The sequence below is a fragment of the Girardinichthys multiradiatus genome, chromosome 4 (genome assembly GCF_021462225.1).
Source record: "Girardinichthys multiradiatus isolate DD_20200921_A chromosome 4, DD_fGirMul_XY1, whole genome shotgun sequence".
Lineage (NCBI taxonomy): Eukaryota > Metazoa > Chordata > Actinopteri > Cyprinodontiformes > Goodeidae > Girardinichthys > Girardinichthys multiradiatus.
This window is the reverse complement of record NC_061797.1, coordinates 4,547,724-4,600,238: the sequence shown is the minus strand read 5'-3', so window position 1 is coordinate 4,600,238 and position 52,515 is coordinate 4,547,724. Positions and strand designations below refer to the sequence as shown.

General features: G+C 40.8%; 1 protein-coding gene and 1 long non-coding RNA gene across 2 annotated transcripts; one reads left to right on the top strand and one right to left on the bottom strand.

Moving 5' to 3' along the window:
• Positions 1-1,583: 1,583 nt before the first annotated feature.
• LOC124867051 lies at positions 1,584-7,690 on the bottom strand. Its single transcript, XR_007037976.1, has 3 exons — positions 6,994-7,690; positions 2,542-2,651; positions 1,584-2,467 (listed from the first exon to the last, which is right to left on the bottom strand). It is a non-coding gene; the product is annotated as an uncharacterized LOC124867051 (long non-coding RNA).
• On the top strand, positions 6,534-43,955 carry cd81a (CD81 molecule a). The gene is made up of 8 exons (XM_047363254.1): positions 6,534-6,729; positions 20,103-20,217; positions 31,639-31,736; positions 31,858-31,932; positions 34,385-34,504; positions 34,869-34,967; positions 40,745-40,828; positions 42,282-43,955. Exons 1-8 carry the CDS (start codon positions 6,664-6,666, stop codon positions 42,342-42,344), a joined length of 720 nt encoding a protein of 239 aa, XP_047219210.1. The 5' UTR covers positions 6,534-6,663; the 3' UTR covers positions 42,345-43,955.
• The last annotated feature ends 8,560 nt before the right edge of the window (positions 43,956-52,515 follow it).

The following is a 52,515-nucleotide window of genomic DNA, read 5'->3' as shown; positions in this document are numbered from 1 at the left end:
AAATAGCATCTAAATAACCCCCTGTTAAAACAAAATGAATTTACAATCTGTCAGGTTCTCTCTTCTTATCAGAATTTTGTGTGATGTGCCTGCATTAAATTGAGTGACCTTTTAAAGTGGAGAAACTACATGTTTTGTTTTTAGATGTAAAAAAAAAACATCTAAAAAACATACAATTAGAAAGATTCGCTTCCTTGTAATGACAACTTCCGGTTAATGACAACATCCGATTAATGATGATATCCGGCTAATGACAACATCCGATTAATGATGATATCCGGTTATGTCACAGGAAGCCCCAGCCACCGGAAGTCCCGCCCTAGGATGTCCCAGCCACCGGAAGTCCCGCCCACCTGTCAAAATTTTCACACCTCGTTTGATTGAAGGGTGTCCTTTATGTGTGTCACAGACTTCCCACTCAGGTGCCTTGATACAGCACTCTGGGAACAGCCTATTTGTTCAGAAATTTCTTTCTGTGTCTTACCCTCTTGCTTGAGGGTGTCAATAGTGGCCTTCTGGACAGCAGTCAGGTCGGCAGTCTTACCCATGATTGGGGATTTGAGTGATGAACCAGGCTGGGAGTTTTAAAGGCCTCAGGAATCTTTTGCAGGTGTTTAGAGTTAACTTGTTGACTCAGATGATTAGGTTCATAGCTCGTTTAGAGACCCTTTTAATGATATGCTAATTTTGTGAGATAGGAATTTTGGGTTTTCATGAGCTGTATGCCAAAATCATCCGTATTAAGACAATAAAAGACCTGAAATATTTCAGTTAGTGTGCAATGAATCTAAAATATATGAATGTTAAATTTTCATCATGACATTATGGAAAATAATGAACTTTATCACAATATGCTAATTTTTTGAGAAGGACCTGTAGAGATCATGACAGCTTAAACAAATACTGGGATCCATCTACACAGAAAACATTAAATAAGCCATCAATTAATCTCCTCAATTACATTAAAAGCCCGTTTCTAGGTATATATTGGTAAAATCAGGTTGGGCCAATGTTTGTCTTTAGAACTGCTTTATTTCTTCTTGGCATAGATTCAATGGGGCGTCAGAAACATTCCTCTGAGATGTCAGTCCTTACTTACATGATAGCATAATTGCTGCAGATTTGTTTACTTTTACCAGTCTCCTGTTTCCCCATATGCCAATGGTGCTTCATTGGATTGAGATCTGGTGACTGTGGAGGCCACTTGAGTACAGTGAACTTACTGCCATGTTGACCAGTATGAGACAATTTGAAGTGATGCATTATCCTACTGGGCAACAATTGAGTAGGCTATGGTGTTTAAACAATGCTCAGTTATTACAAAGGACCCCAAACGCGCCCAACAAAAATATCCCTGACACAATAACATCTACAACATCAGCCTGAACAGATGTATGGATTTATCTGTATTTTCATGCTGTTTTGCCAACTTTTGCCCCTATTATCTGAATGCTTTAGCTGAAATCAAGTGTAGGGATGTGTGTGTGTGAGTCATATCCATCTACCCTTCCATTAATTGTTGAAGCCCACCTATCTGTCCAGGGTCGCGAGGGGACTGTTGCCTTATCCAGTTGCTATGGGTGCACCTGTCTCTTTTAGCCATTTATTATGTCATTTACACTTACCACTTTATATGCCTTTTAAAAAAAATTGTTAGGTTTTTTTGTCCAACAATTGAAGCCAAATATTTAAATACACTATAAAAACAGATCACTTTTTGAGATTAAATAGAACTAAACTTTTCCTGGTTTAGGTCAGTTAGGATTACCACAACGTTGCTAAATGCCAGAATAAAGAGAGGGATATGTTTTGTAGAACATTTTGTTTTTAATTCAAAGGTTTACAAATATTTCCGTAATATTTGGTAGAATTGCATTTTAAACCTTATAACTGGGATCAAATGTTTTGGGTAGCCTCAAGCATCTTACAAATTTTGGCCTATTTTTCCTGACTGAACTGATGTAGCTGGGTCTGATTTGTAGGCCGCCTGCTCACACAAACTCAGTGCTTTCCACAAATTTTCTATTGGACTGAGGTCGGGGTTTTATGACAGGCACTCAAAACTATTAACTTGTTGTACTGTAACACTTTTGTAGCTTATGCTTAAGGTCAGTGCTCATTTGGGAGACCCTTTTTTGACCAAGCCTAGCTTCATGGATGTTGCTTCAGTACTTCCACACGATGGTCATTTTACATGACACCATAGGTTCAGGAACTTTATTGAATACTCTGTGGAAAAGCCAGTTTTTGTAATACCTCCAAAATGTCTCCTCTATAAAGAAACTAGTTGCAAGCATAGCTCAGGTATAACTTTGAGCCATTCTTTAGCACAAAATGTCTTCAGATCTTGAAGGTTTTTCAGCTCTTTGACTAGATTGCTCTTGACTGCATGAACAGTTAGGTCTGCAGAGAGGATCATTGGGGCTGACCTTCCCTCCATCCCGAACTTGTCCAGGTCAGGAAACATCTAGGGCCAAGAAAAGGTTAGCTAACATCTCTGCATACCAACACATCCTGGACACGAAGTGTTTAGAGTTTTACCTTCAAGTCAGAGCAACAGAGCTCTATTTACAAAGCCCAGTTGGCACAGAGAGTTTCTTCCCCCAGGCGGCCTCTCTGATAAACACACTGAACAGTAGTCAGTTACTCTGCTGTGAAACAAAATAAGCATATTGGTACATATTGTTTTTTTCTTTCTTTACAAACAATCTATCAAAATGGCTGTATATACATTTACATCTTGCTCCTTTTAAACCTTTATTTCCTCTAAAGTTTATATTTATACTAAATGTCTGTATGCTGTGAAAGCTTGAAACCGAAGTTAAATACCTTGTTAGTGCACACAATCTTGGCCAATAAAGCTGATTCTAACTGACTGGGCCATTCTAACATGTTTCCTTTCTTTCTCTTAAAAAAGGAATCCCCTGGCTGTGTGTTTGACACTATTCTGTTGCTTGGAGATCTTTACTGGTTTCATCTTAGGATTTTTATCAAGAATGTTCTGGTACATTTCTCTTTTCATCCTATCTTCGGTTTTATAAACTGTCATTATTATATGTAGGATAGGCTACACCATGTGGTTCCTAGCTAAAACATTCACTGATGAATCCTGTTGAACAGGAAGGTCAGCCTCACAGTCTCCACTCTATTTCATCCCAAAAGTGTTGTTTCAAGTTGAAGTCAGGGCTCTTTGCAGACAAGTTACGTTTTTCCTCACCCAATTCACTAATTCATGTCATAACAAACTTTGCTTTGCACAGTCATGTGGAACCGAATGGACCATCTTGAAACTGTTTCCATAGTCAGAATTGTGAAATTGTCAAAAATATCTCATATGGTCCTGCAACAACAATCCTAATTTAAAACTAATTTCTAAAAAGGTGTACCCTATTTATTGATTCTAGTAAAATAATTTAACATTAATTTGGAGTCACTAGGTCACATGACTTGGAAGCAATACATTCTTTTTGTCATTCAATCTGAAATTTAGTGGTTTAAATTCAATCACTATGTTAAAGAGCACTCAGAGGTGAACTAATATTTTTCTTAGTGCCAGCAGTTGGTAAAATGGCATCAGAAAACACAGCTGAATAGAAATCAATATCGAATCTGTATGTTGTAACAACACTGCCAAAGTTCTATAGAATACAATGTAACACCCTTGTAAAACAACATACTGAAAATGTACATCCGGCCACACTGCCAAACCGCACATAGAAAGTATCAGTGATGTTCAGTCAGGGTAGGCACTGCCTACCCTTGGCAATTTGGAAAAAGTAATTTTAAACATCAAACATAGTTTTAAACATCAAAACATTTATCTGCTTGTTTTAGTTACACATGTGGCTATAGTGAAATATTGTTTGCATAACTGGTGTTTGCACCCTTTATGCCCAGGTCTCTTGTGAACTGTGAAGTGAATCAGCCAATTGTTTTTGGTAGAGTCACAGTAGTACAAGTAGGTACAACTCTGTTCTGCCTTTGGAAGTCATGTTATAGTATGGATTTGTTTGAACTGTGGAGGAGTTTTATGTGGTTAAAAAGTGTCTTTGCAAAAACTGTAAAGTACAATTAAAACGTACGCAAAAAGGCACTCTTTAACACTGCCCTGTATGCAGTCTTAGACTCGTAAGTTGCCTATAAAGTTCAATTAAAAAGCTGGGTTAGCAGCAAGATGAAAAGTCAAAGGTTTTGGTCAAGTATCACTTGAGATAAGAGGAGGGACCAACGTATGCTTAATTCTCAAAGTAAAAAAAGTTCTCTTTATGTCATGGTATCTCTGAAAAAAGACCCAAAATATTATATGTTGTTTAATAAGCATCTAAGCGTCTTTGTTTGTTGTTTAATATACAGTGCTTTGCGAAAGTATTCGGCCTCCTTGGACTTTTCAACCTCTTGCCACATTTCAGGCTTCAAACATAAAGATATAAAATTCAAATTTTTTGTAAAGAATCAACAACAAGTGGGACACAATCGTGAAATGGAATGAAATTTATTGGATGTGTCAAACCTTTTTAACATATAAAAAACTGAAAAGTGGGGCGTGCAATATTATTCGGCCTCTTTACTTTCAGTGCAGCAAACTCACTCCAGAAGTTCAGTGAGGGTCTCTGAATGATCCAATGTTGTCCCAAATGACTGATGATGATAAATAGAATCCACCTGTGTGTAATCAAGTCTCCATATAAATGCACCTGCTCTGTGATAGTCTCAGGGTTCTGTTCAAAGTGCAGAGAGCATCATGAAGACCAAGGAACACACCAGGCAGGTCTGAGATACTGTTGTGGAGAAGTTTAAAGACGGATTTGGATACAAAAAGATTTCCCAAGCTTTAAACATCCCAAGGAGCACTGTGTAAGCAATCATGTTGAAATGGAAGGAGTATCAGACCACTGCAAATCTACCAAGACCTGGCCGTCCCTCTAAACTTTCATCTTGAACAAGGAGAAGACTGATCAGAGATGCAGCCAAGAGGCCCATGATCACTCTGGATGAACTGCAGAGATCTACAGCTGAGGTGGGAGAGTCTGTCCATAGGACAACAATCAGCCGTACACTGCACAAATCTGGCCTTTATGGAAGAGTGGCAAGAAGAAAGCCATTTCTCAAAGATATCCATAAAAAGTCTAATTTAAAGTTTGCCACAAGCCACCTGGGAGACACACCAGACATGTGGAAGAAGGTGCTCTAGTCAGATGAAACCAAAATCAAACTGTTTGGCCACAATGCAAAACGATATGTTTGGTGTAAAAGCAACACAGCTCATCACCCTGAACACACCATCCCCACTGTCAAACATGGTGGTGGCAGCATCATGGTTTGGGTCTGCTTTTCGTCAGCAGGGACAGGGAAGATGGTCAAAATTGATGGGAAGATGGATGGGGCCAAATACAGGACCATTCTGGAAGAAAACCTTTTGGAGTCTGCAAGAGACCTGAGACTGGGACGGAGATTTATCTTCCAACAAGACAATGATCCAAAACATAAAGCCAAATCTACAATGGAATGGTTCACAAATAAACATATCCAGGTTTTGGAATGGCCAAGTCAAAGTCCAGACCTGAATCCAATCGAGAATCTGTGGAAAGAGCTGGAGACTGCTGTTCACGAACGCTCTCCATCCAACCTCACTGAGCTCCAGCTGTTTTGCAAGGAAGAATGGGCAAGAATTTCAGTCTCTCGATGTGCAAAACTGATAGACAAACCCCAAGGGACTTGCAGCTGTAATTGCAGCAAAGGGTGGAGCTACAAAGTATTAACGCAAGGCGGCCGAATACTTTCGCAAGGCACTGTAGTTGTTTGCCTCGTGATTTGGACAAAAAAATGGATCTGCATGCGGGAAACAAGCGAGAGGGGGACGAAAGGAAGGGAAAAAGAAAGTGCACCACAGAATAAGCAGTGCCCAAAGCGTAGGACTGTTGTATTATCCCAAACTCACTTCAGACAGTGACAACTCTAATTCAATAGCTGTCTTAAAGCCTTTGAATGGAGCCCAGGTTAACGTTGAAAACACAGTGAAAACACCATGCAGCAGAAGCTGGAGAGGCGTGCCAGCTCGAAGGGTGACACAAAACGATCCAAAAACACACCAAAAATAACAGAAAGGCGATCTTGGATTGTCCTATTAACAAATTTCTAAGTTTTATCTCTGCCCAGACACATAAGCCTTACTTGAAGAATGTTTTTTTTGTGAGCAGGATCAGCATCCTTCTGTCTGGAAAGGTAGCTCTGGTGCAAAAAACAAAAAACAAGCCTCTCTTCTTGGTTCAGAGTGCTCTAAACTGGCATTACAAACTGCTAAAAAAGTGTTTTTCAGCCATCAGAAAATCAAATGGATGTGCAATACAAAAGTCCAATGTTTTATTGGTGCAGCAGGTTATATACTGAGTGAAGGTGGGGAGGACATGGAGACATGATTAAAGTCCCCAGAGATCAGGAAAAGGGTCTGCGGATGCTGTGTGTACAGTCTGCTGGTAACAGAGTGGATGACGTCACAGGCATCTGCTACATTAGCGCGGGGGGGGGAGGAGCTGGGTGTTGCCTCGCCTCCCTCCACGAGGTTTAGTCAAGTCTGGGGTTTCCAGCGGAGGTCGAGCCTGTTATTCGCCCGCACTTTCCCGTTTCAACAACTCCGTCGCAAATTACCTGTTTTATCGGACCGCAATGGGAGTCGAAGGCTGCACCAAATGCATCAAACACGGGCTGTTTTTCTTAAATTTCATCTTCTGGGTAGGTAACCTGCTTACTGAAAACGTTGTGCGCAGGGCCTCCGCGTCCGCTTGGCTCTTTAGGTTTGTTTAGTCTGTTCGAAATAAAAAAAAACGACGCTTGTTAAGGATCCAGTGTCCCTCCGCAAATCGCCATTTTTTTATCCAAAGCTGCACATTCTTTCTTCACATGTTTGCATGTGTGTCTATTATAGGCCAGTGTTGTTTATTTAGACTAGAACACATTCCGTTAATAAAGAGAGCCGTGTGTTGGTTTGATTCTCACCAGGACTGTAGGACAGCTTCGCGCTTTTAAATGCAGAGGAGGGGTCACCCTGATTTTCTATCAGCACCAAATGGACTCCAGTAAATAATGTCTGTAGACCCGCAGTCACGAACCCACTCCCCAGATTTAGTTTCGTTTGGCCAATCGTAAAAGTTTCCACCCCGTGCTGGCCCACTATGGAACATTTGCGGGTTTTCTAGGTTGTAGGTCCTGCTGGTTCTGGAGAAAAGCTTTGTTTGGATTCCATCCTCCACCCAACTTGTGTGTGTGTGTGTGTGTGTGTGAAGGGGGATGACATGGTGGTTTCCATTTGGTGAGTCAAAGCCCAGAGTTGGGTAAATGAATCATGGAAACATCTGAGGGCTTTACATTTCTTGACTCTCCATGTGTTTGTACTTTAACATCGCCATTTTTTTAGCTCATTTTTATACTTTTCTGTTTTTTTATTCTGTGGATTATATTCAGTGGCTCACACTAAATGTATGACACCCAATTGTGAAAATAGCTGTTGTTTTTAAGACAATGACTCATTATACATTCATGGCAGCAGGTCAAGGCATTTTTAAAGCATGCCCGAATGTTACAAGCAGTTTGGCGTTGTTATTTTCCACGTCAGTCTAGCATCTCTATGCAAACAGCAAGTAATACAGAAGAATCAGTGCGTTCATACCACACTATTTACCAGGACAAAGTCTTTATGTTACCTTTTACAGTAAACACAAATGATTTTACATTTTACAAGTCACTTTTCATGAATTACTTTTACTTTACCAACTTATTACATGTTTTAGGTGTTCAACAATTGTAGCCTTAAAGGTAGAGGTAGGCTAATATATCAGCCGGTTGACGTATTTACCATTTTTCACCAAACAGAATTGGACAGCATTACCAGAACGTTATGGAGTTTGGAACCTTGGATCAAACTCCATTGATTGCTGCCAATGCTGTGTAAGGCATCTAGATGGAATCATCTGTGTCTTGTGACCTTCACCTTACTTACTGCAACTGCCTCTAACATAGCCCTTAACTTTGTGACGTTAACATGTATACCATCTGCTGCCAAATCTTGAATTGCCAGTTAACTCCAAATCAAATCTTTGGTCTGCATATGTACCAAATTATATCCAAATCAGGCTATTTCCTTGGAGTAAATAACTTGGTATTTATTTTTCATAGTGCAAGAGTTAGCATGTATTTCCAGCTGTGCATGAGCAGCTTAGTGTAGTGAGTTGTGAAAGTGTCTTGTGAAGTTTAGGCATGGATCGGTAATGAGATTCTCGCAGTGTGAAGGAACAATACCACTGTTTCAGGGTATTATCATATTAAGTCCAATATAAAAAAACATATAACAAGCTCAGGGTAACTTCACTGCACCAGACATGCATCTAGGTAACAAAGAACTTTCACCAGCTAAAGGAAGAAGTTTGAGTCTTACAACAGATGGCCGGACCCCCACAGAGCTGTGAGCTCAACTATGTGGAGTCAGTGTTCTGTCAGCCTTATTCAGTTTAATCTAAATGTGACACATTGTTATAGATTGTCATATAAACTCTCCCCACTCTATGCTTTGTAAACGGGCAGCATTTTGGAAAACAAAAACAAAACACTGAGATCCTTAAAACAGGAGAACAGACGTCATTGGAATGTGTCTTTCACTTTGAATTTTTTTTAAAGTAACAGATAAGAAAGGGTTCTATTTTCATAGGCAGAAGGTGATGTGTATATGTCATCATTCCTAACGGAAAATTAGTTGATAAGTTCTTAACGAAAGCATTTTTACAGGGTGTGGGGGTGTGTAGTCATAGTGAAGGTTTGTGTGGTCTTGTAGGAGACTTGCGGGAAAGCAAGCAGGACCCCAACCCCCAGCGTGCTCAACATTCTAGATCCCACTTCTGCAGCTGGCAGAAATAGCCTGTAGCCGGGGATCGGTGAGGAAACCTAAGCTGTGCTTTTCGACAATTATAGAGAGATAGATGTTTTTTCATTTTCACTGTTCCTCATTTCCCCTTTCTATCTTGATTTCTCATGTGTGGGAACACTAAAAGTAACTCTTCCTCTGAGGAGAAAGGAAAATTATACTGGTGTGACTTTATTGGTGTGTTGCTGATGTAAATAGTAAGAACAAATGTTTATTATCAAGCTCACAACATTCACACATTTGGGGTTGTACAGGTCCTTCTCAAAATATTAGCATATTGTGATAAAGTTCATTATTTTCCATAATGTCATGATGAAAATTTAACATTCATATATTTTAGATTCATTGCACACTAACTGAAATATTTCAGGTCTTTTATTGTCTTAATACGGATGATTTTGGCATACAGCTCATGAAAACCCAAAATTCCTATCTCACAAAATTAGCATATCATTAAAAGGGTCTCTAAACGAGCTATGAACCTAATCATCTGAATCAACGAGTTAACTCTAAACACCTGCAAAAGATTCCTGAGGCCTTTAAAACTCCCAGCCTGGTTCATCACTCAAAACCCCAATCATGGGTAAGACTGCCGACCTGACTGCTGTCCAGAAGGCCACTATTGACACCCTCAAGCAAGAGGGTAAGACACAGAAAGACATTTCTGAACGAATAGGCTGTTCCCAGAGTGCTGTATCAAGGCACCTCAGTGGGAAGTCTGTGGGAAGGAAAAAGTGTGGCAGAAAACGCTGCACAACGAGAAGAGGTGACCGGACCCTGAGAAAGATTGTGGAGAAGGGCCGATTCCAGACCTTGGGGGACCTGCGGAAGCAGTGGACTGAGTCTGGAGTAGAAACATCCAGAGCCACCGTGCACAGGCGTGTGCAGGAAATGGGCTACAGGTGCCGCATTCCCCAGGTCAAGCCACTTTTGAACCAGAAACAGCAGCAGAAGCGCCTGACCTGGGCTACAGAGAAGCAGCACTGGACTGTTGCTCAGTGGTCCAAAGTATTTTTTTCGGATGAAAGCAAATTCTGCATGTCATTCGGAAATCAAGGGGCCAGAGTCTGGAGGAAGACTGGGCAGAAGGAAATGCCAGAAGTCCAGTGTCAAGTACCCACAGTCAGTGATGGTCTGGGGTGCCGTGTCAGCTGCTGGTGTTGGTCCACTGTGTTTTATCAAGGGCAGGGTCAATGCAGCTAGCTATCAGGAGATTTTGGAGCACTTCATGCTTCCATCTGCTGAAAAGCTTTATGGAGATGAAGATTTCATTTTTCAGCACGACCTGGCACCTGCTCACAGTGCCAAAACCACTGGTAAATGGTTTACTGACCATGGTATCACTGTGCTCAATTGGCCTGCCAACTCTCCTGACCTGAACCCCATAGAGAATCTGTGGGATATTGTGAAGAGAACGTTGAGAGACTCAAGACCCAACACTCTGGATGAGCTAAAGGCCGCTATCGAAGCATCCTGGGCCTCCATAAGACCTCAGCAGATTGTCTCCATGCCACGCCACATTGAAGCAATCATTTCTGCAAAAGGATTCCCGACCAAGTATTGAGTGCATAACTGTACATGATTATTTGAAGGTTGACGTTTTTTGTATTAAAATCACTTTTCTTTTATTGGTCGGATGAAATATGCTAATTTTGTGAGATAGGAATTTTGGGTTTTCATGAGCTGTATGCCACAATCATCCATATTAAGACAATAAAAGACCTGAAATACTTCAGTTAGGGTGCAATGAATCTAAAATATATGAATGTTAAATTTTCATCATGACATTATGGAAAATAATGAACTTTATCACAATATGCTAATATTTTGAGAAGGACCTGTACATCCCATGAAAACAATACATTTTCCCTAGTATTTAAGCATGTCACTGAATGGGAAAATCAAAAACAGACCTGCAGTTTTCACACGCTGAAATCAATAAAATTAGATTCACATCTTGCTTTTTTCGGTGCAAGCAATTAGAACTTGTAGAATGGTCTTAATGTCTGTTGTGCCAATTAACTGCAAACATGATCTTCAGTCAGATCTAATTACATCCCACTGTCATCTGTTTAGCTCAGTATAAGTTCAAAACCAATTATTCCAGCATTGGACCTTTTGGTAGATTCAGGTGAATCTTCAGGGTCCCCTACATGTTCTCCCAGGACCTGTAAGTGACCCTTGCACCTGCTGGACTGTGCAGGCTAAACAAGTTTGCTCAGAAAATATGGCAGGAAGAAGTCTTTTCTGTCCCAAATGATTAATGGGGCTAAAAAGCAAAGAACCAAACTAACTGCGAGCAAAGAAGGAATCTGCAGCCAGTACTCTTGGAGCAGGCTCACTTTGAAAAAGCTTCTTTTTAGATATTTTAGAATGCTTGCTTCTTTGTGCCAAAGAATTTTGGAATATTTAGTTTGATCTGGCACATCCCAGGTTTAGTTACCCATGTTATCAAAACTACAGTTGTCAAAATAATCAGTATTTCAATATCGACACTAAAAAATGATTTATTCAGTTTGTGTCAAAATTTATACACATTTTCCCAAATTCTGGTACTTCTTCCGGCAAGCAGCACTACAATAACAGATCCCATCTCCACACCACAAAGTCACAAAAAGCCACTGAAGCTTCATTTCAGGCAGCAGATGTTTTATAAAGGACAAAAAAGTAACAAGAAGAATGGTCCTGATGAAATCTCCGCTCTCAACTGGGAGCCAGTACAATAGTTAGCATGTGGACTAGAGTGCAGAACTTCACAGAGAAGCTGAACTATGATCATGCTAAGTGCAGATAGTTTAGGGGCACCGCGACGGTGGCGCTGAGGTAAAGCATATGACTCATTTACCTCCGCCTTAATCCTCGACGCAGGCTGAGGCAAGTTTGAGTCCCGGCTTGATGACGTTTACCCAGTGTCCTCCCCTTTCCTCCCTATTTCCTGTCAACTCACTTTTGACAGTGGACAGTCGCTTGGATTGTGTCGTTGACTTTGCAGCGATCCCTCATACCTAGCATGCATTTAGGGACAATAGAAGGAAAACCTGTCTGTAGCAGGGAGAAACCTCCAGCAGAACTGGCTCAGTGGGAGCGGTCATCTGCCTCGACCGACTGGGGGTTTGAGAGAACAAAGCAGAGACACACAAAAAGCCCTACATTGAGTACTTTCTATGTTAAAGAAAAGTAAAATGTTAATGCCAGTAGAAGCTCCTGTAGTGGCTTCATCCAGGAGAGAAACACAGCTAAGCTGATAAGGTCTGAGGCAGTTTTCAAGTTTACAGTCTGAATTGAATTGGATTCACTTTGAACAAACAGCTTTAAATGTGCTCCTTCATGCACAACTGCTAAGAAGATTAAAATATATATGTTAAGTCTGACTTTCACAAGCTAAGCATTCTCAAATATCTATGAATGGTGAAGTACGTCTCTATATATACTGATAATGCAGGTGGTTGGTAGCACTGTTGCCTTGCAGCATAAGGTCCTGGGTTCGACTTCCGGCAGGGGGTCTTTCTGCATGGAGTTTGCATGTTCTCCCCGTGCATGAGTGGGTTCTCTCCGGGTACTCTGGCTTCCTCCCACAGTCCAAAGATATGTCTGTTACGTTAACTGGTCTCTCTAAATTGCCCATAGGTGTATGAATGAGTGTGTGCATGGTTGTTTGTGTGTTGCCCTGTGATGGACTGGTGATCTGTCCAGGGTGTACCCCTCTTCCGGCCCATAGACTGCTGGAGATAGGCACCAGTTTCCCCGTGACCCACTATGGAAGAAGCGGTATAGAAGATGAATGAATGAATTAATTTTTTAATCGTTTGCTTTTTCGTTCGTTCGTCGTCTTCCGCTTATCCAGGACCGGGTCGCGGGGGCAGCAGACTCAGCAGAGACGCCCAGACACCTCCTCCAGCTCCTCCAGGGGGAGCCCAAGGCGTTCCCAGGCCAGCCGAGAGACATAGTCCCTCCAGCGTGTCCTGGGCCTCCTCCTGGTGGGACGTGTCTGGAACACCTCCCGAGGAAGGCGTCCAGGAGGCATCCGGTATAGATGCCCGAGCCACCTCAACTGGCTCCTCTCGATGTGGAGGAGCAGCAGCTCTACTCCGAGCACCTCACCCCAGTCGAATGCCTTCTCCAGGTCCACAAAACACATGTGAACCGGTTGGGCAAACTCCCATGAACCCTCGAGCACCCTGTAGAGGGTATAGAGCTGGTCCAGTGTTCCACGGCCGGGACGAAAACCACACTGTTCCTCCTGAAGCCGAGGTTCGACTATCGGTCGGACTCTCCTCTCCAATACCCTGGCGTAGGCCTTACCAGGGAGGCTGAGGAGTGTGATTCCCCTGTAGTTGGAACACACCCTGCGGTCCCCCTTCTTATAAAGGGGGACCACCACCCCAGTCTGCCAGTCCAGAGGCACTGTCCCCGACCGCCACGCAATGTTGAAGAGGCGTGTCAACCATGACAGCCCTACAACATCCAGACACTTGAGGTACTCAGGGCGGATCTCATCCACCCCCGAAGCCTTGCCACCGCGGAGCTTTTTAACCACCTCGGTGACTTCAGCCTGGGTGATGAAAGAGTCCAACCCCGAGTCCCCAGCCTCTGTTTCCACCACGGAATGCGTGATGGCAGGATTGAGGAGATCCTCGAAGTACTCCTTCCACCGCCCGATAATGTCCTCAGTCGAGGTCAGCAGTCTCCTGCCCCACTATAAACAGTGTTGGCAAAGCACTGCTTCCCCCTCCTGAGGCGCCGGACGGTTTGCCAGAATCGCTTCGAGGCCAACCGGTAGTCCTTCTCCATGGCCTCACCGAACTCTTCCCAGGCCCGAGTTTTTGCCTCTGCCACAGCCCGGGCCGCAGCACGCTTGGCCTCACGGTACCCGTCAGCCGCCTCAGGAGTCCCACAAGCCAACCACAGCCGATAGGACTCCTTCTTCAGCTTAACAGCATCCCTTACTGCTGGTGTCCACCACCGGGTTCTGGGATTGCCGCCACGACAGGCACCGCAGACCTTACGGCCGCAGCTATGGGCAGCAGCATTGACAATAGATGCAGAGAACATGGTCCACTCGGACTCTATGTCTCCAACATCCCCCGGGATCTGGTCGAAGCTCTCCCGGAGGTGGGAGTTGAATACATCCCTGGCCGAGGGCTCCGCCAGGCATTCCCAGCAGACCCTCACTATGCGCTTGGGCCTGCCAAGTCTGTCTGGCTTTCTCCTCCTCCAGCGGATCCAACTCACCACCAGGTGATGATCAGTGGACAGCTCAGCCCCTCTCTTCACCCGAGTGTCCAAAACATGCGGCCGAAGGTCTGATGATACGACAACAAAGTCGATCATCGACCTCCTGCCTAGGGTGTCCTGGTGCCAAGTGCACTGATGGACACCCTTATGTTTGAACATGGTGTTCGTTATGGACAATCTGTGACTAGCACAGAAGTCCAATAACAAAACACCACTCGGATTCGTTTGCTTTTTATTAATCAATAATGATGTTGTTATTATTGATAAAGGCAAACAATGTATTTGTTGTTGCATCCAACAAGTATTGAAGCAGCTCTCAATTTCATAAAGGTTGGTAATCCTCAGTCTACACATGACTACACTAACTAGTTCTAATTTACTTACGTAGATCTTTCCATAATTTTGGTCGTTTTCAATTCTGGCCTATATTGTCCCCATAGTCTCAGGAGACTGAAATGCGGTTATGTGACTCTAATAAGTAATATCTACTAACAGGAAGTTATTCTTAGTTATTTTGGTTTGATCAGGGGCCAGAATCTGTTCTAATGCTAAAGAAACAGGAATTTAAATTCAACAAGAACATTTTTGCATTTCCTGCGAAAATGCAGTGTGAACGCTGAAAGCTGAATTTTTTAGCTGAAAGCTGGCAGAAACGAGCTAAATTGACTGCAGACAATCTGCTAAAATTTAATGAATTAGAAGAAAACAGAAATGCTAAACACATGTTGAAAGCTGGCAGAAAGTGGCAATGGTTGACAGCAGAATGTCAGCTGAAATCTGATAAATTAGTAGAAATAGCAGAAACGGCAAAGAAAAACATCTGATCTGTTAAAGTAGGAAGACTATCAGGTATAAAACACCGTAACAAGATGAAGTTACCTCAAATCTACTTGAAATAGTTGTTGAAATACAAGAACTGACAAAAACATTAAAAAAGCAGGAAAGAGTTGCCCTTAGATGAGCTGAAAAAGCATAGACTGAAGCAAAAATATAGACTAAGAATTTGAAGTCATTGCTAAAATATATAAAAAATGGCAGAAAATTCAGAAAAAGAATGAACTAACAACAAATATGCTGAAGACACACAAAAACAAACAGGAAATTGCCTAAAAAGGCAAAAGTGTTCTTCAGCTAAGAGAGAAGAGATGAGAAAGAGAAGCTAAAATGCTAACATTAGTATATTGGCTATCACTAGCATGAAGGGTGATATTAATTTACCCCATCTACAATGCAAAAACAATGTATAAGCTAAAATGCTAATGCTTACCACAGCCTTTATTCAAAAGTCTATGAAATTGCCCTTTAAATTATTCACTCTTGTTCAGGTGTTGGAACAGCAGTAGAAGCTGTTTAAGTAGCTGACATTAAATGGTCGCTGTTTTGATGCTCCCCTGGGACCTATGAAGATGGTCTTATCATCATAAGTCACAGAGTAGTGGTTTAATTCTGGTTCTGATAGAGATTGGACCTGGTTCTGATGGAGTTTGGTCCTGATTCTGATGGAAGGTTCCCCCTGGATCTGATGAAGATTTGTACCTGGTTCTGATGGATGCTTGTACATGGTTCTGGTGTAGATTTGTTCAAGGTTCTTATGGAGATTTGTGCAAGGTTCTGGTGGAGTTGGGTCCTGGTTTTCATTAATGTTTCTTCCTGGTTCTGATAAAGTTTGGATCTGGTTCTGATGGAGATCTGTATCTGGTTCTGGTGGATGTTTCTCCTTGGCTCTTATAGAGTTTGGACCTGGTTCTGATACAGGTTTGTAACAGGTTCTAATGGAGTTTGGACCTTGTTCTTATAGAGGTTTCTTTCTGGTTCTGATTGAGTTTGGACCTGGTTCTTTAGCAGAGTTTTTGCTGTTTTCCATTCATTCCAATGGGAGCAAAAAATTCATAAAAAGTTGAATATTTTAAAAGTATAAAAGGTATAAATACCAAAAGTCCTGAAAGGGCTGAATATTGTGAAATTTGAGCGGTTAAAATAGCACAAAGGATGCAGGAGGAGAAGCGAATCAAGAAGTATACGGAAGCAACCAGAAGAAGAAGAAGAAGACGAAAGAATAAAGAGAAACAGGATTTGAATGCTGAAGGCATTCACACTATTACCATTAAATTTAAATGTAATGGTGCGTCCTTAAAACATCTTCAGAAAGATCTATACAAATAAATTAAATTATAGCTATGATTGGAGCCTTTTTTTATTATTATTATTTATCTCAAAGATTTATATAAATACTGAACTCCATACAAAAATGAACTGATATACAATGATTTAATTGCATCAATATGAAATGATTTGTTTTCATGCATGAATTACAGTTGGAAGAGACTAAATGGTAATGAGTGGGTTCAAAATGGGGGCATAAACTGGGGGGAAATGTCGAAATAACCCAGAACCACTATAACCAGTTATTTTCCAGATATGACTGGGTATTTCCACTCCTGATTACTTGAAGATGCAATCTGCAGATGACTTACTCCTCTCTGCCCCAGAAACCAGCAGAATGGTTCCCTTCAAAGGGGCTGCGTTTATTGTCTGTCACTGTGCAAACCCGGGTCAAGCCCAGGTGAACCGGGCAGCATTTGTGCTGCCTGGTTAGGCCTACTGAGAAAATAAAAAGAGCATGACATCACAACTTGGTTTTTACATCCTTTAGAATAATATCAGGTGACATTTTGTTTACTGCCAGGTATTGATAATCAATCTGCAGGTCTAATATTGGGGACCTGAAAAGCAGTGTGATAAAAGCTAAGAAAAAGCATTTGTCCTTTTTTTTTTTGGAAATTTAAAGTTCACGTCAAAATGTTTTTGACCTAAATCTTGATGTTCCTGTATCTGAATCATCACTAGTAGTTTTAAGCTCCTCTTTAGTCTTCTTCACTCTTAAATCCTACTAAAAACTGATACCATATTTGTTGTTTACTGGGTTGAGAACATGTGAATAACCGTGTCATTACTTTGTAATTCGAAAGCATAGGAATCTGTTTGGCTTGTGAGTCACTGTCCGCTCAGAGGAGCTAATTTGGGACCTCATCTTCTCCTGAACTTGGGTACCAAGTGTTTCAGCTGTTCCACGCTGAACTCTGCTGTATTACAGATGTAGATTTGTTTTGCTTGCACTGTTTCTTTCTAGTAATTACAGGTCCTTCTCAAAATATTAGCATATTGCGATAAAGTTCATTATTTTCTATAATGTCGTGATGAAAATTTAACGTTCATATATTTTAGATTAATTGCATACTAACTGAAATATTTCAGGTCTTTTATTGTCTTAATACGGATGATTTTGGCATACAGCTCATGAAAACCCAAAATTCCTATCTCACAAAATTAGCATATCATTAAAAGGGTCTTTAAACGAGCTATGAACCTAATCATCTGAATCAACGAGTTAACTCTAAACACCTGCAAAAGATTCCTGAGGCCTTTAAAACTCCCAGCCTCAGACTCAGTCCACTGCTTCTGCAGGTCCCCCAAGGTTTGGAATTGGCCCTTCTCCACAATCTTCCTCAGGGTCCGATCACCTCTTCTCGTGCAGCGTTTTCTGCCACACTTTTTCCTTCCCACAGACTTCCCACTGAGGTGCCTTGATACAGCACTCTGGGAACAGCCTATTTGCTCAGAAATGTCTTTCTGTGTCTTACCCTCTTGCTTGAGGGTGTCAATAGTGGCCTTCTGGACAGCAGTCAGGTCGGCAGTCTTACCCATGATTGGGGTTTTGAGTGATGAACCAGGCTGGGAGTTTTAAAGGCCTCAGGAATCTTTTGCAGGTGTTTAGAGTTAACTCATTGATTCAGATGATTAGGTTCATAGCTCGTTTAAAGACCCTTTTAATGATATGCTAATTTTGTGAGATAGGAATTTTGGGTTTTCATGAGCTGTATGCCAAAATCATCCGTATTAAGACAATAAAAGACCTGAAATATTTCAGTTAGTGTGCAATGAATCTAAAATATATGAATGTTAAATTTTCATCATGACATTATGGAAAATAATGAACTTTATCACAATATGCTAATATTTTGAGAAGGACCTGTATAACTACATCTGCTTACACACAGCACAACCAAGTAGATAGAATCAGAGTGTGACTGGCCTACTGAGAAGAGATAAAAGAGACAGTTTCTCTTCTGATGATTTTTACAATCATCTACAACACCAGGAAAGTATTCTGCTTTGTTTTTGTGCTTTGGAACCAATTTGTGTGGAGTTGAGGAATGAAAGCAAATGCCTGAATCTCCAAAGCAGTCGCTCAAGCAGAGCTTTAAAAGATCATGGCCCAACCCTGAGTCAAACTGTGGTAGCTGTTTCTCTGAGTGTGTGTATTTGGTTGCTAGGCAGTAACTTACAGGAGCCGTGGAATGGACCTCAGTAACAGAGACAGAGCACAGGGAGGGGAATTCTGTTTTGGTTAAAGTCTATTCTCAGAAACAGCAGTTGGCTTGCTTTAAAAAATGAGAGATTCTTCTCCATGGTTTCATCGTCCTTCCTCGCAGACAAAACTCATCCCTGTCTGCGTCTGTGTTCACCTCTGCTGTAAAAGTTCAGCTGTGAGATGTTTCGCAGTTTCTCTCAATTCCAGCTGTTATGCTGTCCCAGAAGAAAACTCAGCAAGTCATACGAAAACTGAAAAGAGTAAATCCAAAACTTGTTTTTCTCCAGCATTGTTATGAAGTGATGACAATAAAAGCATTCGTGATTACTTTTATGTTTAATCTTTACATCTCAGTAGCCCTATAGTAGCTAAAGGAATAACTTTGGGTGGTGTGAACTCGAGTCATTCATTTTATAGTTTTGGTTATTATTTAAATTTGTTGTAACTGAAACTAATGTACAGGGTTCCAGTGTTGTTGCCTAGACCTATTTTGACGTTGCAGATTCACCAAATCAGTGTTTTCATGCCGACAGTATGGTGGTGTACCGATGCAACCCACTCTGTGTCAGTACGTCACCGTATGCGAAGCGGCGGTGGAATTTTTCCCTCTAAAATTTACATCAATAAGAGATTCATAAGGTAAAAAGTTGCAACTTAAATAAGATACAGCACTGGTAAGACTTTCTGGGTTATCTCTGACTGATGCTGTATAAGCAGAGACGTGCGGCTGGTTACCTTGCGGTTGAAGTTTAACTGATGGTAAAAAGTAATCAGAAACCTGTTGGTCTTTTGTGACAGCTGAGCATGAAGCTAAAAATAATCGGATGAGCAGCTAATGAGGAACAACATATTAAAGATATCTAGTCTGTTGCAGAGGCTAAATCGTGAATAACGTTTAGGAGTTTACAGTCAGGGTCGGGACACACTTTCTGTTTAATTTGCAAAAGTCAGGTAAAGCATATCTAACTGAGAAACAAACAGGTTTATAACACCTAAATAAATACATAAATGCTGTTTTGTTGCAGAATATTTTATAAAAGGGGACATCTGTGTTTAAACAATCGTTACACTGTAAAATAAAACAGAAGTTTGGTTTCCTTGTATATTTCTCAGTGTTACTGTCTAAAGGACCAAATGTGAGAGTGCTGGTGCAGCTCTAGTCAAATCCTTGTTGTCATTAACAAGGTTAATGTAGTGACATTCCAAACCTGGACCAACTCAACACGTCATTGATCTTTTACAATAACGCAAAGATTCCCATGACACTATTAATTTTAGTTGCAAAAATAACACAGACATGTTGTGTTATTATCCCCATTGGTCATTGTGATTTCCCGAGGATTCCTTTAATAAGGAAACAATGGACACAATATTTTGAACTGACTTTTAAGGCACCATTAAAGCACATTAATTTTGTCCAAATGTACATTTGTTTGGCTCCACATCAGGATCTCTGTCCTCATTTTATTAGATTATGTATATTTCAATAATGTCAAGATTACACATTTTGAAATGTTCAGAACCTGCAGTCCATAAACTGAATTTGACTGTATTTAAGTAAGCTTCATGTGTTGTGTGTTGCAGCTTGCTGGAGGTGTGATCTTGGGAGTGGCCCTTTGGTTGAGACATGACAACAAGACTAGCAGCCTGATGGAGCTTAAACTGGATGGAGCTCAAGCCCCCAGCTCCTTCTACACCTGTAAGTTTCCCGTCTTCATGTCTGTTCTGTTCTGTTCTGTTCCTGTTTCTGTTTCTGTCCGTACAATGAGCCTCATTAATCAACAACTGGTGTACATGAAGTGCATTCCAGTAAAGATTCTAGGACAGGTTCCACATCTGACTCAATAAACAATACCGGCCAGTCCCAGTGTACAAAAAGCCAGGTGCTGGTAAATATGGCGACTGAAAACAGCTGGAAAACCACAGAATTTCTGACATGAAGTAATAAAAGGTTTCTCATGTTTTTATGTGATAGCATCACAACAGAGGAGTATTGACAAATATAATAATATAAAAACCTGAACAGTTTCTCACACAAAATCCACTTGTTACCTCCTGATCTTTGCAGTATGGACTAGCCATACTTTAAATCACACTACACTATAACAAGTAAATTAGTTGTACGTATATTTTCATATCACCATTAATTAAACAATCAATCTGAAATGAATTATTTTCCTTTTCCATTGAAATATTATGTATTATGCACTTAAAGAGCCCAGGAGTTAATCTGTTTCTCAGCTCTGTAACCTGTCACTCTCAGAGATGAGGACATGGAGAAAGAAGTTTGACTCAACACAGTTTAGGCTCTGGGAACATGAAGACTTCAGATTTCTCTCTCAGCTCTGTGTGGGAAAGACTCTTTGTCTTTTCTGATTATCTATCTAGCTCTTAAAGAATGGGGTAGTCCATCCATGGCTTTGAGTCTTGCTGTATTTAGTAACATAAACAAGCCCACCTGGTTTGGCAGAATGCTTCAGTCTCTCTCATCCAGAGGTCACGTGCTGGCAGATGCTCCAGTAACCAACATTGACTCTCTCCTAACTGGGAAAGTGTTGGCACGACATTCCTTCAGCCATGCTATCAGCAACAGAGGAGAATGTTAAGTAAGTGAGTAAAGGTTTATTAGCAAAATACACAGCAATGTACAATACATTAAACAGATCACAATACAGTCTTGAATGTCTATCATAAATGTCCAAGTCTAACTAAGAGTTTCTTGGAATAGGAATGGAAAACAGGATGGCATGAATGAAGCAGAAAGTATTGTAGTACCAATTACATAATTAATACAAATGGTGTTTTCTCCATGCAAATGATGGACCTGGTGATTAGCCCAGCCCTTTAGATGTTATAGAGGCCCAAACAAACTTTATGGCTTGCAAGCCATAACAACTCTCTCCAGGAAGTCTGTGTCATGTCAGCAAGGGCAGCAAATCAGTAGCCAACACATACTGTACCAGATGGTGTCGTAGTGGGTTGGAGATATCAATCCATCTCATCTAACCTCAGCAACAAGATCTGTTTACAGAATAAAGGGAAAATCCAAAGAAGTCCTAAACAGAGAACAGAAACTCTGTTAAAGCTGAAAGATTGGAAGAAGTGACTGTTTCTCTCTGTCACCCAGATTAAAAACCTGGATTTAGGTCTGAGTGTGGTTTGGCAAAGTTGTGGAGACTGCTTCCCTGGTCCTTTTGAGCCCTAGTACCAGTCACTTGTGATTTAATGTCATTGCCTTTTGCAATATTTCTCTTGAACACCATCCGCCATTTTGTGGCTTTAGATTACCATCTTACTTCCAAGCAAAATGCATCGTAAACTAATTGCTTGACCATGATGCTCAGAGTTCTGTGGCTTTCCTCACTCACCAGATCTGCTATAGGTGTGGCCAGGAAGTCGAACAGAAACGAGCTGTTAACAAATGAGCCATTGTTAAGATGCAAAGAGACAAACATGGAGCCTGATGTTAAATGAATGTTTCCTGCATCATGTGGAGTTAATGTGGCACTGAGAGCTGGGTGACTGTATCTTATAATGATGTGGGTGGATGACACGGCCTCGCCCAGATCATCAGCTCTTGTGACCAGGGCTAACAGAGGACACACTGCAAATCACATGAATCTGTAGTTAGCTCTCCCAAATGAAGTTAGCCTCCTTGTCATTTCCTTCTGTCTCCATCAACATCTGTGAGTCACCGCCTTGGGATGAGGAAGAGACAAAAGATGAAACTTAGATAGGAACATTTAGGATGATGTGCTTTTAAAAAGACGTATATGTTCTCTCTGCATATGTAACAGTGAGAGCCTGGAGTTTGTTTGAATAAGTGTTTTGCCGTTCTTTAAGGCCGCATAGTGTGGTTGTTTATAGAAGCCACTTTGTGATTTTCCCTCAGTGATTGCATCCTGCCTATTACATAAAGCCTCCCCCTCTTTCCTAAGATGGGGAGAAAAAAAAAATCATCAGTATAGGAAAAAATTTCTCACTCACCCTCTCTTCTCCTCCCTTTGGCCCTCCTCCTGACCAGTCTCACTAGATTACCCCCACCGCCCTGTTTCTTCACGCTGTAGCTCTCCCTCACCTCCCCGTCTGGTTGTGGTTAGTTTTAAAGTCGCCTTATGTCTCTTCATTTTTCTTTAGTCCTCTCCTACCTTCTTTTTCCTCCATCTGTTTTTCTCCTTTTGTCTGTCAGAACCCTCAACACACAAAAAAACCCCAGCAACATTAACAGAGGACACCCCACCCCCCACCTCACATAAAAATGCACATATATTTATATATGTGAAGTGTTTTCTGAACAACTCTAAAACCAGCAGTTGCATAATCAGAAATTTGTTCACCTTTATAACTGGAACCAAGGTTTAAATTGTTCAGAGTTCATGTTCAATTCCTGTTTTGTCACTTTGCTGCCTAATTACATCTGTTTCCTCATCAGCAAAGAAGCTGAAAAAACAGTTTTCTCCAAGTTGCTTAATCTTTTTAGGCTTTGTGGCACGTAGAGTTCCTTTCAGCAGTTATGTCTGGGATTAAAGATATCTTTCATTTTTTATCTAAATGCAGACTTCTGGAGTTTTCTGATTTAAATAGGGAGATCTGCAACACTTTTGCACTGACAGGTTTAGATTGCACGCAATACGCCCACTTATTGCACTTGCTATTTTTTTTGGACAAGTAATTTAGTGCTCCGTACTTAGAATCCTTGAAGATCAGGCCCATAATCCTTTGGTTTATCTGCGGTGTAGAACCACGGCACATCCTTCGGAGCAAAACAAAGTTTGAATAATGTCTGTATAATAAACCGTATTTGAGAAAGAAAGCTTGTAGGTTGACTGTTCTTAAATAAAATAAAACTTGAACTGTTTCTTTCTGATAAAGAATAGCACAAAAATACGCTTTAAAGTTTTTTTATAATTAGCATGTTCGCTTTTTAGCCTCATTAGCCGTCATTAGTTTCTGCTGAATCTGATTAATTGTTTGTTTGGACAGTAGCAGTGCACACTGTTCTGTTACATTATCCACTATTAGCTCATAAAAAACTTTATATTGAACAAGGTTTGACTGAAAAACTGTGATTTCACGAGTTTTAAAACCTGGGGTTGGTGATTGTAATGAACATTTCTAGGTTATGTTTGAAGGCATTGATGTTAGGTAACTAGTATGGCTTTAATTTAGTCTCAAATCACATGTGCACGCAAACTGAGTGCATGAAATTCAATTTGAATATTTTCCACTGTTTTCACTCCCGAGTTCTGCTTTCCTCACTCTTTTACTTTTATGAGCTCAATGTTTGCCGTGTGATCTCTTCACCTTCTTGTTAGTTTGCCCATGCACGTGATTTGAGACTAAATAAATGTCATACCCTAACTGGACTTGCATACCAGAGCTGAAAGTTGACATATTTAACTGGCTAAAGTTATTAACTCTGTTAAATATAATCGATAAAGCAGTTTATTTCACTTAAGTTCATATTTGTAATCCATGTAGTTTTTAAATGTAAAGGTCAGTTGTCTTACAACAATCCTGAATTTAACAGTCCATAACCTGAAACTTAAGAACATACACGTCTATTATCTGAAATTTAGGTGTGTGTACACAGAGAGATGCCATACCCAGACTCAAATGTTTGCAGTTTTGTAGTTAACTGCTCTAATAAAGCACTTAGCCGTTTTCCAAGCTTTGCCACACAAGAGCCTTCCAGCTTGCTTGTAAAACTGTTGAAATACATCCAGGTTTTCCAGGAAGCAATAACAAGTCAGCTCAGGAGAAGTCATGCTACTTTTTCCCCTCATCTGAAGAGTGCATCTATTATTGTTCACTTTCTTTGGACCTCTGATGTCATCCACTGCTTCTGGTTTGATTTAGGTGCTGAAGTGTTTGTTGAACGTGACACCAGAACCTGCAGTACATGACTTAAAACCAGTTTTCTGTAGCCTGCTTGTCTATCACTACTGTTCTGGTTTGTGGGAAAGCGTAGCAGCAGTCGATCTGAGGCATTCACATGTGGATGAGAGGTTTGCTCAGTTACCCTCTTTAACTCTTCTGAACACCTGATCCAGTGGTAACTTTTCTGGTTAGGAAAGTCTGTGGCATGTTGCATCTGAGTGAACATCTGGATCTGTTAACATTAGCCCTGAAGATTATACAATGAATTTATCATCATCACTATCAGAGTGTGCGCAATATTGATAACTCAATATACAATACTCACAAAATGTTAGGGATATTCAGCAGGGTGAAATATCAGGATGAGCCTAAAATGGACTATAACCTTTACAGGTGAACTTAATGTGACCTTCTCTAAACTTTTGAATGCAGATCTCCGACTGTTCAGTGTTTCTGTACTTAATGCCCAACTTGCAGTTCTCTAGAAAAGAGCTTTACAGCTAAATTCTCAACAGGTGTTTGATCCATGAAGTGACAAATAACATTTCCTGCTTCAATTAGAATTGGTGTTTAAACAGTTCTCCTCATCAGACATAACAATTGATCAAAGGTACCTTACCATTGCAAGGCTTCAAACAGGATTTTCTCAGACGGAAGTGGCCAATGAGCTTAATGTGTCCCAGAGTGTCATCAGCAGGTTGCAACAGAGATAGAGTGGGAGAGTCACAAAAAGTCATAGAGGTGGACGTCGTTTGGCCACATCCCACACTGATGACTATTTCATTGTGAACAGTGCCCTGTAGAACCGGATGATGAATGCCGGCACATTTAGGGAAGTGAGAGGCACTCAAGTGTCACATCACACCATTAGAAACAGTTTACATCAGCGTAGTATGCGCGCTAGATGACCTGCGAGGGTACCTGACCACAACACCAGGCCCAGGTATCATCATCTGGCGTGGGCCAGGGGGCATTTATGCTGAACGAGGGACCAGTTGGGCCTCAGAGCTGTTCTCTGATAAAAGCTGATTTACATTGAGCAGAAATGATGGCTGCTAACGATATTGGGGACTTCAAGGAGAGTGCTGTGCATCAACCACTGTTGTCACCAGATGACCCTTTGGTGGTGGTGTTACAGTGTGTGGAGGTGTGTCTAGTCAATACAGAACTGCCATACACTTTGTGAATGATACAGTAATTAGCCCATACTACCTGATTAACATCGTTAATCCAGTCATTGTGCCCCTGCATGAACAACACAGGCCTAATTTCATCTTCATGGATGACAATGCTCCAGCTCATTGAGGACGCTTCATGAGAGAATGGCTGCTGTACACTGGGTTACCTCAAATGGCATGGTGTGCTCTTTTTCCAGACCTGAAGCCCATATAAAATCTATGGGATCAGCTGAGTTGCCATCTAGAGGCTCATAACTCTGTACCCCAGAACATCAGGGGTACAGAGGACCACCCTTCGAGAAGAGGTGGATGCCATACCTCAGCAGACAACGATCGACTCGTCAACAGCAGGAGATGTCGTTGTCAAGCTGTAATTAATGCTGAAGGGCACAAGACACTTTATTGAGACAATGACATTTTTGTTGTGGTGTGCTCACCACTGTTGTTGACCTTTGTTTCAATAAATTAAGAAGCGGAAATCACCTTTGCATGCTTCTACTGAAATGCCCTACTTTCATGATATAATATCACTGTTGCGTGAACGCTTTACGTTTTCCACAAATTTCACCCAAAAGCCAAATATCCCTAACATTTTTTGAGTGATGTATCTGTTATGGTTTAATTACACTTATTGCCCTTACTGCAATAGTCCTTGAGTTCATGTTTTCCTTGCAAATGTAATGCAAAGTGGATTGGATCTAGTCTTACTGCAGTAGATGTCCAGGTCGGACACAGATTACAGTGCCAAAGATGTTTAAGATCAAAGAAAGTGTTGGAATGGCGGAGAGAGGACTGAAGATTAAAGACTACTATTGCAATTTCAGGATTTTCTGAAATCATGCAGTCCTGGTTGACTATAATGTACATAAAAATACATAAGAAAACACTATAAAAACGTTTACAGACCATTCAAAATTGTTAAATTAGGCTGAAATATAGAAGGCTCTTATTTTTAAAAGAAATGCTATTGGGGAGGCACAAGTGATCTGAGCCAAGAAAGCAGACTCTTCGATAAGAGCTCGACCTCCTATCACTGCATGCTAGAATGAACACGTTTTGAATCTAGAAATGTCAGCAATAGAATTGCCCTTTGATTTAACCATACAGAGCCGGGATAAATTAACCTCCTGTCAAACCTATAGAAATGATTCTTGCACACAGTGGTCCGGATGAGCATTTTCTTTCTGACAATTTTGTCTGCTAATGTCCCTAATCTTTAGTACAATTTGGAAAGTATTTTCGTTTATGGCAACAGAATAATGTGCATGGTCTACAGTACGGTTTTTTAAGCTGTAACCATTATCTTTAAATCTGCCTGTACAGACAGTTGCTAACACATGGGTATAGATAAAAATATTCGGTCATACATGTTCACAGACCACATGTTGGATGTTCCATAAAGAAAAAATGTGTTTCAGGAGAACAATGACAATTTTTAACAAAGCCTGGTATCTACATTACAGGCTAGTGAGAAAATAGAGAAGCAATTGTTCCTGTCAGCATAGGAGCCTGAAAAAGTATTTCTTCACAAAGCATTTAACCATCCATCCATAAATTACTAAGCAAAGTGACTGCATGTAGTCAAACAAGTGAAACAGAGCAAGGCCGTTCTTTAATCCAGACGTATTAAAACATAACATTAAGTTTGGATAGATGGAAGTGCTGATTGTACAGTATAAAAGGGTAGTGAGGATGACAGTAGAGCTATGTTTTGGTGGAGTTATGGCTCTGAGCCTTCAGACAGGATGTTTGACGCAGAATAATTGGTGAGGAAGATATAAAAAACACAGATAAAACTGGTATACAGAGAATACTTACATTATCCTTCATTCATTTTTTTTTCACTGTTTCCAGCCAAGTGTGAAGTGACATAGTTGGTGTTTTTTGTTGATCAGAAGCAGTAGTAAAACAGGAAAAGACAAACATCTCCAAGGAAAGCTTGAATTGTATTTGTACACAATTGCTGGAAGACTCAACTGAAAGAACCTAATACATCTGGACACAGCATTCATCAATACAATATTGTAGTTTCAATACTTCCTATCCGAACTTCTATTGTAATAGTTAATGGTGTTAACGATGTTATGCATAACCTAGAAACCTAAAAACATAGAAAACATAATAATATTTTGTTTTCTAGCTTTGTTTGTCTGTTGTTAATTCATTAAAAGTAGCAGACAAAAACATAGTAGCATTGTCCTCATTGAAAACTAGTACTTCTACTATTATTTTAGATCTATGTTCAGGATATGGCCTAAATACCAATCAGAAATGGTAGGAAATTTTATTTTTCAGTAGACAATATTTCTGGAGTTCCCAGCATGGGAACATGGATTTGGGAACAGCAACAAACCCAACTTAACCGTGTTCCAAATGTAATTTACCTTCCCAAATTTAGAAGTGTCGCAATACATCTAATGTACAGGAATAAAGAGAGATCATCAGTTCTTCTTCTCATAATACAGAATGCCTGATGAATAGCTGCACCCAAATAACATAATGGAAGATAATCTGAAGGAAGGCATTTAAATGGATGGAATATTTGCGAGCATAAGCCTGAATGGGAACACATTACACAGAAAGGATGGCTGCATTCCAAATGAAGATGACCAAACAGTAAGTACTGAACAGCCGCACTATAAAGAATGGACAGAGCACTTGCAAAATTATTGATTTCTAAATCACGTGTACTTGTCTAGCTCAGTGAGTGAAGAGGATGTGGGAGATGGGATATACAAAGTACGGCACCAGTTAGTGGTCTGGAATTAAATTATGCCTGAGCTGACAGGCAAAGGTAATGGTGCAGGAGAGCTGGTGTCATCACAGCCTGAGACAAGCATTAGGTGGTCAGACCAGCATCACCAATATGGATGAGTTGCTGAAGAGTTGTTGTTCTTATCGGACATTAGGAGGATGTGGACTGTGTGACAGTCTAGATATTTAGTCATTGGTGACTTTATCAACAAAATGGATTCATTCATTGATAGTATTTATGCTGCAACATTTATTATGTAACATTTGGCAAATATAGGTAAAACCAAATATGTATGTACACGTTATGAAAACTCATAATAACCTTTAGTTTTCTCACTATATAACAGTAAACCAGGCTAACCCTTTCCTGTTTTAGGTCAGTTAGGATTACCAACATTTTTTAAAAGAACTTTTTATGGAATTTGTTCTTACTTTATTTTTTTTATACTTTTTCGGATATATTTTAATTCAGAATGAGCTTTATTCGCCAAGTTTGTCCACACAAATGGAATATGACTTTGGTTCCGCTTGGTCTTAATAAAGACATTGAAATATAAAAAAGGTAATGTAAATATGTTTATATCTAGTGTTTATTTTACAAAAAGGAAGACAAGGTTGAATAATGCAAGTATACATGGTATTGATCTTGGATCTCTGGCTGTCAAGTGTTCATCAAAGCAGAAGTTGTGCTAGACTTTTGTTGTCTGTCATTTTGACTAACAGCGTAAAAACAATCTTGTCATAATCTATTCTTACTCATCACTTTAAAAAAAAAAAAAAAATTAAACATTCAATAGAATTTATTTTATTTTTTGCCTTAACACAGTCTCACAACTTCCTCCTGGTCTGCGTGTATCTGAATTGCATACCTGCACTTGTGTTTTTTTTCTTCATCTTCCACTGGATCACTCTTTTTTTACCTCCTTTATCAACACCATGGTCTTTATTGGGCTTTTTGGAAAGCACTTAGCTGTCGAGTGAAGCCAACAAGGCCATGCATCAAGTGAGAAAACAGCTAATTAGTATGCTAACGCACCACCAAGTGGTCGCTGGTGTGAATTGCAATCTGTCAAAATGACAGATGGCCTTAATGTTTTTCCGTCACCAGTTTAAAAAAAGTCAAAACGGAAAATTTTCAGTTAATGTGACCCCTTCATCAGAGAGACAGCCTAGTGGAAGAAAATGTCTTTGTGGCAGATGGTTTTTGCAAAAAAGGCCCAGGAGCACCAACCTGAAGGTACAAGTATAACCAGGTTGTCCAGGATGTGTCTAGGATGTGTGGGGTCTGCAGGGATGTTAGTTGCCCTTTTCATGGTTCTAGATCTGTACAAATTCTGGAAGGTGAGGCCTGATGATCCTCTCTGCAGACCTGATTGTTGTAGTTTGGACCTGTCTTGTTGAGGATGAGCCAAACCACACTGTGATGGATGAACACCCAGTGGCTTGTCTTCTATTTTTTGCTACACTGCCTTGAAAAGGTGTTCATATCTCTTGACGTTTGACACATTATTTTTATATGACAACTAGTAACTTTTTAAACAGTATTGGAATTTTATGTGATAGACGAACACAATATAAAGCAGTGCATAATTATAAGTGGAAATAAGTGGAAGGACAATTATACACGATTTACAATATCTTTTAACACATTAAAATATGAAAAAAGGTTTGGCATACATTTGTAATCAGCCCCCTTTACTATTTGGCCCTGAATGAGATCCAATGCAGCCAATTACCTTCACAAATCACTTATTCAGTTAAAAGAGTCATCCTGTGTGGAATTTAATCAGTATAAATTCAGCTGTTCTGTGAAAAAGCTGCAGAGATCCTTCAGGTGATGTCAACAGGACAACTATTAGTTGAGCAACCCACACATCGGACCTTCAAGGAAGAGCTGTTGGTGAAAGAAAGCAAGCCATAAGAAATTCTGTTTGCAGTTTGTCACAAGCCATTTAGAGTACACACGGTGGTGGTAGCGTCATTGTGTTTTCTTCAGCAGGGACACTAGAGCTGGTTAGAGTTGAAGAGATATTGGATGCAGGCAAATACAGAGCATATCCAGGTGTTGGAATGGATTTAAGTCCAGACTTAACCATTTGAGAATCAGTGGTGAAACCTGAAAATTGTAATTTACCGATTCTCTGCATCTAGCGTGATTGAACCTGAGGTAAAGGACTAAAAAATGTTCTCTACTTTCAAATGAAGTGAATTATTAAAGTTCAGTTATATCAGTAACTCCATCCCTAAGTGAAAAAACATTATATAGATTATTTACATTTTCAAGCCTTTATTTTTGCTACTTTTGACGATTTTTCACTTACAGCTAATACAAAAACCCAACATTTAAGATTAGAATATTACATCAGACCAATAAAACCTTAAAACCAAACTTTTACTATTATTATTATTCCACAGGACATCTTAAGAGTCAAACTAATTGAACGAAGGAAACCTGGGAAGGTTTCAGCATCAGACCCAGTATTACTCTGGAACATAACGTACTCGTTTGTCTGTTCTTCACAGGCAGATAAGAAAATGTTCCAGTGCAAAAAGTAATGAACATAGTGCTGAAGAGAGAAATGTTCTGTACATTGTTTCAGAATGACCCAGCAATAGTTTACAGAGCACAGTCCTGATCTTACTTCTCTATGTGTATCCATGTAATAGCTCTTCCTGGTGTAGGACCCAAAGTGAGGGTTTTACTATAAATATGTCACTTATTTTTGAAATCCTGCAGATACGTTGAGAGAAGGAGCCGAATTCTTTTGAAATGTCACATTTTACACAGTTTAGATTTTGTATGTGTTGTAAAGGTAAAGGGGTTCTGTCAGTCTCACATTTGTGTGGCACACCACTTAGGAATAACATTTAAAGGAGAGAGTTACCACTTAAATACCAAGCTGACACATCTTTCTTTCCATTCTGCTAGTAGTCCATATAATAGTCCAAGCCACATAAACTTAGCCCAGATCAAAACAAACACAGGAAAGTCAGTAGTGAGGCTGAGGGGAAAAAGTGAAGTCCTGAGCCTGTTTAGTCCTTATAAAAGAAACAATTTCTCTATGGAGAGGGAATACAAGAGGGAACAACATGGATGCAAATCAGGGGTATGACTCACTTTTTCCTACTGGCGAAAAAATCCAAGTGCTGCCCCCTGCTGTAAATCAGATATTAGTGCACTGATGAAGACGGGCAACATTTGTAACTATGTTTTTCTTATGGTCAGAGCCTCACCAACCCTGCTGTAGCTGCTCTTGTTTCTGTGTTGTATGTCTCTTACCTTCTGTCTGTCTGTGATGTCCGTCCAGGTGTCCACATTCTAATCGCAGTCGGCGCTGTGATGATGGTGGTCGGTTTCCTTGGTTGCTATGGTGCCATTCAGGAGTCCCAGTGTTTGTTGGGAACTGTGAGTTACAGTTCCACTCTGTGGCTCGTGATGTGTGTTTACATTTAGTTCAGTAAGTATCCCAGGCTCATAAAACATCTTCTCATTGGTTCTTTTCTCTTCTTTTTCTTCTCTGTTGCAGTTCTTTGTGTGCCTGGTCATCCTGTTCGCCTGTGAAGTTGCTGCTGGAATCTGGGGTTACATGCACAGAGAAACTGTAAGTGGCAACAGAAGTGAAGACCAAAGTAAAGTATTCACAACCGTAGATCTTCATCACATTTTGGTACATTAAAACCACGAAGCTTGGTGTTTTTCATAGAAGTTTATCTAATAGACCAAAACAAAGTAGAACATAATTGTGTCTGCAGAAAACATTGGAAAAGTGTCACCTTCATATGTATTCAGCTCGTCTTTGTATTCTACTTCGTAGTTACAGCAGCAGGTTGTTTGGGATATGCTTGTTTCTACTAGCTTTGCACATATAGACACTGAAATCTGCTCATTTGGACTCAGTTTAGGACTTATATGTACCGGCCTGGGGCTTGACTTGAGACCTGTGGCCTGCTTCCTCCTCTGGTTCAGCAGCCATCAGAGCAGAGAATGAAGATGAGAAGTTAAACTCAGAAAAGTTATTGTTAGACGGTCTGAGGAAGTACAGCTGGTTTAAAATACAACACGAGCATCTAAAGAAATTAAACTGAAAACCTTTCAGAGGCCTTAAAATTACACACAGCAGTAATCCAACATGACAAACCTCCAGGCAGGTGTCTAGTGGGGTATAACCACAGGGAAACATGGAAGTATCTGAGTCCTAAGGTCAGGTTGTGATATGATGCCTTTGCATCATTTGTAGGTAAATACAGGACACTTTCATTATATACAGTGCCTTGCAAAAGTATTCGGCCCCCTTGAACTTTTCAACCTCTTGCCACATTTCAGGCTTCAAACATAAAGATATAAAATTCAAATTTTTTGTGAAGAATCAACAACAAGTGGGACACAATCGTGAAGTGGAATGAAATTTATTGGATGTGTCAAACTTTTTTAACAAATAAAAAACTGAAAAGTGGGGCGTGCAATATTACTTGGCCACTTTTCTTTCAGTGCAGCAAACTCACTCCAGAAGTTCAGTGAGGATCTCTGAATGATCCAATGTTGTCCCAAATGACTGATGATGATAAATAGAATCCACCTGTGTGTAATCAAGTCTCTGTATAAATGCACCTGCTCTGTGATAGTCTCAGGGTTCTGTTCAAAAAGCACAGCATCATGAAGACCAAGGAACACACCAGGCAGGTCCAAGATACTGTTGTGGAGATGTTTAAAGACGGATTTGGATACAAAAAGATTTCCCAAGCTTTAAACATCCCAAGGAGCACTGTGCAAGCAATCATGTTGAAATGGAAGGAGTATCAGACCACTGCAAATCTACCAAGACCCGGCCATCCCTCTAAACGTTCATCTCGAACTAGGAGAAGACTGATCAGAGATGCAGCCAAGAGGCCCATGATCACTCTGGATGAACTGCAGAGATCTACAGCTGAGGTGGGAGAGTCTGTCCATAGGACAACAATCAGCCGTACACTGCACAAATCTGGCCTTTTTGGAAGAGTGGCAAGAAGAAAGCCATTTCTCAAAGATATCCATAAAAAGTCTTGTTTAAAGTTTGCCACAATCCACCTGGGAGACACACCAAACATGAGGAAGAAGGTGCTCTGGTCAGATGAAACCAAAATCAAACTGTTTGGCCACAATGCAAAACGATATGTTTGGTGTAAAAGCAACACAGCTCATCACCCTGAACACACCATCCCCACTGTCAAACATGGTGGTGGCAGCATCATGGTTTGGGTCTGCTTTTCGTCAGCAGGGACAGGGAAGATGGTCAAAATGGATGGGAAGATAGATGGGGCCAAATACAGGACCATTCTGGAAGAAAATCTGTTGGAGTCTCCAAGAGACCTGAGACTGGGACGGAGATTTATCTTCCAACAAGACAATGATCCAAAACATAAAGCCAAATCTACAATGGAATGGTTCACAAATAAACGTATCCAGGTGTTGGAATGGCCAAGTCAAAGTCCAGACCTGAATCCAAATGAGAATCTGTGGAAAGAGCTGGAGACTGCTGTTCACGAACGCTCTTCATCCAACCTCACTGAGCTCCAGCTGTTTTGCAAGGAAGAATGGGCAAGAATTTCAGTCTCTCGATGTGCAAAACTGATAGAGACAAACCCCAAGGGACTTGCAGCTGTAATTGCAGCAAAGGGTGGAGCTACAAGGTATTAACGCAAGGGGGGTTGAATAATATTGCAGGTCCCACTTTTCAGTGTTTTATTTGTTAAAAACGTTTGACACATCCAATAAATTTCATTCCACTTCACGATTGTGTCCCACTTGTTGAATCTTCACAAAAAATTAGAATTTTAAATCTTTATGTTTGAACCCTGAAATGTGGCAAAAGGTTGAAAAGTTCAAGGAAGCCGAATACTTTTGCAAGGCACTGTAACTAGCTGTTGTCTTCTGTTTGTTATCACTTGTCTTTTTCAGCCAAAGCTCCAAACCAACTACCATCATCACTTGACAGAAACAGGAGCCTAAACGCAGGTTCTAACCATGACGCAGCTGTTGGTGGAATGTCTATTAGTAACATGTGGTTTGTTTTTCAGGTTTCAAAAGAAATGAAGAACTTCTATGACTCTGTCTATGACCAGGCCATCACAGACAGCCTTGCTGACCCAAGTAAAAAGACGGCTGTTGGAGAAGTTCTCAAGGTTTTTCATGAGACGGTACGACCATGTTGTGTTGAAAAACGTATTTGGTCTAAGCTAAGAAAGTAGAAATGAACTGTGGAGACAAACCTCTTAGAACAACTCAAGAGACTGCTTCACTGAAATGCTACTTGTGCTACATTCATAGAAAGGTCATAGTAGAGTAAAAATGAGTTACAGTTAACAAATCTGACAGTCCTCGGGTCTTTGTGGTATGATGATAACCCCTGGTGATGTCACAGTTAGGGACCAGTGTGTCAGTGTGAGATTCTGCATTCTCTGCTGCTTTTCTGAGCACACTTTAGCCCGTAGCCAAACTTACATCTCCTTTGATAGAAAAGGCTTTCAAAACTGCAATTTGTCTGATGTTTTTATGTTTCAGCTCCAGTGCTGTGGTAAGGGATTTGGGACCTCGGTCTTTTCGGTCATTATGAGTAAACTCGGCCCTCAGGACATCTGCTCCACCAAATGGCTCTCAATTGTAAGTGATGTCGCCCACATTAGCAATTATTTGTTCTCTCAGTCAAAAAACAGATTGTGGGACAGAGCTTTACAAATAGCTCCTGTTGTGATTATTTAATCTGAGAATATTATTTAATAATTAATATTAATATTTTAATATGTTATCAAATAATATTTGGGTCTGTTAAGGGTTGTCCTGTGAATACCAGCCCAGTAAGGCGATGGTATTAGGACAAAATAGAAAGGTGTGAGACGAGCTCTGACATTATTGAACAGCATAAACTCTGCACATATATGGAATGAATTCACACAATTTCTTAAAATACAAGAATTTATTAACAAAAATAAGTCAACTCAAAGTCAAACATATTTCAATCAATAAACTCTTTACTATGCTAAAACAATCCAACTAAACTACCAAGCAGAATTAAAGAATAATGAAGACTAATGGACTATGTACAATATAAACAAGTTGATTAAAGATGATTGAAAATCATGACCAAAAGAGTGATGCAACATTACCATGCAATGTTTATGTTTGAGAACCAAGGATTATCTTGAAGAATCTGGAAGTGAAGTTAAGTTAGTCTTGGAACCAACTTAGGCAATAATTGGTATATCTTCAGACAACCATTCACAATGCGAGATCAGATAAAATATAATTTTAATAAAATAACCTTTTAAATAATGATCTGCTGAATAAAACCAACCTCCTGGATGACTAATTCTCAACGGTGTTTCATTAGCTGCCTTTATTTATTAAAATAATATTTGTAGAAATATTATTAATGGAGTATTTTGGAAATGAGCCAAATCTTTCTGGAGAAATGGGGCTTAATGGTGTTTACTTGGTTATCAAATGTAGTAAATGATGTTTAGGGACTATTATTCACTAGCTTGAAAACTAACAACCTTCCTGTTAAATACTCTTTAGCAGCAGCACGTATTCTTACCGGTTAGCAGTTGAGTTAACAAAGAAGCGGATAGCTTAGCACCAGAAACAAACACACACCTTTAAAATACCAGGGTTAATAAAAGGGTTAAAATGCATAAGCGCGGACGGCGCTTTTTGATCAATCTTCTGTTTAAAATCACCCTTCAAGTAAAGTTTGTCTTAACTTTAAAAACACACAAAGAACACAACCTGAACACATGTGCTGCTGATAGCCTGCTAGCACTAAGATAGCTGAGTTCAACACAAACAAATCTTCATAAAATGAAAAATGTTTAGATCATTTCATTCTAAATCTGTCTCTGCCCAAAACACTTAACCTCATGAACCATGGTGAGGAAACGTTGTCCAAGGGGCGGAGCTTGAAGAAACGTCTACAGTCAACAAGAGGTTAGCTTTTAGCTAACCTCTTGGGGGTTGAAGGTGCGTTCGCTCTGTGAACAATAGGGTTAGCTCCGGAGCTGTAGCTGGGCGGCCCGTTCTGTCTGTCAACTAGCTGTGCGTTACCGTAAACACGGCAGTGCGGGCCGTTGTCCTTCCTTCAGACTTGTAGAAACAGCTCCTCTACTGGGGATTTCTCTGTGACAGTCTTGGCAGGCCTCGGAGAGAAAGTATATAATACTTACTTATACTTAGGTATAATGCTTATACCTTAATTTCCCCTCTTTATGAATGAAATCACCGGGTACACAAACAGTGCTTCACTCATACTTAACTTGTGCATATGATCATCATGATCATCATAATACTGGGAGATTTTAACAAAGCAATCCTCTCCCATGAACTCCCCAAATACAGACAGCATATTAAGTGTCCCACCAGAGACAAAAACACACTGGACCATTGTTACACAGCTCATATCATGCTGTTACCAGGGCTGCTCTGGGTTTTTCAGATCATTCTCTAATCCACCTCATCCCAACCTACAGACAGAAACTAAGAGCTTCCAAACCCACGGTTCACACTGTTAAGAAGTGGACTGAGGAATCAAAGCAGATGCTACAGGCCTGCTTTGAATGCACAGACTGGACTGTTTTTGAAACCTCAGCCACTGACCTAAACCAACTAACTGATGTGGTGACATCATACATCAGTTTCTGTGAGGACATGTGTGTGCAGACCAAGACCTTCTGCACCTTTGGGAACAATAAGCCATGGTTTACTCCACACCTCAGGAATCTGCGCAGGGAAAAGGAAGAAGCTCACAGCAGTGGAGATTGGGTGCGGTACAGGCAGGCCAGGAACAAACTAACAAAAGAGATCAAAGCAGCTAAGAGAAGCTATAGTGAGAAGCTTAAGAACAGCCTTTCTACTGGTGACACTTCAGCTGTATGGACTGGTCTGAGAAACCTGACTGCCTACAAGAGCCACTCCACCCATCGTGAACAGAGTCGTCTCCTGGCCAACCGTCTGAATGGCTTCTACTGCAGACATGACAAGAAGCCATTCACACCTCAAATCATCACCTCTACATCCCATTCAGGAACAAATTCCTCCCATAAAGCAACCAACCCCCTACCTTCAGATCCTCTGCCTGCACTAAAGATCTCCGAGGAAGAGGTAAACGGGCTCTTTCAGCGCATGAAAACAAAGAAACCTGGAGGACCTGATAACGTCTCCCCATCATGTCTGAAAGCCTGCTCACATCAACTCGCTCCGATCTTCACAAGGATCTTCAACCAGTCACTGGAGAAACGTGAGGTTCCCTCCTGCTTCAAACGATCCACCATCAACCCGGTTCCTAAGAAACCCACCATCCTAGGATTAAATGACTACAGGCCTGTAGCCCTGACGTCTGTGGTCATGAAATCTTTGAGCGGCTGGTGTTGAAGCACCTGAAAGACATCACAGGCCCCCTGCTGGACCCCCTGCAGTTTGCTTACCGAGCAAACAGGTCAGCAGATGATGCTGTTAACTTAGGTCTACACTTCATCCTGCAACACCTCGACCACCCAGGGACGTACGCCAGGATCCTGTTTGTAGACTTCAGCTCGGCCTTCAACACTATCATACCAGACATCCTCCACCAGAAGCTCACACAGCTCAACGTCCCAGCCTCCACCTGTCAGTGGATCAACAGCTTCCTGACGGACCGACAGCAGCAGGTGAGACTGGGGAGCATCTTCTCCCGATCCAGATCAATAAGTACTGGTGCCCCCCAGGGGTGTGTTCTATCCCCACTCCTCTTCTCTCTGTACACAAATGACTGCTCCTCATCGGACTCGTTCGTGAAACTCCTGAAGTTTGCAGATGACACCACTGTCATTGGACTGATCCAGGACGGTGATGAGTCTGCATACAGACAGCAGGTGGATCGGCTGGTACACTGGTGCAGTCAGAACTACCTTGAACTGAACCCACTCAAGACTGTGGAAATGGTGGTGGACTTTCAGAGAACACCACCCCCATACACCCGATCACCATCCTCAACAACACTGTATCGGGCGTGGACCACTTCAGGTTCTTAGGAACCACCATCTCTGAGGACCTGAGATGGTCTTCATACCTAGACACTGTTCGAAAGAAGGCCCAGCAGAGACTGTACTTCCTGAGGCAACTCAAGAAGTTCAACCTTCCACAGGAGCTGCTGGTCATCTTCTACACTGCCATCATTCAGTCTGTCCTGTCTTCATCCATCTCAGTGTGGTTTGGCTCATCCACAAAACAGGACAGGTCCAGACTGCAACGAATAATCAGGACTGCAGAGAAAATAATCAGGTCTGACCTTCCCTCCATCCAGGACTTATACATGTCTAGGGTCAAGAAAAGAGCTGCTAAAATCTCTGCAGACCCCACACACCCTGCACATAAACTGTTTAGAGTTTTACCTTCAGGCCGCCGCTACAGAGCACTGTTCACTAAAACCAGCCACCACAAAGACAGTTTCTTCCCCCAGGCTGTTTCTCTGATGAACATTTAATAGAGTACAAAACAACAGCATACAGATGTTGCAAATGCACCTTTTCTATTAGATATGTGTATATTGTAAATTGTAAATATGTATATTCTGTAATGCAAAAACAGAACAAAAGAGCAAAGTGTACCAGAGTCAAATTCCTTGTTTGTATGTACGAACTTGGCAATAAAGCTGATTCTGATTCTGATTTTGATTCTGATGATCGCGTGATCTTATGACACTCTTGGATCCAGATTGAAGAGTTTATGTCTTTTTGCCTCTCCTGACCGGTCCCTCTTGAAGGCCGTGTGGAAAGAGATCGGCTTGTTGGAGAGGGGGTGCTCTTATTCTCTTATTCAGACAGAGGCATCATGGGAAGTCTGCTGCTACCCCCCTTTCCTCAGTTGCTGGAAGTCAGTTAAATGCAATTTATTTTGAAAGTTCCAGAAGAGTCCGTACCAGAGTTTAATGTTGAAATCCATGGCTGTGGGTCCCAACACTCCAGTTTTAGGAAGAAGGCTCCACTAGACTGTGTTATATTAAAATACTAATTATTAATGTAGCACTAGATGGCAGCAGGTCATTTTGCCTCTTCTCCAATTCACAAGTGCATTTGCAACCTCCTGCTGGTAGAGGTTAGTTATTGGACTCTTAAAACCACATTTCCTTTCAGTAGACTATGACCGTAACGTAAAACGTTATCCTATATCACTGGTTGTAAACGTTGGTACGAAACATCCCTCTGTCAGCTACAAACTGATGCAACTAGACAACTCCAAAGGTAGAAAAGTACTCGCACCTGTCTCCACAGTCATGTTTTAGTGACTTATTAACAGCCATACCATCACAATTAGCTTGTTTGTCTTCTCAGTGAAATGACCCCTTTAATTCAGAATTGAAGTGGTCATAAAACAGATGGTTCTGTGTTATTCCAGATTAAAAAGAAGTGAAATGAATTTCCTTGCAATGAAAGCTGCTGTGACAGGTGCAGGAAGCTGCATCTCTTTTGGTTTATTCTTGTTAATAGTGAGTAAACCTTTCCAAATGATCTGAGTGGCATCATGCTTCATAAAGTTCACTTCAATCAAAAATCCTAAACCACTAAGTTATTTTGTTAACAAGTAACACGATTTTAAAATGTCCATTTTTACAGTAAATGATTTAATGCAATTAATGTTTGATTTTGATTCAGATTAACAAATGATTCTGATGAGAAGCAACAGTCTGAGCAAGCTAAAGCTGTGCTTCTGATGCAGAGCACAAAGGGAAAAAAGCTTCTGCACACACCAAAGGGAAATGAAAGATGGCAACAGGTTGCCATATAATTTGGTATTTAGAAACTAACCATGCCTCTCTTCTAAGACTGTGGGGAACAGAGATGCACAGGTGGCAGTCCAACTGTTTGCTTCAGTTATGAGTTAGAATCTTTGTAAAGCTGCCAGTTCCCATTTTTAAGGATTCGGACAGCATCAGTGTTATGTGCGACATGTTTAAGGTGGAACCATCGGTGTAGGCAGGCAGTCACAGAGCTGAAATGATCAGAAGGTGTGAAGCATGAGGATGGAGGAGAAGAGCTTCACTACAACAAGAAGCATTGCTGTCACCCGGCGGGTAATGCGAGGCCAGTCTCATATATAAACCACTCGTATATGAAATAATGACACTTGTGTGAATGTAAAGGAAGGCATAAAAAGGCGCTATATCACAGAACCATACTGTAGCATAAAATGCCTTGCTAATGCCTGGTTCTGTTCATTGTCAGCATACTTTTTCTCATTATTCCTGCCTTGTTAGTAACACTCTTTTAGTGGCTGCACTGTTGATTTCACTGTTATCACAAGTTGAGAACAGTATAAAATGTAATGAAAGTAAACCTCTTGGTTAGTTCAGTCTGGGTCCACAACACAGTGCTGGTATGTAACTTCTGTTTGATGGTTTTCATTTGCAGGACTGCCATGGTAAAATTGATGAACTCTTCTCAGATAAGATTTATCTGGTGGGAATTGCTGCGCTGGTGGTTGCTGTCATAATGGTGAGAAGATGAAGATGTTCACACAGCATGTGTCACATGTTTCAGGAAGTTATTTCTGTTAAAACAGCTCAACCTCGCTGTTAGTCCAACTGTGTTGAGTAGCTGAGTGAACAAAACCAAGTTGGATGAAACGCTTACCTAAAATTTAACAGGACTGATTTTCACTTTCAATTTACAGACTTTATTGTTTTCAAAAAAACAAGAATACATTTATGGTAGAATGTGATGCCAACACTTCCAAATAAATGTCAGTGAGGAATATTGCTATTGTGTTATTTCTGTTTAAAAGCTTGTAGAAACAGTCTGAAATTGTTGCTGTTTTTACAAGCAACTCGTTTAAATTCCTGATCAATTAAAGGGTCTACATGCTTAAGTCTCCGAGCAGCTTTCATTAGGGGACAGATCTTAAGTATAGCTGAGCAGGTTAGTGTCGGAAGTCATGCAAAAGAAGGTCTAGCATTGTCTTGCAGAAAGAAACACAAAGCATCAAGTAAAAAGTTATTGTTTTGATGTTAACATAACTCTAAAATATCCCTTAATACTAAATTACAGTACATCAACAGGAACCTTCACACTTAAGTCAACTAAAGTTGCAAAGTATAACAAATTCCAGTCGTCATTGCCATATCAATGTGTGCCACATTCCAAGGATGCTTGGATGCAACATTTGGTTGGCTAAGGTTTCAGATGGTATATTCACACTCTGCATGCCAGTTGGATGGACTTTTATAGCTGTTGATACCCACACCTGATATAGAATTTATTGATTTAGATGCTAAATCTCACAGAGATCCTAACATTTTCAGATTGGTTAAAAAAGTGAGGAAACGTAGGTTAACTGCAACCAATACTCCAACAACAAAATCCTAACTGCATGCTTTCTGAATACTGTTCAGCTACCATGATCAGGGGCTATAATCATTCAGAAAGTGTTCTTATGATAACAGAGAAATGCATTGCTCATTTTTTAAATCTTTTATTTGTTTAGAAGAAATAAAAATTATCCTAATGAAAATACTGTGGTATCAAACTACTTATAACAGTTGTGGTAAAATGTTTATGCCAAAATATTTGATCTTTTGTTTGTCAATCAATAATTATTACCAGCCATTCCCAACATATTGGCTCTTTACATTACTGTGGTTATGTGCGACTATAGGGGATATCTATGAGTGGACCTGCAAGCACAGTTCCTACCCTTTAGTTTCTAATTCTGTCCCTAAAAAGCTCCCATTCCTAAAGGCTAGAAGGCTCCAGCCCTTAGCCTTCCACCTGCACCTCATAAACATTAGAAAGATTATCTACAATTCATTTTAACTGATATCTACTAAACAAAAGTTAAAATAATTGAAAAATGTGTTTTTTGCTTTGGAGAAAGCTTCTGTCTATTCCATTCTATGGTGAAGTGCATTGTTTGTTTGTAACCATTTCTTGTTTGTGTTTATCCTCGCAGATCTTGGAGATGATCTTCAGCATGGTGTTGTGTTGTGGGATCCGCAACAGCCCTGTGTATTAAATCGGCTGAGCGGATGGAATAATGACCACATCGGTTCCAGTCTCCATTGTTTATTTCTTTATTACATAGAATTATTACATAAAATGCTTGCTGAATTAAGTGGGCTCATTAAAATGCTGCCCTTCATTACACTGTTCCACAATTTATTCACAGATGCTGTCATGTGTATACAATCAGTCCTATCCTTTTATTATTTGTAGTTTTTTTGATCACACTGTCACTCATTGGTTACAATCACCACTCAAGGTGCTGTTCTTTCAAGATTTTTATGTTTGTCTTTGTTTTTACTTCAATCCTGCCTATGAACATGCTGATACATTCTCGGTTTTATGTTTTTTTTGACTGTTTTCTGTATAAACTGTATATAAATATATGTTAACAGGGCTTTATGTCTGCCTGAGCATGGATATTGTATTACACAAGGTCTCTGTCCAGTAGTTTCTCTTTACTAACCTCTGCTTGATTGTCTTGCTTTAGACTGAATCAGATATAAGTGTATGTTACTGACACTAGCGATTGACCTTATTGACACAATATAGCAGTTTGGCGAAACACATGTTGCCCAACATCCATGATAATGTGGTATGTCTGCATGAATCTAGTTAATCTAAAAAGCTGCCAGGAACACCAGTCACCAGTGTTTCCTACAACTAATTGCTCTTCTTAAAAAAACTGTTTTTCTTGCACTTAATTGTTTAAACCTATGGACCTTTTTTCCCTTAACAGCTGCCATAGTGAACTTAAAGAATCAGAGCGCCAATTACAGTTCTTCCTGTAGCTAATCGATACATCTAAAGTACTGATAATCACACCTCTTATGGCAACAGTCATTTGCTTAACTTCATGATTAATATTGTTGATTAAGTGAAATTGAAAATAAAATCTTTAAATCTGGCAAAGTTGCTTTTGTTGGTGCTGTCCAGGTCTGTCTTCTGTCACATGGTCATATCATGTGACTCCACTCCTCTGAGTGTTGCCTTTGCTGTTCACCATTCATGTACTAACGCTTCTTAATCGAGGGCCAGATGGGGCTGAAGTAGCAGATCTATTTCTGTTTCACTATTTGGATACAAATGTACTCTTCGAGATGCAGCTATTGCTCACACACACACAGCTCCACATCAACACTGCCTGTTGACGCATCAGAAAACACACACTCCCTTCACTGCATCTTTATAACCTCCCATGTAGTCTTAGCTATGGTCAGCCTATATAAGCCTTGCCTTGTTATCAGCTTCTACCTAAAATGAGAAACAGTGGAAGTGTGTAATACACCTCTAATGTATCCTTGTAGAGAAGGTTGTAGAAAACAATATATGCCTTTTTTCTCTTTGTATTGTGATATCTTTGTCTGGTGTGTCAAACAAGTCTGGTTGGAGGGGAGGGGGATTTAGTGGCAGGGTCTACTGAGGGGGAAGTCAAATGTTTTCCACATTTAAATAACCTAAACAAAAAAATGATACTGCATTTATTAGGCTTTCAATGAGGGCACTCCATATTTCTATTTGGCAAAGTACACTCAGGATCCACTGCCACAAGTCTCAACCTCTTTTGCCCATGTAGACTTTGTTTCGCTCAGATTTAAAGGGATTAAATGTATTTTCCAAGTAACTAATTGGCTGGTCTGGTCTTTTTTTCCAAGCACGATGCTCTGTAATGTGAAAAAATGTCATTATTAGTGGTAAGTGAGCCTTTAGAAAGAGTAGAACACCATACACAAAAATAGCAAAGATAATTTACCATTATTACAACCGACGTGAATAACAGTCTTACTGTATTTAGATCATTTATTTACCAACTGTTTTAAATACACTTTGGCCCCAGGATAACGTTAGACTCTAAAACCACATTTCTAACCACAGAGCTGCCAATTAGTCTCTTTGTCATCGGATGTGTCCCTTGAATGATCTAGTGTTCCAGGATCCTGCATCTGGAGGACTGCAAACAGCTGCTCCTGTTGGTTCTGCACCATTTATGTGATTATACCATTTATAGTATGATTATTTCTTATCGACTGCAGAGTCCTTTTACCAATTTGACAGCTTATACTGTCTCACCACAACAAAAAATTCAATGTACCCTGTATTGCCAAAAGTATTTGCTTCCCTGCCTTGACTCGCATATGAACTTAAGTGACATCTCATTCGTAATCCATAGGGTTCAATATGACGTTGGTCCACGCTTTGCAGCTATAACAACTTCAACTAATCTGGGAAGGCTTTCCACAAGGTTTTGGAGTGTGTTCATGGGAATTTTTGACCATTCTTCCTGAAGCACATTTGTGAGGTCATAGACTGATGTTGGATGATAATGCCTGTCTCTCCGTCTCCGCTCTGATTCATCCCAAAGGTGTTCTAGTAGGTTGAGGTCAGGACTCTCTGCAGGTCAATCAAGGTCATCCACACCAAACTCTCATCCATGTCTTTTTGGACCTTGCTTTGTGCACTGGTGCACAGTCATCTCCAAACTGTTCCCACAAATGTAGCAGCTTGGAAGTGTCTTAAATCTCTTGGTCTGCTGAAGCATTCAGAGTTCATTTCACTGGAACTAAACGGCCAAGCCCAGCTCCTGTAAAAACAACCCCACAGCATAATCCCCCCTCCACCAAACCTTACACTTGGCACAATACAGCCAAACAAGTATTGTTCTCCTGGCAGCCGCCAAACCCAGACTCATCTTTTAGATTACCAGATGGAGAAGCGTGAATCGTCACTTCAGAGAACTGCCTTATGATGACTTTATTTGTTTTTTTATTAATTATATTAACATCAAAACACTGTGGGTCCTTTGCATGAAGTGCAATTACAGTTGCATAAGATGTGCGTGCTTCACTGGCAGATGATTAGTTATGTGCGTACTTCTGGAGCTGGAATGATCCAGGTGCAAGAAAAAGAGCTGAGTGAAGCTCACCCCACCCACATGAAAAATTCCGGTAAAGAGACAGAATGGTTAGTGCTTCATTTGTAATGTTTATGAGATACGAGTTTTCATTTCGGAAGATCAAATTATTTTACCTGAATTGATTACTTCTGTCTGTGCCAGACAACCCCACCTTGTGTGGGAATGGATTTCACCAGCTGCAGCCTACCTTGACAAGAACTGATGACGTCTATGACCTGCGACTGTTATAATGTAACGTTTATGACATTTATAATAGCTAATATCTGATGCTGCTCAGCTTGTTGTCTTCTTAAAATGACTTTATGCTTTTGTGTGTAAATTTGTTAGTAAGTTTGGTTAAGAAATATATTGTGTATAATGTACTTTTACTTTTATCAATGAAATTTGTAATGCATTGTTTTATTTTTACTTTGTTAATCACATTTCTGTTCATAATTGACCTATTAAATGTCTTCAAGGTTTATGAAAAAGAGCGTTTTATGCAACTTTAATTATGAAGTTCTCACCCAGTGTCTGCTGTGCTTGCAATCTGCCCCGGAAAAGGAGAGCTGAATGGATGGATATTGTAGTAATGCATTCAAGTAAATACACAACTGGTAATATAGTTTGACGTCCACACTTTTGATACATGTTGAAAAGAAGACTCCGCTAGGCTTTGTCTCACAGATATGACATTCATATTCATTCATGAATGCTTTGGAGCATCTGTGACCCTAGAAGGCTAAGAAACATTTTCAAAATTGAACAGGTACTTTCAGTTGCAAGCCAAGTAGTAAAAATAATAATGCATTTTATTTGGTGGCATCTTTCAAGACACCCAAGAACACTTTCCTAATTTAAAAACAATAAAAGAAATTATAATAAAACAAACTGAAATTAAGAACTATTAGAAATGGCTAAGAAATAAAAGTGAGAAGGCTAACTTGAACAGATGGTTTTTGGGTTCTGATTTGAAGGTTGTAAGTAGTAAGTATCCAGAGATTGCTGTAGATTGATATGTTTTGTGGTTTCAGGCAGATTATGTAGACCAGAATTAATCTTTTGATCAATGCTAATCATAGCTTTTGCATGATTAGCAAAAGCTTTAATTATACGTCCCGATACCAATCGGTAGACAGGAATTTCCTTTTTGCAGTATTCTCAAAAGAGGCCATAGCCGCCACCTGCCACTGTCTGGACAGATCTGAGTCAGCAGCAGGAACACAAGATGTCTGCAAAGGTCCTGAATACCTTTGTGAAATTAAACAGACACCAGGCATCTGGTCATCTTTGGAAATTAGTGATCAGGAAAATGATTCTGAAACTAGTGTTGACACAGTTAGACTCAGGTTGCATTTCTTCCAGAAAAGTTCTCTTTTGAATTTAAATGTATTTCTGAAAAAGTAGAATACAACAACAAGCTTTCTCAACTGGGAAAAGGGAATACACAATGAAACCTGGACTCATGTCATAACTGATCAGATTTAGCAGAAGGTCAAAACACGTACATTTGTGTTCCAAGGTCAATCCAACTGTCAGCAGTACCTACATAGAGATTGAAGGCTCCTGTAAAGAGTATCGTGGCCATGTTGACAGACAGCCAGCAGTTAACAGCCCAATGGTGCTACAATGTTCCACTGAAGTGCAACCGTTCCGCTTTGGTTACTCAGGTCCTTTTATTCCAGGCAAAGAGATTCAATTTACCCTTTAAACTTTAAATGATATACTACAACTCTGTAAATACAGGTCCTTCTCAAAATATTAGCATATTGTGATAAAGTTAATTATTTTCCATAATGTCATGATGAAAATTTAACATTCATATATTTTAGATTCATTGCACACTAACTGAAATATTTCAGGTCTGTTATTGTCTTAATACGGATGATTTTGGCATACAGCTCATGAAAACCCAAACTTCCTGTCTCACAAAATTAGCATATTTCATCCGACCAATAAAAGAAAAGTGTTTTTAATACAAAAAACGTCAACCTTCAAATAATCATGTACAGTTATGCACTCAATACTTGGTCGGGAATCCTTTGGCAGAAATGACTGCTTCAATGCGGCGTGGCATGGAGGCAATCAGCCTGTGGCACTGCTGAGGTCTTATGGAGGCCCAGGATGCTTCGATAGCAGCCTTTAGCTCATCCAGAGTGTTGGGTCTTGAGTCTCTCAACGTTCTCTTCACAATATCCCACAGATTCTCTATGGGGTTCAGGTCAGGAGAGTTGGCAGGCCAATTGAGCACAGTGATACCATGGTCAGTAAACCATTTACCAGTGGTTTTGGCACTGTGAGCAGGTGCCAGGTTGTGCAGAAAAATGAAATCTTCATCTCTATAAAGCTTTTCAGCAGATGGAAGCATGAAGTGCTCCAAAATCTCCTGATAGCTAGCTGCATTGACCCTGCCCTTGATAAAACACAGTGGACCAACACCAGCAGCTGACACGGCACCCCAGACCATCACTGACTGTGGGTACTTGACACTGGACTTCTGGCATTTTGGCATTTCCTTCTCCCCAGTCTTCCTCCAGACTCTGGCACCTTGATTTCCGAATGACATGCAGAATTTGCTTTCATCCGAAAAAAGTACTTTGGACCACTGAGCAACAGTCCAGTGCTGCTTCTCTGTAGCCCAGGTCTGGGGAATGCGGCACCTGTAGCCCATTTCCTGCACACGCCTGTGCACGGTGGCTCTGGATGTTTCTACTCCAGACTCAGTCCACTGCTTCCGCAGGTCCCCCAAGGTCTGGAATCGGCCCTTCTCCACAATCTTCCTCAGGGTCCGGTCACCTCTTCTCGTTGTGCAGCGTTTTCTGCCACACTTTTTCCTTCCCACAGACTTCCCACTGAGGTGCCTTGATACAGCACTCTGGGAACAGCCTATTCGTTCAGAAATGTCTTTCTGTGTCTTACCCTCTTGCTTGAGGGTGTCAATAGTGGCCTTCTGTACAGCAGTCAGGTCGGCAGTCTTACCCATGATTGGGGTTTTGAGTGATGAACCAGGCTGGGAGTTTTAAAGGCCTCAGGAATCTTTTGCAGGTGTTTAGAGTTAACTAGTTGATTCAGATGATTAGGTTCATAGCTCCTTTAGAGACCCTTTTAATGATATGCTAATTTTGTGAGATAGGAATTTTGGGTTTTCATGAGCTGTATGCCAAAATCATCCGTATTAAGACAATAAAAGACCTGAAATATTTCAGTTAGTGTGCAATGAATCTAAAATATATGAATGTTAAATTTTCATCACGACATTATAGAAAATAATTAACTTTATCACAATATGCTAATATTTTGAGAAGGACTTGTATATTTAAATACTTTACATAGAAAAGCAGAAAAATAGTACAACTACGGTGTCAGGATCTGGGTTTGTGTTTTTTGCTACATGTGTTCATTCTCAGGTGATACTGGAGCTCTCAGGTGATGCTGGAGCTCTCAGGTGATGCTGGAGCTCTCAGGTGGTGCTGGAGCATGCTGGAGCTCTCAGGTGGTGCTGGAGCATGCTGGAGCTCTCAGGTGATGCTGGAGCATGCTGGAGCTCTCAGGTGGTGCTGGAGCATGCTGGAGCTCTCAGGTGATGCTGGAGCATGCTGGAGCTCTCAGGTGATGCTGGAGCATGCTGGAGCTCTCAGGTGGTGCTGGAGCATGCTGGAGCTCTCAGGTGGTGCTGGAGCATGCTGGAGCTCTCAGGTGATGCTGGAGCATGCTGGAGCTCTCAGGTGATGCTGGAGCATGCTGGAGCTCTCAGGTGGTGCTGGAGCTTTCAGGTGATGCTGGAGCTCTCAGGTGATGCTGGAGCTCTCAGGTGATGCTGGAGCATGCTGGAGCTCTCAGGTGGTGCTGGAGCTTTCAGGTGGTGCTGGAGCTCTCAGGTGGTGCTGGAGCTCTCAGGTGATGCTGGAGCTCTCAGGTGATGCTGGAGCTCTCAGGTGATGCTGGAGCATGCTGGAGCTCTCAGGTGGTGCTGGAGCTTTCAGGTGATGCTGGAGCTCTCAGGTGATGCTGGAGCTCTCAGGTGGTGCTGGAGCTCTCAGGTGATGCAAGAGCTCTCAGGTGATGCTGGAGCATGCTGGAGCTCTCAGGTGATGCTGGAGCATGCTGGAGCTCTCAGGTGATGCTGGAGCATGCTGGAGCTCTCAGGTGGTGCTGGAGCTCTCAGGTGATGCTGGAGCTCTCAGGTGATGCTGGAGCTCTCAGGTGATGCTGGAGCTCTCAGGTGATGCTGGAGCATGCTGGAGCTCTCAGGTGGTGCTGGAGCTTTCAGGTGATGCTGGAGCTCTCAGGTGATGCTGGAGCTCTCAGGTGGTGCTGGAGCTTTCAGGTGATGCTGGAGCTCTCAGGTGATGCTGGAGCTCTCAGGTGATGCTGGAGCTCTCAGGTGTGCTGGCTGACAGGTGCAACATGTTCCACTGATTACCATGAGGAGTACTTAAGCAGGAGGCTGGCAGCACTTCAATGCGAGAGCGTTTAGCAACCAGTGGTATAAACTCGAGCCACACTCTAAGTTTATGCTTCGTTCTTCAATTAACTTTGTTTTTGCTCTTCTGAAGATTTTGAAAGCCTATGCTTTGGATCTATGTCACTGAGTTTCTGACTTCGTTTTTTTGGAAGCTATTCTGGATGATCAAGCCTATCAACGCTTTGAGGATTGCATATCCTATCTTCTATCTTTGCTTGGATTCGCATCAAGCCGTCAGCTTTCCTGCTCTCTGTGTCTCCTGAGCCAAGCAACAAACATACCCTGTCCACCCTCCAACGTAAACCACCGCACATCGAACTAATACGTTTGCTCCAAGCTCACACTGAACAGCACCAAGTGAACTCTCTACGGGTATTCCTGCCTACCTGGATCCTGAGTCTCATTCCCCCTGGCGACCTGACCACCATAACCCAGTAAGCTGATCTCTGTTTCTTGTTGATGATTTATTCGTAGTTTCGTTATCCCTTTCGTTACCCGTACTCATCTATTCTCTTCACTTCTCTCCCTACAGTGAGATTCTCGTCAGTTTCGTTCTGTTTTAAGTTCTTTCAGTAAAACAGTCTTTATTTTACATTCTTCTCCTGAGTGTTCTCTGTATGTGGGTCAGAGCTATTTTACGGTAGCTGCGTGAAGCTGACACCCCACCCACTTGAAAAATTCCAGCAAATAGACAGAATGGTTAGTGCTTCGTTTGTGCAGGTTTGTGCCGTTAAAATTTTTGTTTGTGCTGTTTTGGTTTCTGAGATATTAAAGATTATTTTTTAGGTCATCCAGAGGTCACCATCCCCCCATTTTACTCCGAATTGAACCGGAGTGGGCTCATTTTTTAGTGCTTCGTTTGTGCAGGTTTGTGCCGTTAAAATTTTCGTTTGTGCTATTTTAATTTCTGAGATATTATAAGGTTTAATTTCGGCCGATGACGTCACCATCCCCCCATTTTACTCCGAATTGAACCGGAGTGGGCTCATTTTTTAGTGCTTCGTTTGTGCAGGTTTGTGCCGTTAAAATTTTCATTTGTGCTGTTTTAATATCTGAGATATTATAAGGTTTAATTTCGGCCGATGACGTCACCATCCCCCCATTTTACTCCGAATTGAACCGGAGTGGGCTCATTTTTTAGTGCTTCGTTTGTGCAGGTTTGTGCCGTTAAAATTTTCGTTTGTGCTATTTTAATTTCTGAGATATTATAAGGTTTAATTTCGGCCGATGACGTCACCATCCCCCCATTTTACTCCGAATTGAACCGGAGTGGGCTCATTTTTTAGTGCTTCGTTTCTGCAGGTTTGTGCCGTTAAAATTTTCGTTTGTGCTGTTTTAATTTTTGAGATATTATAAGGTTTAATTTCGGCCGATGACATCACCATCCCCCCACCTGCACAAACGAAGCACTAAAAAATGAGCCCACTCCGGTTCAATTCGGAGTAAAATGGGGGGATGGTGACCTCTGGATGACCTAAAAATAATCTTTAATATCTCAGAAACCAAAACAGCACAAACAAAAATTTTAACGGCACAAACCTGCACAAACGAAGCACTAACCATTCTGTCTATTTGCTGGAATTTTTCAAGTGGGTGGGGTGTCAGCTTCACGCAGCTCTAAGGTATGGCACAACTGCAAAGCACCAAAGACATAAAATCATCATCCTGAATGCCATCATGAAGCTGCTGGTGGCAGCATCATGGTGTGAACTGTTTTTTCTAAACATGGTGGACTTTAGAGAAAAGGGCTAGGATGGTTTCAAGAGATGAGGCATGAGGAATCAAAATCATTGTGTTTGGGTATAAATTATGAAAGCATAGGATATATGCTTATACAGACTCACTATTTAAAAAGGAGGTTTTTAAATACAGTCCTCAAGGACCAGTGCCCAGCTTGTGTCCTCACTGATAAACAGCAGGTTTAAATGGCTGAATTATGTCATCAGGTTCTGCAGAGACCCAATATTGAACCAATTATTTGATTAGGGTGTGCTGAAGCAGGGAAACATCTAAAACATGCAAGACACTGGCCCTTGAAGACTGACATTGAAAAACCACTAATCTAAAAAGAAAAAAGCCGTGTGCATGTGTGCACATTGCTTGTCAGTAGTAAAAAAAAAATCCTGTTTCAAAGCTCAAACAGGCTTCATACAAAGTGGTTTTATAGCATTCTGTATCTGCAACAGCAGCAGATGAGAAGATGAGAAAAACATCAAGTTTTTATCCTTAGTTCCACAAACACTTAGAATCAGATTATTAGTAAATGATCAACCATATTGTGCCTAATGGAACAATTAAGACAAAATAGAATGTGAGTGATCACATTGAAAATGTAGCATAACACAGTAGCTTCACAAATTGGTCTGAGGTCTTCCTGCTTTTTACACATATTGGGTGTGCCATTTACTGTGGCTGGATTTTGTAAAATGGGTGTGTATGTTGGTGGATTATACCATTTTTGTGTCTACAGATTTGTATTTCGATATAGTTAAACTTTCGGACCAGACGGTTTTGTTTCTTTTGTGATTCATTCACCTCAAAACACCATGTCACCAAATATTCACTTATCAAACCACGGAAGTCAAAGTCCAGTGCTTGAGGGCAAGTGTTCTGCCACTTTTAGATGTGTCTCTGCTTTAACACACTCGAATCAACTTATCAGGTCCTGGCCCAAGGTTCTGCAGAACTTTTGCCACTTGATTTAGGTGTGTTGGACCAGGACTGGACTTTGACACCGCTGCGGTTAAACAATGAACACAAAATTGCATAAAGATTCTAGTAAACAATTTTCCACAAAGCAGCCACACAAGCAGTTCCAAACATTGC

Excerpts from the sequence above, each read along its gene's own strand:
- cd81a (XM_047363254.1), top strand. The coding sequence starts at position 6,664 with ATGGGAGTCGAAGGCTGCACCAAATGCATCAAACACGGGCTGTTTTTC. Across the intron at positions 6,730-20,102 it reads TCTTAAATTTCATCTTCTGG|CTTGCTGGAGGTGTGATCTT; the intron begins GTAGGTAACCTG and ends TGTGTGTTGCAG. Across the intron at positions 31,933-34,384 it reads GTTACATGCACAGAGAAACT|GTTTCAAAAGAAATGAAGAA; the intron begins GTAAGTGGCAAC and ends TTTGTTTTTCAG.